Raw genomic sequence first — 72,089 nt, forward strand, 5'->3', positions numbered from 1 at the left:
CTCTAAAGCCCCCAAGGCCGAAGCAAAAGGGCAAGTATTTATAGGATATTTCCTTTTAGGCCTTCTTCCTAATTTCATACTTACTCCAACACAATAAACCCTCTTAATACATCAACTAAAATTTGCACAATAGACCCTATTAAGGCCGAAACATAGAGAGAAAGGTATATGATTTTTCTCTAATTTTTTTATATACATACAAATGCTCATTTTCATTTCCTAAATCCAAAACAACCAAGATTCATCATCTAATCAAAGTTTAAACTAAATTATTTCTCACTCAAAAGATGCTCATAAATTTCAAGACATAAATCACAAAATAAAAGCATAGTATTAGAGGTTTATTACCTCCAAAAGCTTATACAAGGTCAAGGAGGTAACAACTCTACACCAAAAAACTCCCTTTTTCCACCTTGGATGAATAGTGCACGAAATTGGGGTGATGGATATCTCCCTCCACAAACGAAATCAGCTCAAATGGAGGGGTGGAATGGCTTCCTTGGGTGATTTCCTATGGAATTGGTATAATGGGTCAATGATTTAGTGTAGGATTCATGGAGAAATCAAGAAATGAAACAAAGCAAACCCTATCCCTTCCCATGGCTGATCCTCGGGTAGAAGAGAGAGAAGAGAGCAGTTATTTTAATGTGAATAGTGATTTTTGTAAGTCACTTATGTTTTATAAATACTTGTGGCTTTACCGGATGTTTTTCTATCGCGTATTTTTACTTGAATTGACCCGGAACCAACTTAAAGCTACTGACATATTTTTATTTTTCTAAAATCATTTACATTACTTTTTAATTCTTACAAAACAATATTCATAATTTACAGTATGATTTTTGCTTTTTTGACGAAATGCACCGTGAATCACTAATTGTACTTCATTTACTTATGAAACTTAAAACTTATAAACTTATCATTTTCTTGGGCCTATATTGACTTGCTTGGCATATATTGGACTTTCTTATTCTTATTTCATCAATTATTTGTTTCTGGGCTCTACCGGTTGCTTAAACAGCAGTACAAAATACCCGGTAGAAACACTATTCACGAGATTTTCACGGAAAGTGCCAGACTATACAATTTTTCGTTCTGAACTCATATTTGTCGTCAGAATTATCAAATTATGTCTCTAAAATCATTTTTCTCATTTAAGCTCTACCGGTTAATTCACAAACTGTAAATTCTCCGGCAGAACGCACTTTTCATAACATAGTCATGATTACAGTCAAAATACTCAGAATCACTCTCTGAATCTAATTATGGCATTTAAATCCTTAAATTAAATCTCTAATTAAGATTTACCATTTAGGGTCATTATATTCACCTCACCTTTTAATGATTTTGCCCACAAAATCAAATATCAAATATAACATATACCTGACATCAAACTCAGGATACTGCTGGAGAATCTCATTCTCACGCTCCCAAGTAGCGTCCTCAGGAGTTAATCCATACCATTGTACCTTGATCATGGGAATAGTCCCGTTTCTCAATACTTTTTCATCACGTGCTAGAACCTTCAACAGTCCTACAACAAACTTCAAGTCTTTCTTTACTTCAATATCGTCCCGCTGAACAATGTGGATGCATCCGGCACGTATTTTCGAAGTTGGCTGATGTGAAACACACTATGCAGATTTGACAGATGCGGAGGTAAGGCCAGCTGGTAAGCCACAGGTCCGACCCTCTTTATAATCTGGTAGGGCCCAATGAACCTAGGATTCAACTTCCTCACTCCCAGAGAACACCCAACACCCGTAGTCGGAGACAAACGGATAAATACATGATCCCCTTCTGAAAATTCAAGGGGTCGATGCTTTGCATCATAATAACTCTTTTGGCGACTCTGTGCTTTCTTCAATCGATCCTTAATCATCATAATTTGATCGGTAGTCTCTTGGACCATATCAGGCCCAAATAACTGCCTCTCACCAATTTCTGACCAACAAGTAGGCACCCTGCACCTACGGCCATACAAAGCTTCATAGGGAGCCATGCCTAAACTGGCATGATAACTATTATTGTAGGAAAATTCCACCAGAGGAAGATATTTATCCCATGAATTTCCCTGCTCTAAGGCACAAGCCCTCAACATGTCCTCCAGGGTCTGAATAGTCCTCTCAGTCTGACCATCAGTCTGGGGATGATAAGCCGTACTCAGCCTCAGCTGCGTACCGAATGCCTGTTGCACTGCATCCCAAAGTCGAGAAGTAAATTTAGGGTCCCGATCACTAATGATACTTTTAGGAACACCATGCAGTTTCACAATCTCCCTTACATATAACCGAGCCAGCTGCTCTGTAGAGAAACTCGTTTTGACTGGTATGAAATGTGCAGACTTTGTCAATCTGTCAACAACTACCCAGATAGAATCAAAACCAGCCTGAGTTCTCGGTAATGCCACTACAAAATCCATAGAAATACTGACCCATTTCCATTCCGGAATATCCAAGGGCTGCAATAATCCAGAAGGTCTCTGATGCTCAATCTTAACTTTCTGACATGTCAAACACTTACTCACAAACAGAGCAATGTCTTTCTTCATTCCCGACCACCAGAAATTTCGTTTCAAGTCTTGGTACATCTTGGTAGCACCAGGATGGATAGTGTACTTACCCATATGGCCCTCAGCCAATACCTCATCTACCATTTGACCCTTCGGAACAATGATCCGATCTTTGTAAAACTTAAGACCGAACCTATCCGTGGACACAAAGTCCTGCTCTTTCATAGACTGAATCTCTTCATCAAGCAATTGAGCTTCTTTAATCCGCTCAACTAATGAGTTCAGGACTACCGTAGTAGTCAATAAATGCGGACTATCCTCTGTATTCACAGGAATGCGGAGATCCCTGAATTTCTCAATCAAATTATACTCAGAAATCATCAAATTGGCCATACCAAGCGCCTTTCTGCTTAAAGCATCTGCTACTACATTGGCCTTACCGGGGTGATATTGCAATTCAAAATCATAATCCTTCAGGAATTCCACCCATCGGCGTTGCCTCATATTCAGCTCTTTCTGATCAAACAGATATTTCAAACTTTTGTGGTCACTGTAGACAATGAAATCGGCCCCGTATAGAAAGTGTCGCCAGATTTTCAATGCGAACACTACGGCTGCCAACTCAAGATCGTGTGTCGGATAGTTCTCCTCATGCGGTTTTAACTGCCGAGAAGCATAAGCAACCACCTGACGGAACTGCATTAAAACACAGCCTAACCCAAACTTAGAAGCATCACAATACACCACAAATTTACTGGTAGGATCCGGCAATATCAATACCGGAGCTGTAGTCAACTTCCTTTTTAACTCTTGAAAGCTCACTTCACATTCTTGGGTCCACACAAATGGGTTCCCTTTACGGGTTAACCGTGTCAAAGGTAGTACCATCCGTGAGAATCCCTCAATAAAACGCCTATAATACCCAGCCAAACCAAGAAAACTCCTGATCTCTGTAATATTTTTAGGACGTTCCCATTCTAACACTGCTTCAATCTTACTCGGGTCCACTGCCACTCCTTCAGATGAGATGACATGGCCCAGAAATTGTATCTCAGAAAGCCAGAATTCACACTTTGACGGTTTAGCATACAACTGATGCTCTCTCAGAATCTGCAAAACAACCTTTAGATGCTCAGAATGCTCTTCTTTACTCTTTGAATATATCAGTATGTCATCAATAAAGACAACCACAAACTGATCCAGATAGGCTTTAAAGATCCGATTCATATAACTCATGAAAACGGCTGGTGCATTTGTAAGCCCAAAAGGAATAACCAGATACTCATAGTGCCCATATCGGGACCTGAAAGCTGTCTTCGGAACGTCATCCGGCTTTACCCGGATCTGATGATACCCGGACCGGAGATCAATCTTAGAAAATACAGTCGCACCACGCAACTGATCCAACAAATCATCTATACGCGGCAAAGGATACTTATTCTTAACAGTAACCTTATTCAACTGCCGGTAGTCTGTACATAATCTCATAGACCCATCCTTCTTCTTAACAAAGATCACCGGTGCTCCCCACGGAGACACACTCGGTCTGATAAAAATTTTACTGGACAAGTCTTCAATCTGCTTCTTCAATTCAGATAATTCCAGAGGTGACATCCGGTATGGGGCAAGAGAGATAGGCCCCACGCCAGGTAACAAGTCAATTGCAAATTCAATTTCCCTCTCTGGAGGAAAGTGCGGAATTTCATCCGGAAAGACATCCTCAAACTCGGAGACAATCGGGATAACAGAAATTGGCTCTTTGTTGACGCCAACCAGACCTCCCAATAAAACATACCCGGAATCTCCTTCCTTCAAGGCCTTTACCACCCGAAGTACAGACAAATAAGGAGACTCCCTCTCTTCATTATGAGATGAGACAGAAATGGTTTTACTGCAGCAGTCAATCTTCACACAGTACTTAGACAACCAATCCATCCCCAAGATTAAATTCACCGAGGCAAGATGTAATACAATAAAATCGGCAGAATATTCCCTGCCATCATACTTGAATTTCACATTTTCACAAACATAGTCTTCACTAAAAACACTTCCCACAGCCGTAACAATACGCATAGGAGTTTTCATTTTTATCACATGCAGACCAAATGCTTCAGCTACATAATCAGCAATAAAAGAATGTGTGGCACCAGAATCAAACAAAACACTAAGCATTTCATCACGAATAGAAATCATACCTCGCACCAAACTAGCTGACCTCTCAGCCTCTTGCTGAGTCACTGCATATACTCGGGCAACTGGAGGTGGGAGAGGTAAAGATGGTTCCTCAACCACAATAGGAGCCGGAGTAGCCTGAATAGTAGAAACCTGTCCCCCATTAAAGGGACAGTCCCTAATAAAATGCCCAGGTTGGCCACACTTATAACACAGTCTTTGTTCTCTCCTGCAAACCCCAGAATGGGCTTTTCCACATATAGAGCATTGAGGAGCAGATTTAAAATTTCCAGGCTTAGAATTTCCCGCCTTTTTGAACTTACCATCAGACTGTCTAACCTGCAACCCTTTTCCTTTAGAATTCCCAGAAGTGTTTTTAGGACCAGAATTAGGAGCAGATTGGTCCTTATGCTTCCTTCTATAGTACTCTTGAATGTTTTTACACTTTTTAACGAGTGCAGCAAAAGTATCAAAAGTGTGTCCTGCAAGTTTTTCAGAAATGTTATCATGTAGTCCTCTATGAAATTTAAACACCAGATCATCCTCAGTAGGTGGAGCTCTCTGGAAATGAGAGTATTTGGCCAGCTTATTAAACTTATTCAGATATTCATCAATAGACATCTGGCCCTGCTTTAGTTCTTCAAATTCACCCTTCTTCCTTATCCGGGCTTCAGCCGGAAAGTATTTCAGCAAGAATTGCCTTTCAAATAAAGGCCAGGTAATAGCATGACCCTGACATTCCAAGGGCTGACGGGTATTTCTCCACCAATCGGCTGCATCATTCTGCAGCATATAAGAAGCATACAACAATCTCTGCTGATCATCACACTCCATGACAGTAAAAATGCGATCCAACTCCTCTAACCACTGAATTGCGGCAATCGGATCAATGCCTCCTTTGTAATTTGGTGGTGCATGTTTTCGGAAGGCATTAAGCATTCTTTCTCTTTGCTCTCTATTAGTGGCTGGCTGTGCCACACCACCCCTGTGACTAGATTCTTCATTCATATCATTATTTCCTTCACCCTCCACAACAATGGGATTATGAGGAGGAGGAACAGGCTGTTGTGGTTGTGGCTCAGGCTGTGGCTGTTGCAAAGGCTGTGGTTGTGGACCTTGCCCACCAGCCCTCACCTCAACCAAGAGTACATCATTTCAATATTCGCCATTCTGCTTGCTGCCATCATTTCTTGATTGGCCAACCTATTAGCCTCTAACAGGTCTTGATTTGCTTTCATCATCACTTCCAGCTCTCGCTGCCTAGCTGCAGCCATATTTTGTTGCATCTCAGTTAAGGCCGTTATCATTGGATCTGCCTGTGAAGTATTTCCCCGCTGATTTATTCGGGTTCTAGCCAAATCTGCTAATATTGGATCGGTCAGGTCAATAGGAAGATCAGAAGTCCTTCTTGGGCGAACCATAATTCTGCATATTTCACACAAAGGAATGAGTTAGCTACGCTCACACTCGGTGACCAGACATGCATATCATAGTACTCCAAGAAAAACTTAAGAATATAGCAACCCAAACAGTTCATGCAATACTTCACAGGCTCTCCTAGAGAAACTGCTCTGATACCATAAATATAACATCCCCGTCTCGAGCCGATTCAATTAACATACACATGATATAAACAGAAACAGCGAAGGACTTAACTTATGAAAATATGATCTAACTTTTTCTTTTTCTAACTTAATTCTTACTCGGCGTAAACGAAAATCGGGCAGAGTTTCCTCTATAAATCGGACAACTGGGGATTTTCCAATCCCACTCAGAAGCATTTCCTGATAAACAGTTTATACAACATATCAATTCAGAAATACCATGTATTCAAATATAATCAAATACCCATACATGGGCGCATGCATAACATGGCTCCGTGCCACTATATCTAACAGCATGCCATCAAAACGTAAACCTATCTGAATACTACATCATCATATAACGTGCCTGAATACTCAAATGTACATGCATCAAACTGACAGACATGTACAAAAGATATATACATGCCACATACAAAATATAGGATCTAACATCATGATCCACAAATTACGAAAATACTAAATGAAGGTACTATACTCCAAAATAAAAGTAGTCTACAGCTACTCAAAATCCAATCCGTCCAAATCCTCAGCCACGTGTCGCGTCCCTGACTAGAGAAGTCTCACCGGGAATCTGGGCACCTGAAAATATGGCCCCAACGAGGGGTGAGATTACAAATCTCAATAAGCTCCAGGTTTATAGAGAATTCTCCATACCCCTGGCTCACTCCTGCATGAAAGTCAGATACAGAGTATACAAATACAACATATAACAGATATCATAACAGAACAGAGCATATATCATATCATATCAGAGATGTGCGCCGTCATTCCCAAGGGAGGACCCCAAGCGGAAATCAACGCACGTGTTCCCGAGGGAGGACCCCAAAACGGAACCAGACATATCAGAGGCGTACACCATCAGTCTCGAGGGAGAACCCCAAAGCGGACATCAGGGTACTATACAATCAATGGCCAGAGATTGTTACAGAAATCATATTACAGAAGTCATATCAGAGCAAAACATATAATGTTATCAAATAACTCTATATGAATGCATCTATACAAAGCATCTAAATCACAGTCATACAGTCCAACCATCGTTCACTAACCATGGTGGAGCACTCAAGCAGGAAAAGACTCCTTAAACATAGAGCTTACTTTTTGAAACTTTATCAATCTTCTTACTTGTGACACAAGTTACTTTTATATCTTCAAGAGATTTTGATCCTTTTCAGTCCCTAGGTACAACTAGAGCAAGAATCCACAAATACAAATTAATAAAATGCCATCATGCCTAGCTTTCACATAAGGCATACATTTTATCGCTTCTTTTCGTTTCTTTATGTTTTTGCCAATGCTATGCCAATACACAAGTCTAGACCACCTTATACTCGTTAGAATTTCCTTAATTTAATCAAGTGTTCACTTGAGAATTTTCAACATAATTCATGCCATTTTCTATAAAAGGCCGTGAACCTACCTTTAGGAACTCAATGTATTTTTCAACCCTTATTCAAGCCATTTCACTTCGTAACTCATCAATTTTATACAATACATTACAACACATTTTATTAAAATAAAATGTAACAAAATATATTCCTAAGCCACCCTATAGGTCGAACTCCACAAGGCCGTAACATAGAGGTATGGTTCTTATGATTTTTCCTCTTTTAAGGATCCTTACTAATTCATCATTTTTCTACTTATTACTACACTCTACACTTCAAAATACATGAATTACAATTTTTCATATCCTCCCCTCCTCACCCTCTCATGGCCGAAACATCAAGGGGATACAACACAAGGGATTTTTTTTTTATTTAACACATGTAAACATGCTTATTCCGCAAGCTTAAATACCCAACATCAAAAATCTATCATCACATTACCTTTTAAACTCATTCCTTTCCCACCCAACACATGCTTACAATTTTTATGGCTCACAACATCAAAATAATGCCATGGAAATAGAGTTTTATTACCTCCAATAGCTTGTACAAGGTCTAGGGAGCCATCTCCAAGCAAAACTCCTCTTAAAATACACTTTCTCCTCCTTGATGAATAGTGACACGAAAATGGAGGGAGGAAGAACTCTTCACACACTCAACTATGGCTCAAATTGATAGGTGGGATGGATTCATTAGACTTTTTCCTATGATTTTCATGTATGGATCAAAGGATTTGGATGAGTATTTAAGGAGAAATCAAAGAAATAAAAATCAAAGCCCTAACCCCCTTCTTCCAAGGTGCAGCTCGGGTTTGTGAGGGATGATAAGAGAGAGAAACTGATTTGGATAGTGAGACTTGAGTGACTTGGTCTTTTAAGCACATGTGGCTTTTTCGTCAGATGATTTTCTATCGCGTATTTTAACTTAACGGACCCGGAACTAACTTATAGCTACGAACATATTTTTATTTTTTGAACTCATTTACATAAATTTTTATTTCCTAAGGAATCATATTCATGATTTACAGTACCGTTTCTGCACCGTTTTTGACGAAATGCACTGTGGTTCATTAATTATGAACTGTTTGCATCCGAAACTTAAAACTTATAAACTTATCATTCTTGGGTCTATTTTGACTTGCTTGGCATATATTGGACTTTCTTATTCTTATTTCATAAATTATTTGTTTCTGGAATCTACCGGTTGCTTAAACAGCAGTACAAAATACCCGGTAGAAACACCATTCACGAGATTTTCACGGAAAGTGCTAGACTATACAATTTTTCGTTCTGAACTCATATTTGTCGTCAGAATTATCAAATTATGTCTCTAAAATTATTTTGCTCTTTTAAGCTCTACAATTAATTCACAAAACTGTAAATTCTCCGGCAGAACGCACTGTTCATAACATAGTCATGATTACAGTCAAAATACTCGGAATCACTCACTGAATCTAATTATGGCATTTAAATCCTTAAATTAAATCTCTAATTAAGATTTACCATTTAGGGTCATTATAGGAAGCGAGAATTGACTCTAGAGCCTATTTTGACACTTTTTTAAGGTTAAAGGGAAAAGTTTCTTAATGACAGGAAATTATGTCATTTTAAGAGAGATACAGATACAGAAAATTTGGATTTTAAATTAAAAAAACCACTCACTTTCTCTCTCCCATGATTTTCTTTTTAAGTTAAAAAAACAGTTACAAATCTATTTTTTTTATGGGTTTGATGTTTGTCATTTGAAATGACACAAGTTTTGTCACTCTAAGAGAGAGATAGACACAAAGAATGAAAATTATGGGAGAGAAAGTAGTTGCTTTTTTTTTATTTAAATTTTAAATAAACAAATTGTTATGTGTCTATTTTTCTCTTAAAATGACATAACTTTATGTTATTTAAAATGACAAATACTTTTCCTTTTTTTATTATATAAAACTATTACGAGCTATTCAACAGGGAAGATAAAATAATTTGTTATTGGATGAATTATTAGGATAAAAAATAAATTTGATAAATGTAAATTTAGAATAATGATGAAACTGAAAAATAAATATGAAAATTTTATAAAGTTAATTTATATATATTAAAACAGCTCCTCTTTTATATATATATATACATATATATATATATATATATATATATATACACATATATATATATATATATATATATATATTAAAATGGTTCCTTTTGGGAACTTTTAGTTTTTATTTATTTATTTGGTGCCTTTTTGAAAATTCTTATTTAACTTTTTTTTGTGCTTATAAACAGAAGTTTCACCAAATATGTTTTTACAAGAGCTCTTATTATAAAATGAGTTTTTTTGTTATAATGAATGAAAAAAATAAAATCTAAATACTTCCTTTAAAGCCGAACAATTTTATACAATTATCAAATAGTTTTTAGCTTTAACTTTTTAGGGTTTTTAACTTAAACTTAAAAGTAGCTTTTAACTTTAAAAAAAAATTTTGCCAAATAAAATAAGAAAAAGAGAAGTTAAAAGTCAAACTTTCCAAACAAGCACTATGTAATATTTGATTTTATGGAAAACTTTAATAGATTTTTTTTAAAAAAAACTTGATAATAAATTTTTATTTTTTATTTTTAAAAAGGCGACATCATATTTATCAGAGGTGGCAAAACGGGCCAACCCGCCCCGCTCCGTCCTCAACTCGCCAAAAATGGGGCGGGGCAGGGCGGGGTTGGTTGACCTGCTATTTGATGGTGGGTTGAAAATATCAACCCTTAATGGACCTTTAGGTCATTATTTGGACAATAACTTATGGAAGAAGTAAATAAAATGGTATAACTTGGCATAGGGGCCAATTGTTGGCCCTTGTGTGACTTGATGTCAAATGAGTTAGTTTGTAACCAATTAAAGACATTAGAAATAGATGGAAACCTAGGTGTATGGTTCGGCCCTACCTAGAAAAAATAGGTTGAAAATTGTAAGTTTGATTCTTTGGATATTGATGAATGCTTACTGCAAATTGCCTAGTCGAATAAACTAATTATGGGTTGATTGAAGTTGAAATGTGAATGATGCCCTGAAATACATGGTTCGGCCATGTGGGGCTTAATGGGCTTGAAAGCTTAAAAAAAATGGTAATTGATACTTGGGAGGTACTCTTGTATCATTCCAAGTGTAAGAAAGTGTGTGGAACTAAGTCAGTGGCTTGGCCAACAAGAAACACCTTATGTGGTCTCATATGTTAAATTTGAAATAATTAGTAATGACTTGTTGTTTAGCATATATATTGGCATGAAAAATATGTGAAGTAAGGTTATGACAAGAATGAAATGGCATTTGATCAATTGGATGTCATATGTGAAAAATTAAGGAATCATTAAAGTGTTGATGTCTTGTATGTAATGCTTGAGATATGACCTGTGTGATGCTTAGTTGATGTTGATTCCTACTCTAGGTCTGTGCTTGGAGATATTGAGTTGGAGGATCAAGTCTTGGAATGAGGTAACTAGCTTTCTTCCATTACAAGTAAGCACTTTGTGAAAGCTTTAAGAGATAAGTTTTCAGTTTAAGGAGCTTTCTCCTTCCTTGTATATTCCACATGGTCCAATGTGACTATGGTTTGGATGATTGTATGATTGAATGTTAGAAACTTAGTATAGGTGCATTCATGTAGATAAGTATGAAATGTGGTATGATATGATTTATATAATGTGCGTTCTTGGCCATTGAACAAGTGTATGTGTATGCTTTCATGGAGGGACCCAAGCCTCCGTGAGATACTCAAGCCTCATTGCATGAAATTCTCGGGACTCAAGCCTTGGATTATCATGTGGGATCTTTCGGGGGGCCCAAGCCTTCAGGAGACTTTGATTAGACTATCCACTGGAGGACTCAAGTTCCTGGAAGTCATATGAGTATGATATATGATGTTTTGTTATGCTTTGTACTGACCTCTCATGTACGAAGTGAACTCGTGGGTGGAGACTTCTCCTAAAACCCAAAGTTTACATGTTTCAAGTGTGCTAAGGAGCCCTTTCAAGATGACAAGATATGTAGTGGCACAGAGCCAATAGTAGATTAAATCCATGGATGGATTCTAGCCCCTAGAATGGGCTAGTTAATATATGAATATGTGTTGGTCATTTCAGATTGACTGGGATTGTTTATATGAGTGGAAGTTAATCCCTAGATTGTCCAATTTATAGTGGAGATGTTGTTTGTTTGACTCTGTCACGGTCACAGGGCTAATAAGTAAGTTGCTGCGTAGGCATGAGACTATATACTTAGTAATTATATAATGAAAAAGTTAACTCGCAAAGTGTCACTCGATTATTTATAAAGAGTTTAATATTTTATAAATTAAACAGTGTGGGACATGTAATAACCAACCCCTATACTTTGTCTTCCACAACAATGGCAGCGTGAAGGGGTTGTCGGGGACGATTCTATACTATGCTTAGAGGCTGTAACATGGACCCCAATGAAGCTGTCAGTCACCTCATTTCCCAAGGTTCTCTCTCTTTCTCTCTTATGTTCGAGTTTTTCTCTCTTTTGTTCAATCTTTCTGAGTTCTGTTAACGTTTCTTTGTTTTGAAGTTCAATGTTTCTATTAGTTGGAGAAAAAACATTGTGACATGTTTCTTCAGTGGGGAATTGGTTCTTTGCTTGCAATTCACGTGACTTGAGAATATGTGGAAACTTCTCCACTTCGCCTCCATACCCCACCACCCTTTTCTTGCTCTTCTTCTTATTCTATGGAGCAATGTGGTTTATTTTCTCAGGTTTAGAATGGTGCATTCACAACTCATTTAGTGTTCATTGCTGAAATATTTTTATTGGAATTGCTGATTATTGGTTTTTAAAATGATGATCCAGATGCACAATAGCTTGTTGTACTCCAGAGCTTATTGGGTAAGAGAATCTGGTATTGCTTGGAATATAGAGGTTGGAAACAGATTTTGCTACCTACTTGCTAGTAAAGATGCTTCTTTGACCATTGCAATCATAAAATTCAAGGTTTAGATTCCTAACAAATTGGTCTACTTTGTTCTGGACTTCTGGTTGTTCAAGCGTTTGGGAAAAAAAATGCTGTTGTTTTTTAGTTGCAATTGATTGCAACTGGACATTGACTTATTGTATTGCTAATTAACAGGTGGGGATTTGAAAATTAAGCTTGAAGAGGATAGGGCTTGTAACGTCTCAATTGCTGGCAAGGGTAGGGAGTGATCGCCGGTGCGAAAGGGCACGGACAATGAGCGTGTAACACCCTGTGTATACCCGGTTTGTTATCATGTCATCGTATTAAGCCACACTTAATAAAAAATGCGAAATATCTTTTTCTTTTCAATTATTACGTCATTATCAATTACCAAATTGATTACTTAAATCACTTTCAAAATATCGCATGTATGTAATTGCAAATAGACAACTAGCTACACTAAATAACCTCATAATATAAATAAAGGTGAGTATCTAAGTCACAGATCTACAACATGTAGTCCGGATGATAATCCTGATACATTAATACAAATCGAATCTAAATAAGACATAGTCAATCAATGTGGCATGGACAACCCCCATGCTCACCAAATAAGGCAACAATGCCCAACATAGTCTCAAATCCAAAAGCAAGATAATAATAGTAAAGTAGATCAACATCCAAACATAATCCAAGCCTAATCATCATAAGCAGCGAATATCTAACTCAGCTCCGGCCTCCTGTCACCCGAGGTCTCAACTCCCGAGTTACCTGAACCTGAAATATGTGCCCCAAACGTGGGGTGAGATCTCTAAACAGAAATCTCAGTAAGGCAAGGGGTCCTCAAGGATTTCTCCACCCCAAGCTCACTTACATGTGCAATATAAGTTCAAAAACAGTGATATCATAAGTTCCAAAATCAGTGCAATGCAGCATATCATCATGTCATGTGTGTTAACAATTCTACTGATCAGAGGAAGCGTAGGATGTACATACGTCTACAACCCACAATAGTACACGCCAATGCCGTACCTGCCCACAGGAACTTAATCCCGTCTAGGCGAACACCACATACATATCATAGGCATTTGCACTTAACAGCTCAAAAGAATTTCAATAAATCAATACATGAAAACACATCATGCATATAAACCATCCCCCCATGGGATATGGTGGAACCAATAATGGCTAAACCGAGGACACGAAAGCTTACCTCTAAGCAATCGAACCAATCCAAGGTCCACACCCGCTTAAAGTCCACACACAGCACAATGTTTGGACCAACAATCTTATCAACAATCATACTCTACAAGCATATAACATAAAAACAACGCATTTCCTTTACGTTTCATGTCTTTAGGCTTCTCACAAAGCCATAAGCCCTTAATCACTTTGATTCTGACCTATTTTAGTTATTACAGAAGTCCACATTGACCAAACATGGGTCCACAAACTCAAAATGTCATTCTGTATGAACAGTACCCTTACTGTCCTCGAAAATCCAGAATATCCGGATATTTGTCAGGGCCATATCCGGATATCATATCCGGATATCCATATTCGGATATCACAAAGCCCATATCCGGATATCAATATCTGGATATTTCGCGACAGAATGCAGTTTCTGCATTTCGCGAGATATCACTTCCAAGGTTGGGTTTTTGACCCATTACTACGTCCAAGCAAGCATTTTTACAGGCATTTAGGTTCATATTCAGGTTGGTTACTTATTTAACCCATTAACATGCCAAGACTCAACCTTTAAACCACTAAAACTCAAGATCAAGGTTAGTGAAGCTTACCCAAGGTTCAAACTCAGGAAATATTGCTCTTGGAGCTCACCAAACAGCTTCAAAGGTTCTGATTTAGAAGGTGCACGAAAATGGCACACCACAATGGTTCTTTGTCACCAAAAATGGCTTCTTGAAGCTCAAAGCACCATGACAAGGTAGCTCTCAACCCAAACACCAAGCTCAGCCCTTAGACTTCCCCAAGACAGAGGCCACAAGTCAGAAACAAGATCACAACTCACCCCCAATGGTAACTGTCACTCACACCAAGTGTTTAGGAGAAGATTTCATGAAGGAAAAGGCCTCAAGGCTCACACAAAGGAGAAGAGAAAGCAATGGAACAGTGTATAGCTGGTCAGCCACCAAGGAGTCACGTAGCATCAATGTATGGCCTAGGGTTTAGTGCCAAATGTAGTATTTATAGCCGGTTTAAACTTAAACGCACTGTATTAGCGCTAATTGCTACGCTTAACATTTTAATCCCAAACATAGGATTCTGAACCTACTCATTTTTGTAAGATTTTTCATATTTTTATTTTATTTTTTGCAGCACCTTTCCGGTACGCGCTTTTACATAGTAAGTATCAGTTCTGGCACCAGTTCTCATTATTTTGACTTGAAACTTGTTATGCCAGTCCTATATATTATTCTAGTGATATATACATAATTTTCATAATTTTTCGGGATACTTCATCAGTACGAATTTATACCATGGAGCAGAACCAGTATCTGCACTTTTCGCCAGAAAAGCAACTTTCAGCATTCTTAATCACTTACTATAATTATTTAAGCCTTCTCATAATTATTAGGGTCAATTATGGAATTATTTCTTAATTCTCATATTTATTTAATTAATTTCATAAATTAACGGTGCGGTTTTACAGAGCGGCTCATGCCAAATCTTGCGGCTGGGGGTACATGAATGAATCGAAACAACACCCAAAAGTGAAGGATTTTAGAGACTGTGCTGGTATGAGATAGTACAAGTTGGAATAACTTATAAGAATTAATTGGTACTACCTATACTAACAAGATGCATCCACTTTTCGGTAGCCTATAATGGAAGAACTCCGTAGTTAAGCGTGCTTGACTTGAAGCAATTCTAGGATGGGTGACCTCTTGGGAAGTTTTCTGAGGAAGTGTGTGAGTGAGGATAAAGCACGCTGAAAAGTCTAGTGTTAGTGTGTGAGGATAGTCATTGATTCTTTAAGTGGCCGGACGTTACAAGTGGTATCAGAGCAGGGCCTCTCTTCCAGTACGGTGTGGTTCGAGCACGAACCAGGCGGAAGCTGGTGGGCATGTAATGTCTCAAGTGCTAGCAAGGGCAGGGAGTGATCGCCGGTGCGAAAGGGCACGAACAATGAGCGGCTCATGCCAAATCTTGCAGCTGGGTGTACATGAATGAATCGAATCAACACCCGAAAGAGAAAGATTCCAGAGACTGTGCTGGTATGGGACAATACATGTTGGAATAACTTATAAGAATTAATTGGTACTACCTATACTAACAAGATGCATCTATTTTTCGGTAGCCCATAACGGAAGAACTATAGTTAAGCGTGCTTGACTTGGAGCAATTCTGGGATGGGTGACCTCCTGGGAAGTTTTCTCAAGAAGTGTGTGAGTGAGGATAAAGCATGCTGAAAAGTCCAGTGTTAGTGTGTGAGGATAATTATTGATTCTTTAAGTGACCGGGCGTTACTGGGCTGGTCTTCCTGCAAATGTAATATGCCCTTTTAGTTCGTAACGTCTTTTAAGGTTTTTCAAAATATCAAGCATTGCTAAATAAATTATATTAGCTTTCTAGTATTTTTTTTCTAACTGTAAATATTAATATAATAAATGATATTAGATTATATTATTATTTTTAAAATTTTGAATATAAAATATAAATTTATATTTATTTATCTGATTTAAGCGGTTGAACCAGTGACCCACTATCCCGGTATCTCGACCGGTTCGAGTTTTAAAACATTGGGTAAAATAACCGGAAGAAATATTTTGAAAAGGAATTTTTTGATTTTTACATTAATAAAAGAAATAAATTTATTGCTGGTGACCAAAATCTTCGTATCAGATTAATTAGCAACTACTTATGCAAGTAAAATAGGGATAAAATAAGCAAGTTAATTCAATTACCAATAAGTTAATTCAATTACCAATATGTTAAAAGATGAACTTGGATGGAAATAACTATGAGAAAGGTTATACTTACAACCTATTTTTATTTACAACCATAATCTTAACCGTTGATTTCTGCCAATCAACGGTTATTATTTTCGTAAATTAAATTTGTTAATTAATTATTAAATCACAATAAATGATAACCGTTGATTGACGGAAATCAACAGTTAAGATTATGGTTGTAAAAGATTATAAACAAAAATAGGTTGTAAGTATAACCTTCCTCAATAACTATAGGGGAGTAATTGATAAAAAAAAAATCAAAGAAGTGTAAGTAATAAAAGAGTAAATCTAAAATTTTTAATTAGTTATTATATAAGATTTAAAACCGGCCCCTAACAGCATTATTGGCAAGACAAAGTTAAATTTTACTGCTGAATAGAGATTTTATAAGGCCGGGTTTCAATAAAAGCTCAATAGGATGCTTATGCTCATATGGTATTTTATTCAGTGAGCATTGAATTTTCATGCTTTAGGGAGTGGTTTCCCATGAAGAAGGACATTAAACAACACAAACGATCTCTTTGGCTCAGTAGCTGGAGCGTCGTGCGAAGCTCCCCTAATTGTTGCATAGGTGAGGTGATTGCCATAAACTTGTGTCCATCCTCCAACCTGCATGTAAAAGAATGTTGTAAATCGTAATTATGTAGTCATTTATTAGTAATTATGTAGTCATTTATTTGTATTTATTTAGTTCGTTACTTGTATATTGGGCCAAGCCCATTAGGTCAAAATCAGGTCAAGAAGTCTCTATAAATAGAGACCCCTATGTACAGATTCAAATACGATTCAATAATATTTCAAATACCATTTTATTTCAAGTTGGTATCAGAGCTCTCGATCCTGAGGGCTCTGCTTCCGCGCCTATTGTCTTTAGAACAAGAACCTTTTATTCTTTTTGTCTCTCGCTGCCATCAGCCGCCACCAGATTTTTTTTCCGGGGACCTCTTGGACCGAGAAGATCTCTGTTATACTGGATCTCTGTTACTGTTCATCGTCTCCATTATTCTTCATCACAAGACAACATCTGCTCATCACGATTGGACCCTTTCCCGGTGGTTTTTTCAACTCCGAACAGACCCAGAAAGAACCGCGCTCACCGGACGACGTTGCTCCAGAAATTTCAGACTGGACGGCCACCGCACGCGCCCACACGCGCCGCCCCTTCAACCGCGAGTGAAGCCCACGCGCAGCCAATCTCATCGGCGCTTGGCGGCGCGTGATTTTTCCGGATCGGACCACCGCGATCTTGATCTTCCCTTCATCCTCTTTCTGGATCTGTGCTCCTCTCTTTGATCTGACATCGTTTGGTATTTATTTGTGATTTTTTGGCTTATTGGAGTTTTTCTTTGACCATTTTCTGTGCAGTATGGCCTCTTCTCAAAGGAGTTCTTTTTCAAAATTTTATGATGGTACCTCTTCTAGACCTAAGAGAGATGATCGATGGTGTTCTTATTGTAAAAGAACAGGTCATATCAAGGATTTATGCTTTCGCCTTTATGGAAAGCAATCTGTCTTAGAAAAGATGGCAAAGTTGCGTGGTCAAGCGCATTTGACTTTCTCTGAAATAACTCCTACACCTAATAAGACCCAACCTGCATTTCGTCCAGATGAGTTGGAACGGCTCCGAACCATTCTTGATTCTATGAGTAAGCCATCTGATACTAGTGCTTTGACTATGACTGGTATGAGCTCCAAAACTTATTCTTTCCTTTCTTCATGTAATGATTTTAAACATTCTTGGGTTGTTGATTCTGGTGCTACTGATCATATGGCTTGTTGTGCTGACTCCTTTACCTCTTATCATCCTACCATTGGAACTCATACAATAGCCGTAGCTGATGGCTCTCATACATCAGTTGCGGGTTCTGGTGACATAAACTTACAGCAGTCCTTACATCTTAAGGATGTTCTTCATGTTCCTAAACTCTCCACGAATCTTCTTTCTATTCATAAAATTACAAAAGATTTGAATTGTACTGTAACCTTCTATCCTACCCATTGTGTTTTTCAGGATCTCGCCACGGGGAAGACGATTGGTAGTGCTAATGAGCAAGGTGGGCTGTACTATCTGGTGTCACAATCTCCTGCAAATAAAGTAACAAATCAAATCTTGATGTCTCATGGTCAATCAACTGCTGATTCTTTGATTTGGCTTCATCATAAGCGCTTAGGTCATCCTCCATTTAGTTTACTCAAATTTTTATTTCCGTCATTGTTTTTGTCTAAATCTGTTGAGTCTTTTCATTGTGATGTTTGTGAATTTGCTAAGCATCATCGTGTGTCTTTTCCTTCTAGTATTACTAAGAGTGTTGAACCTTTTGATCTTATTCATTCTGATGTTTGGGGTCCCTCTAAAGTCCCTCATGGTTCTGGAAATAGATGGTTTGTTTCTTTTATTGATGATTGCACTCGTGTAACTTGGGTGTACTTAATGCGTGAAAAGTCTGAGGTACCACAACTGTTCTTTCAATTTTATAAAATGATTGAGACCCAGTTTGGTAAAAAACTCAAGAGACTAAGAACAGATAATGGTACTGAATATGTTAATCATAGCTTTTCCCAATTTATAAGAAATAACGGTATGATTCATGAACTTACTTGTGTTGACACCCCCCAACAGAATGGGGTTGCTGAAAGAAAAAATCGTCACCTTCTTGAAGTGGCTCGTGCATTAATGTTTCAGACACATGTACCCAAATACTATTGGGGAGATGCTATTCTTACTGCAGCATTCTTGATCAACCGTTTACCCACTCGGGTACTTGACCATGTAAGTCCTATTCACTCTATGACTTCTTTTTTCCTTTCTATTCCAACTATGATGAGTCTTCCTCCACGAGTGTTTGGGTGTGTTGCTTTTGTTCATGTTCATAAACATCATCGCAGTAAGTTGGACCCTAGGGCTATTAAATGTGTTTTTCTTGGTTATGTTCCTGATAAGAAGGGCTACAAGTGCTATTACCCTAGTAGTAGGAAATTTTTTGTTTCTATGGATGTTATATTTCAGGAATCTGAGTCCTTTTTCCAAGGTCCTCATCTTCAGGAGGATAATCCTTCACCAGAAATCTCATCACCTCCCTTCTTTGAGTTTGAATCATCAGTGTCTACTCATTTACCTATGTCAGTGTATCCTCCACCTGGTCCTTTTTCTCCTGTGTCTGTTCCTCCTGTGTCTGATCCTCTTGTGAGTAATCCTCCTGTGACTGATTCTCCTGTGATTGATACATCAAGTACACCAGAGATACGAAAGATTATGACACCTGAAAGAAGGAAACAGCCCACATTGTCTCAGCAGCAACCTCAATCGTCTGAACCACTAGTAAGTCTTGAATCTCATATTTCTGATCATGATGTTAATACTTCTGATGATTTACCCATTGCTCTTAGAAAAGAAAAAGAGTTTGTCCCAAGAAATCTTGTCCCTCATGTCCCTCTTGTACTCAATACCCTATCTCACAGTTTGTTTCCTCTGCTAATCTTTCTGTGCAGCACAAAAGCTTTGTTTCAGCACTAGACTCTATTGCAATCCCAAAATCAGTACATGAAGCCTTGAAAGATAGGAATTGGGCTCAAGCCATGCAAGAGGAGATGAATGCATTGGAGAAAAATAAAACATGGGAGGTTATTGATAGACCTACTGGAAAGAAAGCAGTAGGGTGCAGATGGGTTTATGCCCTGAAATATAATTCTGATGGAACTCTTGAGAGATACAAAGCTCGATTAGTAGCCAAAGGTTACTCTCAAACCTATGGCATTGATTATGAAGAAACATTTGCTCCAGTTGCAAAGATGAATACGGTGAGAGTTTTGTTATCCCTTGTTGCCCATTACAATTGGGATATAAACCAATTTGATGTGAAGAATGCTTTCCTCAATGATGAGTTAGAAGAAGAAGTCTACATGGAAATTCTGCCTGGTTTTGATTCTGTGAAGGGAGAAAATAAAGTTTGTAAATTAAAAAAGGCCTTGTATGGATTGAAGCAGTCACCTCGTGCCTGGTTTGGAAAGTTTACTAAGGTTATGATGACCTTAGGATATAAACAAAGTCAAGAAGATCACACTCTTTTTTTCAAGCACTCCCAAAATGGGAAGCTTACTGTGCTCCTTGTATATGTTGATGATATCATTATCACAGGTGATGATTTTGTGGAGAGACAGATTCTGCAAACACGGCTTGCCTCTGAGTTTGAAGTCAAAGACCTTGGGAAACTGAGATATTTCCTAGGGATAGAAGTAGCTCATTCGAGCAAAGGAATCTTTATCAGCCAGAGGAAATATGTTCTTGATCTTCTCAAAGAAGCAGGAAAGCTCGGGTGTAAACCCTCTAATACTCCTATTGAGCAGAATCACAAGATGGGCTATGAAGAGGAGAGTCCTCCAGTTGATAAAGGACAACATCAACGGCTAGTTGGGGAATTGATATATTTGGCCCATACTAGACCAGACTTAGCTTATGCTGTTAGTGTTGTCAGTCAGTTTATACACGATCCAAAGGAGAAACATATGCAGGCAGTAGAGAGAATTCTTCAGTATCTGAAAGGTACTCCTGGTAAAGGGTTGTTAATCCGACGTGATGGCAATCTATCTTTAGAAGTCTACACAGATGCTGATTATGCTGGATCCGTGACTGACCGTCGTTCTACCACTGGTTATTGCATGTTTCTTTGTGGTAACTTGGTGACATGGAGAAGTAAGAAACAAGATGTGCTCCTTGTATATGTTGATGATATTATTATCACAGGTGATGATTTTGTGGAGAGACAGATTCTGCAAACACGGCTTGCCTCTGAGTTTGAAGTCAAAGACCTTGGGAAACTGAGATATTTCCTAGGGATAGAAGTAGCTCATTCGAGCAAAGGAATCTTTATCAGCCAGAGGAAATATGTTCTTGATCTTCTCAAAGAAGCAGGAAAGCTCGGGTGTAAACCCTCTAATACTCCTATTGAGCAGAATCACAAGATGGGCTATGAAGAGGAGAGTCCTCCAGTTGATAAAGGACAACATCAACGGATAGTTGGGAAATTGATATATTTGGCCCATACTAGACCAGACTTAGCTTATGCTGTTAGTGTTGTCAGTCAGTTTATACACGATCCAAAGGAGAAACATATGCAGGCAGTAGAGAGAATTCTTCAGTATCTGAAAGGTACTCCTGGTAAAGGGTTGTTAATCCGACGTGATGGCAATCTATCTTTAGAAGTCTACACAGATGCTGATTATGCTGGATCCGTGACTGACCGTCGTTCTACCACTGGTTATTGCATGTTTCTTTGTGGTAACTTGGTGACATGGAGAAGTAAGAAACAAGATGTGGTCGCCAGATCAAGTGCAGAAGCTGAATTTCGAGCTATGGCTCAAGGCATTTGTGAGTTACTGTGGCTGAAAATTGTACTTGATGATCTAAAAATAAAATGTGGGGGACCTATGAAGCTGCTATGTGATAATAAGTCCGCTATTTGTATAGCTCATAATCCAGTTCAACATGATCGGACTAAACATATTGAGGTCGACCGCCATTTCATCAAAGAGAAACTTGATAGCGGGTTGATTACCACTCCATACATTCCCACTGGGCGTCAATTAGCTGATCTATTGACAAAGGGGCTTCCTTCAGATAGATTTCAAGAACTTGCTAGCAAGCTGGGAATGATAAATATCTATTCCTCAGCTTGAGGGGGAGTGTTGTAAATAGTAATTATGTAGTCATTTATTAGTAATTATGTAGTCATTTATTTGTATTTATTTAGTCCGTTACTTGTATATTGGGCCAAGCCCATTAGGTAAAATCAGGTCAAGAAGTCTCTATAAATAGAGACCCCTATGTACAGATTCAAATACGATTCAATAATATTTCAAATACCCTTTTATTTCAAGTAAGAACACGAGTTTGTAGTGATTCATTACTAAATCAAACCTAGTAAACAACGTTCGAGTAAAAAGAAAGAATATTAACCTGCTTGTCCACAAACCAAGCACTGTAAGGCACAGTTGTTTCAAGTCCCAGTTTCTTAGCTAGTCCATCAACCAGTCTTTGTGTGCCCATGAATGGAATGACAGAGTCTTGATCCCCACTGTTAGATTTCATTCAAACCATAGGCAACATAACATGGATTAATCATGTTAACAAACAAAAACTAACAAACAAAAACAAATATTGATTACTCAATGAAGTAGTAACTTGCCTAATCAATTGGTCTGTCATATATTACCTGTAAATGATGACTCGAAGACCTGATTTTACAAGGAAGCCAACAACATTAATTGTTGGTATTTCTCTGTCTAATTGTTCATAATTCATTTGTACATGCCTGGAATAAAAGAAGTACCAAAAGAGAACAGTGAAATAATCTAAAGACTGTGGAACCATCTAGAGACTGAAAAAGTATTAGTTTTACTTGCTGCATAAATGATAACTAGTTGCCTGCACCAGTCTGGCATGAAGTGCCTTCTGCACATCTTTCCTATTCAAGTACTTCTCAAGCATATTTCTTATTACACTCATCAACTTGCTGCAAAGTCCAAATTGAAAACCAAAATTCCAATTAACACTACCCAGATTCAATTAAAATCAAAGATGAACATCTTAAAACTAAAAGCACTTTTTATGCCATTTTATATGTAGGAATGTCACCTGGTCAAGTTCATCATTTTGTTGCACATTCTGAGACTTCAAAAATTGAGACAGTCCTTTATTTAGCAACTCACTAAGAAAACCTGCCTGAGAAAAATTGTAAGAAAGACATTTGTCCCCAATAACATAATATTTATTGGAGAATATTCTTGGATAAGATCAGATCAATTTAGTTTGTTATAGTTTGTTATGATGTACATCTTGTTACCTAGTTTAATGTGTTTTGTCATGATAGGATAGAGTTGTTTACGTAGGTTGCGGTCTATTATTTTTAGTCTTATCTTTTTGTACTGATATGCCTTATATTAAAGGCACCATTGAACCCAGTAAAACACAAGCTTTACGATACCAAATTTATTATGGTATCAGAGCCTCTCCGTCCCCCGCTTTAAAAAGTGGAATTAAAATAAATAAAAAGCACAAAAAGGTAAACCAATAATGGGCCTGTGCAATTTCCACACTTCTAGCCTAAAAAGGCTCTTGCGTGAGGGGGCGTGTTGAGATATATAATCCCTCATTGATTGGATGAGCAACTAATATGGCCTTTATAAGGCCTTGGGCACTCTTACCCCTTGAGCTAGCTTTTGGAGTGATGTATCCCAAGGTTCTTTACATGGTATCAGAGCAGGTTCGAACACTTCCGCAAAACTCTGATCAAAGTTGATAGCTGGTGTGCAGCCTGGTCTCATTTAGTCGCAGAAACAACAATGGCACTGGATGAGGATCAGCAACCTGCAACAACATATTCAGCAATGACTCCTGAGATTATTAATCGCCTATTGAGTTTGGTTGAGCAGCCTCGCTCAACAGACAAGCTTTACGCTAATGCAGAAAATTATGCAGTATGGATCATCGATAGTGGGGCATCCCAACATATGACAGGGTTGCTTTCGGTGCTCTGTGATGTCAAGAATATTGAAGCCTTGCCTGTGAGGTTGCCTAACGGGACAACTACTTATGCAATGAAGCAAGGAACAGCAATATTGAATAATAATTTGAAACTGACTAATGTGTTATATGTACCAAATCTGAGATGCAATTTAATATCAATTGGCCAGCTTGTGCGTTCAGATAACAAGAATATCATTTTCACTGATAAAGCTTGCATTTTGCAGGACCGAATGATGAAGATAGAGATTGACTTGGGTGAATTACGTGAAGGAGTGTATGTGCTCGTACAAAAACCTGCAACCGTAGCAGCTGTTCGTGCAAGTAATCTCGCTGACCTTTGGCATAAACGCCTAGGCCACGCATCTCATGAAGTCGTACGTTTTCTTCCTGGTGCATTGTCAGTTAAATTTAGTGAAATAAATAACAAGGCATGTGACATTTGTTATCGTGCTAAGCAAACGAGAACTCCATTTTCTTTGAATGATCGACGGAGTAAACAGTGTTTTGAGCTTGTTCATTGTGACACTTGGGGGCCTTATAAAACTGCTGCATCAAGTGGTGCACATTATTTTCTCACACTTGTTGATGATTATAGCAGATCTGTATGGGTGTTTCTGATGGCGGAAAAGAGTGAAACATATAATTGTGTGAAACGATTTCTTGCTATGGTGCATAATCAATTCGATAAAACAGTAAAAGTCATGAGCAGTGATAACGGAACTGAGTTCACTTCACACAGAATGATTCAATTGTATGCAGATAACGGTATTATACATCAAAAATCATGTGTGCACACGCCACAACAGAACGGAAGAGTTGAACGGAAACACAGGCACATATTAAATGTTGCTCGTGCCTTGCGATTCGAAGCTCATCTGCCTTTGGAGTTTTGGGGAGACTGTATCTTGACAGCAGCCCATTTGATAAATAGAACACCCACAAAATTGCATGGAGGAAAGACACCATTTGAGCTACTACATGGAGTTGCACCCAGATATGATCGTTTGAAGGTTTTTGGGTGTTTATGCTACACGCACCCTAGACCTAGACCCACTGATAAATTTGCAGCACGATCACGTAGATGCGTCTTTGTTGGGTATCCTTTTGACAAGCAAGGATGGAAAGTTTATGATCTTGAAACAGGTGATTACCTTGTGTCTAGGGATGTGAAGTTCCATGAAGATGAATTCCCTTTTCAAGAGATGCATTCGACACAAGATCCCCCTCGTAACTTACTGCCTAGCTTCATAATGAACCATGATGTGACTGACGAATGTGCACCAGACAAGGCTGGTAATATAGCTACTTATCCAGATAATGATCATAGCATGGAGCCAGAACGTGATCATGCAAGTGATGCAACAACTGAAGAACCAGCCATACCTTATCACAATTCAGTGACAATGGCAGAAAGGGGGAGCTCCTCATATCCCATGAGGCAGCAACATGGACAACAAGTAAGTGATGCTACAGTGCACCATCGACCACAACGTGAGCGTAAGTCCCCTGCCTACTTAGCTGACTATCAATGCAATGCAGTTGCACCACATACACACTCACGTCATAACACTCAAGACGGCTCCATCTCAGGTACACATTACCCTATTCATAATTATGTAACCTGTTCTAGATTCTCACCAAAACACCAAGCGTTTTTAGCAGCAATTGATGCAGGCAAAGAACCAACGTCTCTTAGGGAGGCCATGCAAGATAATCGTTGGGTTGAGGCCATGCGAACAGAAATTTGTGCTCTAGAAGACAATCACACCTGGATTGTCACTGATCTTCCACCTAGGAAGCGTGCACTCCCTTGCAAGTGGGTATATCGTATTAAATATCATTCGGATGGAACAGTGGAACGGTACAAAGCGAGATTAGTCATTGCAGGTAATAATCAAGTTCCCGGAGAGGATTTTAATGAAACATTCGCTCCCGTAGCCAAGATGGTAAGCGTTCGGATACTTTTGGCAGTAGCAGCGGCACAACGGTGGGAATTACATCAATTAGATGTGAGTAATGCTTTCTTGAATGGTGATCTCAAGGAAGAAGTATATATGAGATTTCCTCCAGGGTTCACTAGTGGTTCCAGTAATAAAGTTTGTCGCCTTCAAAAATCTTTGTATGGTCTACGTCAGTCCACAAGGAACTGGTTTTCCAAACTAAGCTCTGCACTGTTTTCTTATGGATTCACTCAGTCACAAGCTGACCACACCTTGTTCACTTTAAAACGAGGTGATGTGTTTGTTGCATTATTAATTTATGTCGACGATATTGTTTTAACAAGTAACAACTCAGAAGCTTGTCAAGCTGTGAAAAAATATCTCAGCTCTTGTTTTAAGATTCGTGATCTGGGTCCTTTGAAGTATTTCTTGGGGATAGAAGTAGCTCGTAACAGTGAGGGTCTTTTCCTATCTCAACGCAAATATGCCATGGACATTCTCTCAGAATGTGGGTTGATTGGATGTAAACCTGCTTCATTTCCAGTGGAGCAAAACCATCGACTGGCTTTAGCAGAAGGTCCAGACTATAATGATCCTCCTCGCTATAGAAGGCTCATTGGGAGATTGGTTTATCTTACTATTACCAGACCGGATCTTAGTTACGCAGTTCATACACTCTCTCAATTTATGCAAAGCCCTAAACAACAACACTTTGATGCATTACTTCGCGTTCTCCGTTATGTCAAGCTCAATCCAGGCCAGGGCCTTCTCCTAAAAGCTGATTGTGATCTTCAAATACGCGCATTTTGTGACTCTGATTGGGCAAGTTGCCCTATTACGCGTAGATCCCTTACTGGTTTCTTTGTCATGCTAGGTAATTCACCTATTTCTTGGAAAACTAAGAAGCAAGCCACAGTCTCTCGCTCATCTGCAGAAGCTGAATATCGTTCCATGGCAACCACTACTGCTGAGCTTATCTGGATCAAGAATTTTCTTGCGTCTCTTGGCATTAATCATAATCAACCTATGCATTTATTTTGTGATAATCAAGCAGCTCTTCACATAGCTGCAAAACCAGTGTTTCATGAGCGTACAAAGCACATAGAACTGGATTGTCATTTTGTGCGTGAACAACTCGTGGCAAAAACCATCTCAACGGCATATGTACGGTCACACTCTCAATTGGCCGACATCTTCACCAAAGCTCTTGGAAAGCAATCTTTTCTTACCAATCTTCCCAAGTTGGGCATTTCATGTCTTCATGCTCCAACTTGAGGGGGAGTATTGGAGAATATTCTTGGATAAGATCAGATCAATGTAGTTTGTTATAGTTTGTTATGATGTACATCTTGTTACCTAGTTTAATGTGTTTTGTTATGATAGGATAGAGTTGTTTACGTAGGTTGCGGTCTATTATTTTTAGTCTTATCTTTTTGTACTGATATGCCTTATATTAAAGGCACCATTGAACCCAGTAAAACACAAGCTTTACGATACCAAATTTATTAGTCAAGGGAAACTACAGAAGAATATTCTTCTGAGACTTTTCGAGTTGCAGCAATACACTCTGATGAAATTTGGCCACTCATGATTTCTCTGATTAATCTAGACGAGTTACAAAGAGAGATCCTGATTTTGTAAGCATAATCAGATATAATTCCATGAGACCAGTAATATTCATCAACTGCATTCATATCAGTGTCCAAATCAAGAAGAGGGTTTCCAATCTGCAAAGAAAAACACCACAGCATGAAGAGTAGTAACAAACAGAAAGAAAGTAAAAGGCTCAAGGGCCAATATTTTACTCACTGCTATGCCCCTTAGGTTGAAATTAACTTTACTCTTAACAATGAGTTCAACAAGTTGAGGTACATAGTGACCTGGTATCAAAACCAGCATTGTCAGTGTTGGCTATATAGGTTTTTTTTTAATGCAAAGTTCAAGGTAAATAATTGTGTCTTTACCTGCATAACTCTCTCCCATTATAAAAAAGTCTCTATTAATAGCCGATTTTAATTAATTAGTAAATCAAGTGTAATTAATTAATTAAACATGTTTTAGTGAGTAAAATTAAGTATAAGGCTTAATGAAATGAATCTGAGTCACTTTGGAGTTAAAAAATGTACTCAGTGAAAATTAAGGGGTATAAATGGGTACTGGCGAAAGTGCCCAAAATATAGAAATAAAATTGTAAATATTCCTAGAATAATATTCCAGACTTTTGGGTAAAGTTTGGTAATTAATGGAGTTGAGTAGATAGACGAACCAATACCCGCTTAAAGCCACTTAACCTATGTTAAGTGACTAAAAGCCAAAAAGAGCCCCAAACCCCCCATTTCCCCGTCGAGCCAGCTTCAGAGAAAAGAAAGAAAGGAAGAAGAAGGAGAAGGGGGAAAGGGAGGAAGAGAGAGAGGGAGAGCAAATCTTAACCGATCGGAGTGATTCAAAAGCCTAAACTACTCTAAATCGTCCCCTCTTTGATAATCCTAGCTTTGTTTTGAGTGGGGAGCTTTGTAAAGGGGGGATATTGGCTCTCAAAAATTCGACCCTTTGTGAGATCTTGGGGTTTTGAGAGTTTCTACCTCCATTGAAGCTTGAGGAACCATCAATCCTTGGTTGTGTGACCATTGGTGGTAAGATTCTAACCCTTGAACCTCATGATTCCTTGAAATTTGCATGAGTTAGGGTTTATGAATAGTGTTTTAGGGTTTTTGATGAAATGTTGTTAAATTAGCTATGTTCTAGGAAGAATGGAGCTTAGAGCATGTTGTGAAAAATGCTAGGAACGACGTTTAATCGGTGAAAATGAGCTTAGATAGCTAAATGAGTATATTTGGAAAATGGCAAGAATATGACACTTAGATATTGGATTTCTTGCATTGTTGATAGATGGTTTGGTTTGGTTGGTTGTTGATTATGCCTTGGTGTTGTCTAGGATTGAGGCAATTGGACCAACCTTGAGAGACCAACCGTTGGAGCAAGCTATGGAGCTTGATTAGCTCCATTGGATAGGTGAGTTCATGCTTATGTTTGGTATGAATTGTATAGCTTGGTTGATAGCTATGGATATGTGTTAATTGCATTAAACCTTGTGTAGGTTTTGTTTGAGAAGTGGAATATCGTAATTAACGGGCTGTAGAATCCGTGGGTGGTGAACAAAGGTCGAATTGAAGCTTGAGGTAAGCCTTCGGACCTTGGGTGTAATTCCCTTGACTGTTCCACCAAGCCCTGAAAGGGTAGAGGTTGTGATTGTGTATATAAATGCAATAAAATAGTGTAATGCTTTGTTATACGTATGTGTATGCATTTGGTGTGGCATAGGATGGTGTTTCCCTATGTTGGTGTGTTGCATGACGATGCGTAAATCATACTTGGTAGTTAGCTGGCCAGTAGGACTATTTGCATCTGAGTTTCCTTAGGACAGCTTGAGAGCTCGAGGGATTTCTCCTGGAGATGTTATTGCACTTTGCATAGATATGTATTTACTGCATTATTATTGTTATTGCTATTACACTGATATGGAACTGTGGGGTGGAGAGATGCTCCAAGGACCCCTGGTTTACTGGATATATTCGTATATCTCACCCCGTGTTGTGGGGACCCCCTTTCAGGTAAGGATGCTGCAGGAGCCACCAGTGGCAAGTGGCCATACTTGGACTAGTATTGATGCATGAGGATCCAATATTTTGATATCATACATGTTGTTTTGTAGCTCACATGTATAGGATTGTAATTCATAGACAATTGATAGATGTATGATTTGTATATTGGAATGGACTTAGCCTATGCTCATGCCTTTGGTCATCTCTTTTGTTGATGGGAGCCAAGGGAATGATCATAGTATTTTGTAAGCTAAGTTCCATGATTTGTAATGAATATGCACTGTAAATGATGCCTACTTGAAATTCAATATATGCATGCTTGTTATGTATTGAGTTATTGAATTGGTTGGGCTGAAAATCAATTAGGTACCCTTTGTTTAAATTGGGAAACGATGAGAAAACAAAGGTTATGCTGCCCAAATTCTAGCTAGATCTCATGAGGAGAGGTTGGATGAGTGCTAGGATTTAGTTTTGGGGCATGGACAATTGGGGTTTGGAATGGGGATGCATCTTCCCCTAGACTTGGACTTGAAGAATGTGGGAATTGGAATTCCCTGGCAGCGCGCTTAAGCGCCCAGGAGCGCGCTCAAGCGCCCAGGAGCGCGCTCAAGCGCCCTGCTGCCCCTGTGAGTGCCAATGCATTCGGCCTCCTCGCGCTGGAGCGCCCAAGTGGGGGCTGAAGCGCCCAGGATTGCGCGCTGGAGCGCCCTGGCTTGCGCTTAAGCGCCCTTCGCTGCAGAAAGATGGGATGCTTACTGTCTCCTCGGGTTTTAGTGCCCAGAGTGGGGCTTAAGTGCCCAGGGTTGCGCGCTTGAGCGCCCTGGTCCGCGCTGGAGCGCCCTTAGCCACTGAAGGAGGAGATGCTTCTGACTCTGCGCGCTAAAACGTCCCAATGGGAGCTTAAGCGCCCAGGATAGCGCGCTTGAGCGCCCTGATGCGCGCTTAAGCGCCCATTTACACTGAAATACCTGATGCTTCCTGCCTCCGTGCGCTTAAGCGCCCAGATGGAGGCTTTAGCGCCCGATAACGCGCGCTTGAGCGCCCGGTAGCGCGCTAAAGCGCGCGGGGCCTGTGACCAACACCCTCTTGTGCTGTTTCAAATTGTCATAACTTGGGCTACAGTGCTCCGATTTGAGCGCGGTTTGAAGCCACTCGTAGCTAATGTAGAGATCTACAATATAGTAGAAGTTATAAAATAAATAGGAAGTAAATTAATGGTTTAAAAATGGAATAAGAACATGATGTTAAGCTTAATTTATCTGATTCCGCAAGGTAATATGATTATGATCACGAAATTGAGTATTATAAGTTCGGTATGTTTTAAAATGAAAAATTTATCCGGATTTTAATTGAACCCATGTGATTGTAACTGCGCTTAATATCATAATGCGATGTTAACAAACCGATTCTAGAACGGGGTGTTACATTTGTACTCTGGGAACTTGGCAAACCAGCGCTGCAGGAAAACCAGACTGTCTTGGGCTAAAGAAACAAGTAATAGTAATGGACAAAATGTCAGTTTTCAACTCAACTTTAGAAGGGAATCTAACACCTTCACAAACATAAAAGGAAAAGGGAATTTAAATAATGGATCTATATATCTCTTTTTTATATGTATGCACAAATGTTGATTGGCCCCACCAATTTAATGCTTATAAGAAAAGGAAAAAGAAAAAGAAAAAAAGACACAAATTTTATACCTGACCTAGTAAAGTGAAATTTACACAAAAAAGGATGAGTAAAAGGATAAGAAAATGAACCTGTGACCTCATCGTTCAGTGTGGTGTAAAATGACTTATTGACAGAGTAAGAGAATCCAACACCTGCTGGTGATTCTAGGTACAAAATGTTGGCCTCTGCAAAATACAGGATCTCAAGGAATTAGCTTAGTTTATTTTGTGACAAAAAGAGAAATTTTTTTTTTTTTGAATTTTGCAGCACCTTTGTTCCAACTATACTGATTTTTCACAACACCATTTTCTTGATTTGCTAGAAAAGGACCATGTTCGGTGAAGGCTCCAACTCCAATAGATGTACAGCCAGGACCTGCAAAAGCAATAAGGAAAATAAAGGTTTGAAGACTATACAGAGACAAATAAAGGTGGTTTGATAGAAAAATGAAGTAACAAATAGATATGGATTAAGATTCACCTCCATTTAGCCAGAGAACAAGAGGCTTAGAAGAAGGGTGAGTTTGTGCTTCAACAAAGTAGTAAAAAAGAGCTCTGTGATGGTTGTCATCAACAGCTACATAGCCAGCAAATTGTTGGAAAGAAACATGAGGCTGGCCAGGCATGCTTTTAACCTTATCAACTTCTGGAAAGGACTTAACAAGTGAGCACATGGCCAGTAATGTTGCACTGATTATGGCTTTGAAGAACCATGACTGGGGAAACATGTTGAGTAGGAGAGAAAACACAGTGGAATGTGAAATGAAAAAGTGGAGTCAAGGGAAGGGAGTGACTTATCTTATACGCTCTAGTAGGCTCTTTGTTCATTGGGGAGGTCCTACATATAACGCACTTCAAATCACTTCTCCCTCCCTCTTTTTTTTTTTCAATTACTCCTATTACACTACATCACAAGTGTAACAATAAGGAGTATTGCAATAATTCTTATTTATTGATTGACACACAAAATAATGAATTATTAGAATTGTTAAATACAAATAAAGTTCATGATTAGGATTAAGAATTTAATTACATTGATTTTAAATATTCTACCCAAAAAATAATATTATAGTACAAATATTTTATTTATTTTTATTTTTGAACGACAACAATTTTTTAATATGGCAAAACTTGGCATTTTTTTATTAGAGAACTATAATATAAAATCGTCAATATATCCTTCATTGAAAATAATTTAAGTTCTTATGTTAAACTAATTCTTTATATGATACTCCGTTGTCAAGTGGTCATGAGTATAGATTATTTTTTGCCTCATTTTATTCATAAATAAATAATTATTATGAAATTTCTTAGCACCGATAAATATTGAGCGAAACTTATACACGGATAATTTAATCTTTTAGACTGAAGTAGTTTTTTTACACTTATTTCATATTAACATTGTTCTATTGTCATCATATTAAGGATAATGCTGTTATATTGGTACAATACAACTGGTTAAGTTATAGAATGATAGTTTACCAAAAAAAAAAGGGTTATAGAGTGATAATCTTTATTGATAAAATATCATAAAATTCGTTAGAATATTTATTGTGTTTTATATCATTTTATATACAGTAGAATTGGATAATAAAGACATAGAGATTATAGGTGAATTTTTTTATTATGAATATTATTTTGTAAATAATAGAAAATTAAAGATTTATAATGTTTCTTGAGTTATTTTTATATCAATAAATAAAAAATATAAAATTTATGATAATATCCTTTGTGTTGTGTGTTATTTTGCTTGAGTTAGAACAAAGAATAGAATAAAGAAGAACTAGAGATTATTGTTATTTTCTTTTTTAGTATCGTGAATAATATTTTATAAACTGATTTAATGGATAATTGTTTTTTCAAAATTTGTGTTATTCTGTATTATCCTTATTTTCTAGCAAATCATACAAATCTTTTATCTAGTATTTATATTATTTTAAACAATAAAAGAAGTACAACTTTATTGTACTATATAGTTTCTACTTTTTTTAGTAAATCAAATGTGCACTCTAATAATACAATAAGGAAAATGTTAATATTAAATTTTTACTTGGTAAAAATAATAAATATTTTAAAATATAAATAATATAAATATTTTTTTTAAAAAAATATATAGTTACCTTTAAAGAGTAGTTTTATCTCCAATAGACCCATCAAAAATCGTGACACTTTTTTTTTTAAATGGTGGATCCCACCACATGTGTGTCTATAATATGAGAGATCTTCTCTCATGCAACATAAGATTAGATGAACCCTTTAAGTTTACACCTATTTCTTTTAGTCTAAGGCCCTCTTGTTATGTATGTATTCATAAATATTAGAGATGGTAATATGGGTTGAACCTGACGGGTCAATCCGTCAATTCACCAAAACGGGGTGAGTTGAGTTATACATTTCAACCCACTAACCCGCCCCACTTAGTTGTGGGTCAAAATGGGGTTGTGGCGAGTCGGGGCGGGTTGGCCTGCGGGCTAGTTTTTTTTTTTTTACTATTAGATAGTATTTTATTTGTCACTAAACTTTTGTGATATAAATTTTTTTTAGTACTCCCCTAGAAAAATAAAGAAGAAAAATTTTATTTATGATAAAGGTTATCCATATATGGAGGCAAAAATAAGTTCCTAAAAAATATCTGACTGAATGTTAACTTATATTTAGGCTTGAGATTTAAAAAAAATTAAGGAGAGTGTGAAATAAAAATAAGTAATATTATAAAATTAATAAAATATAATTTATTATTATTTTTTAATTATATTTTTGTTTTTTAGGCGGGTTAACCCGCCAACCCACCTCAAAACAGGGTGGGTTCATATAATTCAAACACCTCATTAGCTAGTTCAATTACTCCAAGCTAGCCCACTTGTTATAAGTATCATTTAAATAATCCTAAAACACAACCATATCTTATTTCTTCTATTTGAAGGCCAAGGCATACGTACAAGGGTTCATAAAGGTTTTTCATGTTTCAAATGACTAATTAATTAGTCTAATTAACTTAACTTAGCTCACAAGTCATCCACAATACTTATTTTATAATTAAACACAATTCCACTCCCTTTTTCATTACATGGCCGAAACACATACATAAAGGGTTTATTAGGTTTTCAAACCTCAATTCACCAACAAAGTGGCTCAATCCTATATAATATGGTTAAGGATCATTATCACACATCAAAATTCATTTGAGCAAACTTTCCACATGCATTTCTCACACATGGTCAAAATATGCACTCAAATGGTCTATAGGATTTTCATGCTTCCTAATGTCTATAATTGCATCTTTGCACATTTTATCAAACAATATACATCATTCATCAACAATATGCAAAGCCAACAAGCCTTTCACAACAATTTTCCATATTCATTGCCTAAAGGGTGTCTTAAGCTATTTAAACATCTTAAGCGTTCACAACCAACCAATTCAATCCATTCCACATAATATCATCTAGGATATGTTCTACATCAATCAAACTAACCTATGGCATTATTTCAACACTTTTTTTTACCTACAAGGTCGAAAACCACACAAGTGACACCTTAGGAAATTTCACAATCAAGGTAAGTATTTTTTACCTCAAAACTCAAGTATTTAATATTAACTTGGTCTCCCAATCCTCAAATGGTATCAAGCATGACTCCAAGCACCTTTCTCCTCTCTTGGTCGAAATGGTGATTTGGAGAGTAACCCAATATCCAACTCCTATGCAATCCTCTTGCTAATTTCCCACACAAGACCAAACAAGAAAAATAACCCAATATCAAACCATAAACCATTGAAACATATTCAAATTCAAAATTCCCTCCAAATGCCTTCACGAAAACCTATCTTAGAACTCAAAGAATCCACCAAGGAAATTAGGGTTTCTTACCTTAAACAACCAAAGGATCAATCTCCAAGCAATTGATCATCCAAAAATGCCACTTTTTCTTCATGGATGAATAGTAACTCGATCTAAAGATGAGAAAAAGATCTCTCTCTCTATAATGAACCCCACACAAAAATATGGGTATCAATATATTCCTCTCAAAATTTCTCAATTTTAACTTTGAAATCACTTGATTTGGAGGTCTAGAACTCAAGATATGAAAATTTGAAATATCTCTCTCTCCCCTTCCATGGGGAGCTCGGTTTTAGCTAGAGAAAAATGTATGAAAAGATGTTTGAATAGTGTTTTAAGCTTCACTTAAGTCACTTAAGTAGAATGTATAATACCCCTAACTTAAGAATTTAATTAATTACCTGTATTTAAGCATGTATAAGTGGGTAGAATTAAGTAAGAGGCTAAAATTAATGAGTTAAAAGCACTTTTGAGATAAAAAGTGCAGTCAGTGAGATTTTTGGGGTAAAAATATGTGTAGGCAAAAGTATTCAAAAAGTAAAAGTAAAGGTAAAAATATTATTGGAAATATTCTAGACCATTGGGTAGAATTTGGTAGTAAATGGAGGTGAATAAATAGATACATTTTTACCCAGTTAAAAACTACCTACCTATGTTAAGTGTTAAAACACACAAGTCTTTCCCCATTTTCTTCTTCTCCTTCGTGGGTTAGACAAAGAGAAAAGAGAGGGAGAAGCCATTGAAGGGAGCTCAAACCCTAGCTCTTTCATTCCTTCACCAAATCGATATGTTCTAAAGACTAAAGTGTGTCAAATTTCATCCTCTACAAAACCCATAGCTTGGTTCTAGTTGAGGGTCATTGTATTGAGAGATATCTCACCCTCTTCATTTCAAAAATTTGAGAGAGTTTGGAGTTTTGAGGGTTAGGAATGTGGCTTCCATACTCAAGAGGGGGGTGAATTGAGTATTACAAGATTTTCGCAAAAGCCCTCTTCTAGTTTCTAAATAATCATTTCAAACAAACTTTGATAAGTATAAAGCTAATCAATATATTAAGACAATCCATAATATATAATATATCACAATTATAGAACTTATACTAGCACATACAAGATATCAGAGAAGCAATTAAAGTGATAAAAATAAAGAGTTTAGAGTTTAGAGAATTGCAAACACAATATATCCTAGTTCGGTCACCACCACTTGTGACCTACGTCCAGACTGAAGCCGCTCGATCAACTCTTTCACTAATGGTCAAGCTTCACGGGTGCTTGACAAACCTTTACAATCTTCCAAGACTTCGGGTTCTTGGATACCTTTCAATCTCCAAGTTTACGGGTACTTGGTAACCTTACAATTCACTCCAAATTTACTTAGGTATTTGGCCACCTCTCAAACAATGGGTCTCACAACCCTTTCAACTCAAGAATACAAGGAGGAAAATATTTAGAAATGAATATACACTCCCAAAGTGTGGATATACAACTTGAAGCACTATGGATATATGAATTTTCAAGATATGAGTTCAAATATGTTTGATCTTTGAAAGATATGAAAGAATATACAAATGATAGTGTAGAAGCTCTCAAAGTATGCTTAATATGTGTAGGAATGATGCCCAATGTTTTTTGAGTCATTGGGAATGCATATATAGTGTTTTCATTGAAAACTAGCCGTTGAAAAACTAGCCGTTGGAAAACTAGCCGTTGGAAAACTAGCTGTTTATAGCTGTTGGGAAACTAGCCGTTTATAGCCGTTGGGATCTCATTTGAAAAACTAGCCGTTTTATAGCTATTTATAGCCGTTGATATCACCTTTGAAAAACTAGCCGTTTTATAGCCGTTGGGATCTGTTGCAGTGGCAATTGATTCCCAACTTGACAACAATGATATTGTTTTGTATTTTGGCTATAATTTGAGTTACACTTGTCAGATTGATGTGATTTTGGTCTCTTTGGAAAGATAAAAGAGAGATCTACAACTTTTATGAAGAACACAAGATCCAAATCCGTCATATTAGATACGAAAAATTGTATAGAAGGCAGCAGCGAAATTAAGCAACAAATTTTAAGTTCAAATGTGTTCTAGCTTGCTTCCAACTATTTTTTGTGAAAGATCTTGACTTGATAAATATGTTTTGAATTTATAAAATATGTCAAGGATCTTTTCCATGAATTTTTCAAATTTATTTCAAGTATATAAAGGTTATGATTATGAAATTTGAAAAACACATTTACTTTGAGAAAAACTTTGAGCTCATGCAATGCAATCTATCATATACCCTCACATATATTCTAAGTCCTAAAGATATATTCTAAATATGATTTTAGACCTAGCTTCATGTCTTGTGTCTTGGATCTTTTCTTGAACTTGATGTTTTGACTTGTTGGATATGACAATGCTTGACACTTTGTTGGTTTTGATCATTTTTCACCATGATTATGATATTGAGCTTCTCTTAGATGTTGTCCATGGTTAGTTGTCTTTGATCTTGTTATTGCTCTTCTAATTATTCCTTGTTGCTCTTGATCTAATGATCTTGCCACTTTGATATGACATCACTCTTCTTGTGTGGCTACATCATACATCTTCAATATCCACATATGGTTGATGCTTTTTGATCTTGATCAAATGATCTTGCCTTTTTGTCGTTGCCACTTTATTATCATCAAAACATATATTGTATCTACATTGAGTGCATTGGAGCTTGAACTTTTCTTCCTCTTGCACTTTATCATCTATGGTAAGTTTTCACCCTTTTCACTATTTTCCTCGATTTTTCATTAATCTACATTTTGGGTGAATACTGACCGAGAAATTCATCTATAGTGGGATGGATTTTGATGTGTTGGTATGTTGTTTTATATGTAGTTATGAACAAGGTGACCCTTGAGTAAAGAAAAAGCCATTGGAGAAAAAACCTAGTTTTGGTTTCAAGGGTAAGTTGAGTTAATGTCAAAATTATGAGTAATGTAGAATAATTGAGATCTTTGTCTAGTCTTGGACTTAGTATTTATGTGTGGATTGAGTTGATGAACATATCTCTTGCCTTGAATATAGGTTGTCTTGGTGTTGATTGGAGATTGTGTGGTTATTAGGAAAGGAAAGGGTAGAACGAAAGTTCAAGTGTAAGGTAAACCTTCAGACATTGGGGTTGATCCCCTTGAATGTTCCACTACACTCTGTTGAGGAGGGATGATTTATGAGATGTGATATGTAATGATGATAGTAAATGTATGCTCATGCATTGATTCATGCATCGATAGATATTATGATTGCTTAATGATCATTGACTGAAATTTGATTGTTAAGAGTAATCGAGGAATGGTTGATAGATGTAAAAATAATGAATGAGGTAATGGTTGAGGATTAGGATTGAGGTTATGTTGATAGTTGAGAGATGAGGTAGTGATTGATAAATGAGAAAAGGATTGAATAATCCTTGGGTCAGTCCAATGAATGTAACTAGTATGATGGATATGTGGTCTTCCTTGGAGCCAGCCCTAAGGGGACCTCCTTGTGGTCATTATCTAAGAGGAACAGCCCTTGAGGATCCCTATTGAAGCCATCATGCCAGTAAGGACTTCCCCTGGAAACAGCCCTATGAGGATCTTCAGGTGGTTTGTCTTACCCTTGGAAACAACCCTATGTAGATCTCCTTGGGGTGAGAGCCGAAGAGAGATAACCCTGTTGTGGATCTCTCTTGAAAGTGCCTAGTATTATGATGAGGATGATTAGTAGGGACTTCCCTTGAAAACAGCCCTATCTGGATCTCCATGTGATAAGAGCCTAAGAGAAACAACCCTTGAGGATCTCTTTTGGAAGCCCCTAGTGTGAGATTGTGGACTTTTCTTGGAAACAGCCCTATGCGGATCTCTTTGTGGTGAGCACCTAAGAGAAACAACCCTTTGAGAATCTCTCTTGGAAGTCCATGTGATGTTTATGGATAAGAATGTGTTAAGTTGTTGTTATTATGTGTTCACCGAAAGTGAACCTTAGGATGTAGTGATCTTCAAGGACCCCTGGTTTACTGTGACATATTCATATATCTCGTCCTATGCTATGGGGCATCATCTCAGGTACTGGTAGAGCTGAGGCTGAACGAGGCAAGAAGCATGAGTAGATTGTATCTGATAGCTGGATATTTTGGGTTGCATGCCATTTATAATTGTTATATGTGTAGGCTAATTGCACCATCATATGTATGTGTATTTATTTTGAGGTCACATGATGTATTTTGGAGGACTTGATACATGATCATTGTAGTAGTAATTGGTGTGTTGTATATGGTTAATTGCTTTGATCATGTTTATTTTGGTAGCTGAGTCATTTGGCATGTATATGAATTTTGGAAGAACATTGATGTAATTGAAACTTTAATATATTGATAAATATGAAGTTATGTTTATCATTTTATTTGCATGATGAATTGGTGGGCTTACCAAAAAAAAAAAGCTGGATTTGGATGGAACAAGATTATGAGGGTAATTGTTAAAGAAAAAATAAATATAAAAATGTAAGTAATAAAAAAGTAAACCACGTAACAGTTTATGAAATTTTTCCAAAATTTTACAATGTCAAATACGTGCCCAAAATAAGTTGCTTGTAAATATTGGATAAATATCATTCGGGGACATAACTTAAAGCAAAATCTTGGTGGAAATGATTTGCACAAAAGTCACTAACGCCAGAACCATACTCATCCTCACAAATGTCATGAATAATATATTATTGGATTTTGCTCTTTCACTAAAGCTTAATAGGGTCTAATGTGTAAGAAGAACTCAAGAAACTTAAAGCCCATTCAGCTTAGGGCTAGGAAAGATTCTACACGAGACCTACGCACCAAGATGGAATTGTGAAATGAGGATGATTCGGTAAGCATACCAATGTATTAGGTCTTAAACCGCTTCCGCATAAATCTAATAGTTCCTGCAATTGGTATCAGAGCCTTGGCTGTACATTGGTATGTGAATCTAGTTTCATTATTCGTGTAAAAAATTTGACACCTAGTGTTTTATGTTTATTGGTATATTTCGCATGAGTATCTTTATAATTCTTTTAATTAAAAATCAATTCTTTATTTGGTTTTAACTTTAATCCATGGTAGAAATTTTCTTATATTTTCTTGGATCGTAATAAAAAGACTAATCCTATATGATTAGGTTTCTTCCTTGAATTTTTATTTCAATTTTGTATATTTTTCTAAGTACATATATATGACGAGAAATTTTTTAGTGAAGACAGTGACCATTGACTCATCGCCCACCGTTTTAATTTCAAGACCAAATAGTGTTGCCTAACTTATGTAATTGTTTAATAGAGAGGTAGGAATAATTTGTGGAACAGCTAGCTTTAGGATATTGCTGCGGTGCAACTTACCTGAACTTTTCAAACTGACTGAGTTATGGGTCATATATATATATATATATATATATATATATATATATATATATATATATATATGGAGCAAGATATTCTTACACTGGTGTAAGAGTTAGAAGTCTTGCACTCAATCTTGACCATTGATCCACTTGTATCCAATGGCTCACATTACTAAAAAATTTGAGCCCTTAGATATAAATGGAATCAATAGACAAGATTAAGAATGTAACTTACACTGGTGTAAAATGATCCTATATATATGTAACGAGGTTATGTTCATTGGTTTGGACTCATAATCAATCTTATACGTAATAATATATTTATTTTTAATTTTCATATAACTATTTAATCTTAAATAGGTTAAATATATTATAGGATTGATTAGTCTCATTTAATAGAAGATATCTTATCTTTTATCACAGACACAACAAAGCATGGGCCCCAACCATTTATTAAAAAAAAAAAACAATGCACCCAAATCGATGTATCAGCTGGAAAGGAAACTTCTCTTCGATGACATAAGACTATCTTTTCCTATATATTATTAGGTACAAAATTTATTATAAACCTAAGTCTACATTAACACAATTCTTTATTTATTTTTTCTTATCTCCAAGAGTCATCAGTTGAAGTTGTGGCCCAGTCAACTCTTTTTTTTTTTTTGGGGGGGTGCTTTTAGACATTTATCTAGAAGCAAAAGAAAGAGAAATACCATTCTCCTCGTTGATGAAAATAAAAAGATAGGATAGAGGTGATGAGAATATGCTCAAAATTTTAAATAAGCCTTGATACTCATTTTTAAGCATTATGAACTACAAAATTAATAGAGTTTAAATTTTGTTCACAGAACAATTTGCAAAACAAGACAAAGGGGTAGGGGTGTAAATGAGTTAGGTCAGTCTACAGAGGTCTATGGCTTAACCTATATTAGGTTAGGCTTGGTCTATTACAAATAATAAAATAGAACAGGTCTATACTTTAAAAAAACCTATTTAGAAAACAGATCATAGGCTCTTTTGTATATATTGGGCCTATAAGCCTACACGCCGGCCTATATCAAATTATTTATTTTAAATAAAATAAATAAAATTATTATTTAAATAATTTTGAATAATAAAATAATATTATTTTAATTTTTTTCAATTGTTGAATGATGGCTTAAATATTTAGGCCAAGGCTTTTATTTTTTAAATATAGATTTTGTCAGATTTGTAATTTGGGGCTTACACAGGCTAATAGGCGGGGACAGATCCAATATTTTTTACACCGACCTGATCTATTTAAGCTAAAGTCTAACCTAACCTATTTACACTCCTACAAGGGAGCGGTTTTTTGTTGTTTTGGTGCAGCTATAGCAAGTGGTAAAAAGATATGGATCAAAACCATTAGCCTACTGGTGAGAAATATGTGTAATCATGTAATAGATTGTTTGTTCAATTTTTCAATATATAAAAAAAAAAATTTAAGAATAGAAATTTCCGACAAAGTGGGTGCAAACTTTTCTACGCCCAGTTTTCTTGACGCTGATTTGCAGGTTCAAATCAAAAGGAGAACCCGCGATTATGAAAAGGAAAAAGAGAAGATAAAGGCATATTTTCATTCATATATGTTTGAATTATTATAAATATTAACTTCTCTGCCATGTACCCGTTCAAACAAAACGAATAATTACCCAGGTCGTTAAATTTTGAATAAAATTTAATTGCAATGTCAATAAATTGAAACTTAAATTCGTCCCTTTTTGGAGGACTGTACCTAAATATCATATCTCACTGAGGATTGGTCTTAAAGCTATGTGAGTGGTGATACTTCATAAAAGACAAAAAAAAAATAAAAAAAATGAAATGAATTACTAAAGGACCTGTTTTATTTTTATTTTTTGAATTTATTTAAATGACATTGTTTTGCATTGTAATGTATTTCAATTCATGGTCGTCAAATATTAAGTGGGTGCCTGGATGGTCACACACGTCATAAGAAAAAACAACAAAAAGCCAGTGGCAACTTATAGAACCCGGAATTTCTAATGCAAGTTAAAATTTAAACGCAAGTAATTTGTTTCCAAGCGTGGACTATATAATTCCACCTTCACGCAAATTTTTATAGTAGGAATAGGACACAGTTTTATATTAGTAATAAGACAATCATTTATGCCTTTAATATAATAATCCTTTGCATTCAACCTTCATCCCCAATTAAACCAAAAACTTCTCACATCTTACATGCTCCCTAATACATTTACTATGATTGCAACAATAATTATTGTTGTTGCACTAACACTTGAAGGTGTGAGTTCAGTTCCAGAAGCTGATAAGATAAGCACTTTGCCGGGGCAGCCACCGGTCAAATTTGTGCAATATTCTGGTTACATAACCGTGGATGAGCAGCAGCAGAGAGCAATGTTTTACTACTTTGCTGAAGCAGAAGATGACCCTGCTTCCAAGCCATTAGTCCTTTGGTTGGCTGGAGGTATCTATCTTGTTATGTATCATATATGGAAAAAGTATTTCTAGATAAGATTATCTACGACTATCCCTTTTTAACTAAGTATGACCGGTCATACATAGTTATAACAATAAAGCTGTTCTTTTTTTCTCTCTCCTCAGACACTGTCGGCTGACGTGGCGGGGAGAGAAAATGCAATTTTTATGTATGACCGGTCATACTTACCTAAAAAGTTAATTGTAGACAACCTTATCTAAAGTGGCTGTAGAAATGTTTTCTCCATCATATATATATTTATATATATATATATATATATATATATATATATATATATATATATATTTTAAGAATATTGAAAATCAATTAAAGCAGCCTGAAGTTCAATAAAAGATCAAAGTTTTGCTTGAACAAATCCAGAATACAATCTGTTCTGATCTTCCGAATGCTTTTTGGCAAAGGAAAAAACATATCGTAGATTAACAATTGTTTTATGTATTTCAAAATTTCAATCTGATTTATTAAATCAAAAGTGTTTAATCTGTATTGATTGCAAATCTGCAAAAGACATTTTACAAAAAGATGTAAAGAATCTAGCATCTAAACCAAATTTTGCTAGAAGTATATATATATATATATATACACGTGATTTTGTTTATTTATTTATTTTGGACTCTGACTTAACCTTTTTAAACTGAATGAAGCAATTGAGATGCTTTCTTGGTTTTGATTTTTGAAGGGCCTGCTTGTTCGTCTGTGGGACTTGGAGCTTTTGAAGAGCATGGCCCTTTCAAACCGGGTGACAACAATGTTCTTTTGAAAAATGATTACAGTTGGAACAAAGGTGATATTCATAAACCCAACACATTTTTTAGTTTGTTTGGATAAATTACAACTCTGTAGTCGTAGATATAGGAATATGTAATTAAAAGTTCTAAACATCTCTGTATTAGGAAACTATAATTATCATATATATATATATTATTTAAAATAAGAAATAGAATACAAATATTCTTATTTATAATATTTCAGCCACAAATAACACTGTTTATGACGGGTCCAGAAATGTTAAGCTCATATATATATTTATCTAAAATTGCTTGCTGATTTCATCCATGTCACAGAGGCAAATATGCTATACTTAGAATCAACAGCTGGTGTTGGATTCTCCTACTCTACCAATACTTCTTTCTACGACTTAGTGAATGATGAAATTACAGGTTCTTTCACTTCATCTTCTGCACAATAGCATTTAGATAGTCACCAAAAGAATCACAGTTTAATATAAGGCTTAAGAATTTATCAACTTCTTGTCTTTTATTAGACATTTCTCAACAAGCTGATGACCCTCTCATTATTGTACAGCTAGGGACAATCTTGCTTTCCTACAGCGCTGGTTCACTGAATTCCCAGAGTACTCAAATAAAGACTTCTTCATTGCAGGGTCGAGCTATGCAGGTAGAACAATTGAGATAAATAAATAACGAATATATTCACTTTGAAACTGCAGTTAGGGTAATGGACACTTGTTTGCAGGTCATTATGTTCCACAACTTTCACAACTTATTGTTGAAACCAAGACCAAGTTCAATCTCAAGGGGATAGCTGTGAGTACAGAAGGGCAATTTTGAATAAATAAAAACTTAAGAAAGCACTTGGTTTATTTGAAAAGTAAAACTGGTTCTTGTGTTGATATTTGCAGATAGGGAATCCACTTCTGGAATTCAATACTGATGCAAACTCCAGAGCTGAGTTCCTTTGGTCCCACGGACTGATATCAGATGCAACTTACGAATTATTCACTAGAGCCTGCAACTATTCCACAATATTTAGGATTACGCGAATTCAAAATAGGAATCTTAGTGGAGTTTGTGCAAGAGTAAATAAGCTTGTTTCTACTGAGGTTAACAAATATACAGATACATTTGATGTCACTCTTGATGTCTGTTTGTCATCAGTCGATCAACAGGCTTATGCACTTAATCTGGTGAGCTAGCTTAATACATATTTTGCATAGCCATCTTAATTCTTTTATTTATTTTTTATTCCCCAAGTTATTATTCATTTCATATTTTCTTTGTCTATGGTGCAGCAAAAGACAGAGAAGATAGATGTTTGTGTGGAAGATAAAACAACGACATACTTAAACAGGAAAGAAGTGCAGAAAGCTCTCCATGCTAAGCTTGTTGGAGTCACCAAATGGTCATCTTGCAGCGAGTAAGTTTTATTGCTCCAAAGATGACATATACTAGAGTGCTTTATGGATGCAATATTTAAATTTACAAAGAAAAGGAAAAGTAAAGTGCAAGATTTACCCGAACTAATAGTAACTATTTGATCTCATTGGTTTTGTCAAAAGTCAAAACATTTTCGTTAGATTTGCTTTCTTCCCATTTTCTCAAATATGGTAAATATTTCACTTAAGCATTTAGCAACATAAGACAGTTAATTCTAACAAAAGATTTTCGATATAGGTATTTTTACCTTAGTTTAGGGTCCTTATTTTTACCTTATCTTCAAACATGTTTCCCAGTTTAGCATTCTTTAGCAAGTCAGTTTTTTCTTTCCCTATGTTTCCATACTTTGTCACCTTTTTTCTTGGAATTATATCTCTTGCCAACATTATCTACCTTGTGTTACAGAGTTGTCCATTATGACTATGAGAATTTTGAGATACCAACAATTCCTATTCTAGGGTCACTTGTTAAGTCTGGCATCCGGGTTCTTGTATACAGGTTTGTGTATTTATTCAATCATCCAAATTTAGCTAACTCCATACTTTACTTTACTTACCTAGCATGATTCTGCAAGGCATAACATTTTAAAAGCAAACAAAATTCTTTCTCTCTAATCTCTTTGCAGTGGAGATCAAGATTCAGTCGTCCCATTGCTATCATCGCGATCACTAGTGAACGGATTAGCCAAAGAACTTGGACTGAATACAACAGTGGCCTATAGAGCCTGGTTTGAGGGAAAACAGGTTAATACTTGTAATGCAATAGATCCTGAAAATATTGAATACATGTATGCACTGTCATTTCACTCAACATTTATTTGGTGTATTTCAGGTAGCAGGATGGACACAGGTATATGGAGACATATTATCATATGCAACCATAAGAGGAGCATCTCATTCGCCTCCCTTAACTCAACCAGAGAGATCACTAGTGCTATTTAAAGCATTTCTGGAAGGAAAGCCACTACCAACAATTATCTAAAATATGAATAGATTTAACAACAATTGTGTTCCAATGTACCACAATAAGTAGAAATCCTTCTAAGCTTCTCACGGAAACTGATTATTATTTCATCACCTTTTGATTGTTATCTTTGTTCTTTCAATTTTGTTGTTTTCTTTATGAACAATGAGTTAATGGTGTGCACTGGCTTTGGCTATATGGATTCAAATCATCTATCCTTCTTACCCATCACGTTTTTTCCAAGACTAAAGTATTGCTGTACATGTCTTGGTCTTAGAGGGAAGTATTATTCACCGTATTAAGTTATGGAATTTGGTTATTAAATTATTATTTTTCTTATGCTATGATTTTTTTTATAAGCTATTCATTTGTATTTCAGGGTGTATATATATCATACCTTGATTTATTTGTATATAATTTGACACGTTACATGTTTAATTAGTATTTGTATACTTATAACATTTTCCGTAAGACTTATATTCTTAGTTTTGGTATTATATACGTGTACTATTGTTATTTAGAAAAATATAAAAATATGTAAGGGATTTTCCCAGTTTAAATTTATATGTTAATTCAGTACAAATTTTCTTTTGAATATTAATTGGTGTATGAAATTCTAATGAATTTAATTAATTTGATTTTGAATTTGAGTCCTACCACTCTTATTTTAATTTCTCAAGATTATCAACCACATGGAAGTAGCAAAAATTAGCTTAATTCTACTTGAATTGATGGATGTTTGAAATACTCGTGTGCACCCGGTGTATTAATATACATATGATATTAAGCACAACATGTTTAAGTAATTAAAAATGAAAGCTCAACTATAAATTCACTATTAAACCTATTATAAAAACGTGAATAACTTTTCTTTTTCCTTTTGTATTGCAATTCTTTGTCGTCTCTTTGGTCAAAATAAAACGGATGATATTTCGTTTGTATTTTGGACCACTAAAGATACTTCCCTCCGTGATAATCTTATCCTGATTAACAATTTAATATAATCTAGGCATAACACAACATATTCACTAGTCCAACCTAGAGTCCATACATGGATTATTACACATTGGGCTCAGATAAACATATATGCATAAATCATATTGCCTAGCCATTTATGGCGTAGGCTATCTCATAACCATCAGCTCTCAAAATAATGTCTATAATGTTACTTACATGATTACATCAAATAAACAAAAAAGATGTAATTAAATAAGTAACATAGATCAATGCATACATCACTAACAACATAGATAAACTATCAACATAGATCAATGCATATTGTACCTGAAATGAAAATCCTCTTCACACGGGGTGAGATAATCATCTCAGTAAACTAGGGGTCCTTGGAGGGCTCCTCTACCCCTAAGTTCACTTCATGTATAACCGCAGTATAAAATCAATGTATGCATCAGAATATGTATATCAATGAATGTGTGCAATAATGAATTATACTAGCCAGAGAATATGTAACGCCCCGTCTGCAGGTCGGTTAATTAACATTCATATGATACTTAGCGCAACAAAGATTAACTTAATAAATGCAGACGCTAATTGGTTAACTTTTTCTTTTCCCTTATGTATTGCAAACTTTATCACTTTCATCGCCAAAATTAAACGAATGACATTTCATCTGTATTTTGGACCACTGGAGACATTTCCTACCACGATAATTTCCACCTGATTAACAGTTTAAACATATCCCAATCGTAACACAACATAAATGAAACCTATTGCCTATTCATCCTTGGCCTAGGCTATCTCATAACCATCGGATCTCAAAATAATGTCCATGATGTTACTTATATAATTACATCAAATAAAAAAAAGAGATGCAATTAAATAAGTTACATACACCTATGTGTACATCACTGATGACATATACAAACTATCAATATGGCATAGACATCCTCTATGCTCTCCAAAAAGAATGACATGGCATATACAACTCAAAACAATAACATGTCATGTACATGTCAAAATAACAGACTAATCCTGACTATCAGGTCAGGTAATATCTCTCTTTGGGCCTCTTGCCATGCGATATTTCAGCACTATCAGCTCCTGTACCTGAAATTGTAATCTCTATAATGCAGGATGAGATAATAAAATTATCTCAGTAAGCTAGGGACCCTTGGAGGGCTCCTCCACCTCTAAGCTCACTTTTGGTATAATCGCGGTATAAAATCCATGCATGCATCATAATATGTATATCAATGCAGTGTGCAGATAATAAATCCTACTGCCAAAGAATAAAACATGTATGCTTCAAGAACCCGCACCGTTAATTAAAGAAGTTAATTAATTAATTATGTAAAATTAGGAAATAATTTCATAATTGAACCTAATAATTATTATGAGGCTTAAATAATTATGGTAAGTGATTAAGAATGCTGAAAGTCGCTTTTCGTAAGAAAAGTACAGATACCGGTTCTGCTACTCGATATAAATGCGTACCGATAAAGTATCCCGGAATATTATAATAAGTGCATGAATATTCCTTGAATAATATGTAGGACTTGTAAAACAAGTTTCAAGTTAAAATAATGAGAGCTGGTGCCAGAAACTGATACTGGCTATGAAAAGCGCGTACCGGAAAGGTGCTCCGAAAAATATAATAAAAATATGTTAATTCTTGTAAAATTGAGTAGGTTAAGAATCCTGAGTTTGGGATTAAAATGCTAAGCGTAGCAATTAAAGATAATACTGTGTAATTTCATTTAAGTGGGCTATATATATGGCTTTTAGGCACAAAACCCTAGGTGCCACTATTTTCATGAATGAAGGGAGGCTGATCAGCTTCTTCTCAACACTGCCTTTGCCTTCTTGCTCCATTTCTTGAGCCAAGTTGTCATCTTTTGCATTGATCCTTCTCTACTTCTCCTTGTAAACACTTGGTTGGGGTGAGGGTGAGCTTTGTGAGTGAAAAGGCCAGCCATTTTCTGAGTTTGGGGACTGTCTTGGAGTACCTTGAGGGCTGACCTCTTGGTTGAGTGTTGAAGGGCTTTGTTCCTTGCTTGTGAGGCTTCAAGGAGCAACCTTTGTAAAGAGAGAACCTTGGTGGTGTGTCATTTTCGTTTCTCTTCATAGTCAGAACTGAGAGTACTTGGTGGGAAGCTCCAAGAGTGTTTATTTGCTGAGTTTAAGCTTGGGTAAGCTTCATCACCTTTGATCATGAGTCTAAGTGGTTAAAAATGGAACCTTGATGCATGTAACAAGTTTAGATGATAACCTAACGTTGGGTAATGCTTAACACACTTAGAAATGCATGTTTAAGCTTCTGTAATCGGTAAAAGTTGGACCTTTGGTTTGGATTTTCGCGAAATGCAGAATCTGGGTTCTGTCGCGAAATATCCGGATATTTTGTTGTGAATATCCGGATATAGGTATCCGGATATTGATATCCGGATATGGGGATCTGAATATCCGGATATGGATATCCGGATATTGATATCCGGATATGCCCACGACGAATATCCGAACATTCTGGGTTTTCGAAGAACAGTAGTTGCACTGTTCATACAGAATGATGTTTGGGGTTTGTGGACCCTAGATTGGCTAAGTTGAACCTCTGTAATAATTAACTAAGTCAGAATCTAAGTGATTAAGGGCTTATGGCTTTGTGAGAAGCCTTAAGACATGAAAAGTAAAGGAAAAATGTTGTCCTTGTGTCTTGTGCTTGTCGTATATGATTATTGATATATCTATCGATCCAAAACAGATTGTGATTGTGCTGAGTTTAGACCTTGAGCTGGGTTGGATTCTTGGTTTGGATAGCTAGCTTGAAAGGTAAGCTTTCGTGTCCTCGGATTAGTCTATTGTTTGTTCCATCGACCTCTATGGGAGGGTGGTTTATATGCATGATATGCTTTTATGAAAGATGAAATATGCATTGATATATGCCTGAGATGTATTAAATTAATTGTTGACTACCTACACAATCAGACAGCGACTCTGGTGTGTAAGACAGGTAGTGTATGAAAGTGATGTTGTTACTTACACAATCAGACAGCGACTCTGGTGTGTAAGGCATGTAGTGTGTGAATATGATGTCGTTACTTACACAATCAGACAGCGACTCTGGTGTGTAAGGCATGTAGTGTATGAAAGTGATGTTGTTACTTATACAATCAGACAGCGACTCTGGTGTGTAAGGCATAAGACTGCGACTTTTATGTTAGATGGGTCGCAGACATGCATAATCCCTATCCTGTTCCCTGCAAGTCGAACCGCATTTACATACATCACATAGAGTTGTAGTATTTAGCTCGTTGAGCAAGAGATTATACTGTCATGATATAAATGCCTTAACATGAACATGCATTGAAATTACTGCTTTTGAACATATATTATACTTGTAAGTGAACTTGGGGCGGAAGATTCCTTGAGGACCCCTTGTCTTACTGAGATTTCTTTTTAGAGATCTCACCCCACATTTGGGGCACATATTTCAGGTTCAGGTAATGCTGGGGTTGAGACCTCTAACGGCAGGAAGCCGGAGCTTAGTTGATTTATATGCTGTTATGCGGACATGGTTGGATGCTGGATATATCTGCTGATATTATGTTTTTAGCTTGATTTTATTATGTTGCTGTTGTTGAGACTTCTGTTGTTAGGCCTTGTTGCCTTATTTGGTGAGCATGGAGATTGTCCATGCCATATTGGATTATGTTGTTGATTAGGTTTGGGTTGTATAAACTATTAGGGCTGTCCGACTTACGTGTAGTAGTGCCGTGACTAGAGACTCAGTTAATGATCTTAATTATGTTATGAGATTATTTCAGTATAGATGTCTGTCTTTTGCATGTACATACAGGCAATGTTTTGGAAATGAATTAAGTAATTCAACTTGGTAAGAATAATGACGTCATAATTGAAAAGGAAAAGAATATTCCGCATTTTTAATTAAGCGTGGCTTAATACGATGACATGCTAACAAACCGGGTTAACACGGAGTGTTACATATGCATTACGCAAGGTAACTCATCTTGCAACATACCCATACAAGGTAACTCATCCTGTACTATGCATAAGGTAACTCCTCTTATGCTCCACACACAAGGTAACTCAGCTTGTGAGGTACACAAAGATACATACATATACATGCACCATATAACAGTTCGTATCCACATACTATATGAAAGAACCACCCTACCTTGGAGTTTGGTGAAAAAAACAGGGGATTAACCCCCAAGGACCGAAAGCTTATGCGTGAAGCAACGTCTTTCAATATAGTCCTCGTATCCAAGAGATCACAATCTTATCCAATCTCACAACCCTCTTTGTAAAATTAGAGAAAAATTAGGTTTTTCAATCCAATGGCACCTACAATGGATCCTCCTCAACTATTGGGTCTCATTGCTCAATCCACAATGTACCCAAGAATGGAGGGGAAAGCTTACTTCAAGCTCCCATGGCCTCAAACTTAATCAAAACCCATAGTTTTCCATGAAACCCGAAATCTTAGAGAAGAAGAACTCTCTATAGTGGACCCCACTCAAAAATATTGGTTTAGACTTGTAGAGGATGAAATTCCAAGCAACTTTGGCTTTGGAATCGAGTGATTTAGAGGTCTCTAGCTCTCTCTATGATTTTTGAAAATTTTCAAACATTCTTGAAATGGGGGGAAAGGGGCTCTGTCGAAGGAAAAAAGAAATGAGGGAGAGAGTGAGAGTGTTTTTGTTTATTTAAGTGAGTTATGCAGTCCAAGTGGGTATACACTTATCTATCCTGATCACTTAACTCTTTTTCTAACTTGACACATTGTTTTAGAATATTTATTTGGTAATATTTATAAATTTACTTTTACTTTTTGAGTAACTTTATTTACCCGCATTTTTACTCCTTAACTATCATTTTTAACTCTTTTTCACAATATGGCTTTAATTAATCTAATTAGACTTCTCCTTTAATTAATTCTTCATTAATTACTATTGTTCCTTAACAAAGTTGTAAATTCATTGTTTACAGGCTAGGGTCATTATAGAATACAACATGTATGCATTATGCAAAGAAACACTGTCTTGCAACATACCCGTACAAGGAAACACCGTCTCATACTAAGCATAAGGAAACACTGTCTTATGCCTCACACAAGGAAACACCGTCTTTTGTGGCACACAAACATATATACATATACATGCATCATTATATCAATTCATTTACAACATATCATATCAAAAAATCATCCTCCCTCGGAGTCTAGTGGAACAAACAGGGATTAACCCTAAGGACCAAAAGCTTACCTCTTGAAGCTAGGTGTTATAGCACTTTCGTTGCCTAAGTTCTCTTCTAGTCCAAGAGACCAAACCATAGCCTTCCACACTAGGACTACGTATTTAAAAGGTGAAAATGTGATCAATCATAATATCAAACATCAAACATCAAGCTACTAATTATAATATCACCAAGAATCACATTTTGGCAACTTATCCTACACTTGGAATATTTTAAAATCCAAGTCTTCTCCAATGGCTTCATCCAAAGGATGCTCCTCCACTACGGTTTCACTCAGTTCCACACTACATCAACAATCACACATAGAACCACAATCAAAATCCAACTCTAAGCCTTAAATCATGAAAATTCAACACTTTATCCATAAGTCAAAATTTCAAGTTGTTTAAAGTGGTGGTTTCTATGTTTTTTCTCTATCAAGAACATCCCCCTAACATACTTTGTGAAGACATTTAAGTTCATTTTTACAACTACCCCTTCAACCATGAAAACCCTATTTGAATAACCTATAATCATACGATTTTCATGAAAATACAAAAGAGTTTGGGTCCTATTACCTTGGAAGCTTCAATCAAGCTAAAATGAGAGACTTTCGAAGCTTTAAAACCACTTCCCAAGCTCCTCCATGAAGATGCACGAAAATGGTGTTTTGTGGGGTGGTTTTTCTCTCTAAAACCAAGGCTCTTCAAGTGGTAATGGTGGATGGGCTTCTCTTGCAGTGGAATACTTAGTGAAATGATGAGGATTTGGTGGCTATATATTGCTTGATCGAAAACTTCATGTGGGTGGGAAGAAGAGATGACTCACGGCTATGGAGAAGAGAAAATGAAGAACAAGTTTCGTGGGATGAACAAAATGAGAGGAGAGAGGGAGATTATTTTGTCACTTTTGACCTAAGACTAAATATTTAGGTAGTCAAATACTCTTTTACCCTTCATGATTTACTCACACTCAACCACTAACTTACTATATTTACTTGAGATTTTAGGCACTTAAAATTTGTGGAGTGGTTTCCATTAATTTAGTTTTAAGTTTCAGGTAATTTTACCTAATTGTTTTTTACCTCAAAACTTTTATTATTTGCATTTTCCCCCCGAAAAGTTACTCACCCTATAATAAATTAGATTCTGTTTTCTAACTTTTTTAATAATAAGATTTTTAATCTAATCAATATCTGATAAATTATGGAAAATTCCATTTTATTTAATTTACTGATATGGGTTATTATAGAAATGGTTTTAGTTTCTCAGTATTATCAAACAAGTATGAAGCAACTAATATTTTTACACATTTTGGTGCAAAATAAATTAAAAAAAATGTCAGAAAGAGAAAAAAGTAAGCGTAATTTCATCATATTTATAAAAAATATTTCATCAATATTTGGAATCCATATGCACGACTTTGCTAGCTCAAAATAATATAATAATCTATGATGCACGGACACGGACACGGGACACGACACCCCGACACCCCGACACGTTAGTTCTAAAAAATGCTAAATTTCGACACGCTGGGACACGTTTTGATATTAAATAATATTACACATGATCCCGTGATCTTGAAACATGGATATTACACATGCCTAATTTTTTTATTTTACCTTGTGGTCAATGAAGCTCTGATACCACCTTGGAATGAATGAATCAATTATCATAGAAAGTTACTCATCATAATACAAGAGCTCTGTATTTATACATAGGATAAACACCAGTTACCCGAAAGAGAAGAAAGAAAGAACTTAACAAGGAGCTAACAGATCCCAAAACTGAATTCACAAACTAACAAATTTAGAACTGAATCAGGTATGCCATCTTTTATGATTTGTTACATGTGTTTCAATATCATGGAACCAGAAATGAACTTGTCGACTTTCGCTTATTTTTTGTGTGTTTTGAGTTGGACTTGAGCCCACTACATTTTGATCCAGTAAGAATATTCGCCCTTAAACAAAAATATACACGTTATTTTTACTTGAAAAAGGGTATTCTAATATATTATAGAATTGTAAATAATCTGTACAAAGGGTTCTCTATTTATAGAGAATATTTGACCTACTTTTAACCTAATGGGCTTGGCCCAATACAACAAAGGGCTTGACCCAATACAACAATAAATGACTAAATAAAAACTAAATAAAAACTAAATCAATATTATTTACAACACTCCCCCTCAAGCTGAGGAATAGATATTTATCATTCTCAGCTTGCTAGTAAGTTCTTGAAATCTGTCTGAAGGAAGCCCCTTTGTTAATAGATCAGCCAATTGACGCCCAGTGGGAATGTATGGAGTGGTAATCAACCCGCTATCAAGTTTCTCTTTGATGAAATGGCGGTCAACCTCAATATGTTTAGTCCGATCATGTTGAACTGGATTATGAGCTATACAAATAGCGGACTTATTATCACATAGCAGCTTCATAGGTCCCTCACATTTTATTTTGAGATCATCAAGAACAATTTTCAGCCACAGTAACTCACAAATGCCTTGAGCCATAGCTCGAAATTCAGCTTCTGCACTTGATCTGGCAACCACATCTTGTTTCTTACTTCTCCATGTCACCAAGTTACCGCAAAGAAACATGCAATAACCAGTGGTAGAACGACGGCCAGTCACGGATCCAGCATAATCAGCATCTGTGTAGACTTCTAAAGATAGATTGCCATCACGTCGGAATAACAATCCTTTACCAGGAGTACCTTTAAGATACTGAAGAATTCTCTCTACTGCCTGCATGTGTTTTTCTTTTGGATCGTGCATAAACTGACTGACAACACTAACAGCATAAGCTAGGTCTGGTCTAGTATGGGCCAGATATATCAATTTCCCAACTAGCCGTTGATATTGTCCTTTATCAATTGGAGGACTCTCTTTTTCATAGCCCATCTTGTGATTCTGCTCAATAGGAGTATTAGAGGGTTTACACCCGAGCTTTCCTGCTTCTTTGAGAAGATCAAGAACATATTTCCTCTGGCTGATAAAAATTCCTTTGCTTGAATGAGCTACTTCTATCCCTAGGAAATATCTCAGTTTCCCAAGGTCTTTGATTTCAAACTCAGAGGCAAGCCGTGTTTGCAGAATCTGTCTCTCCACAAAATCATCACCTGTGATAATAATATCATCAACATATACAAGGAGCACAGTAAGCTTCCCATTTTGGGAGTGCTTGAAGAAAAGAGTGTGATCTCCTTGGCTCTGTCTGTATCCTAAGGTCATCATAACCTTAGTAAATCTTCCAAACCAAGCACGAGGTGACTGCTTCAATCCATACAAGGCCTTTTTTAATCTACAAACTTTATTTTCCCCCTTCACAGAATCAAAACCAGGCGGGATTTCCATGTAGACTTCTTCTTCTAACTCACCATTGAGGAAAACATTTTTCACATCAAATTGATTTATATCCCAATTGTAATGGGCAGCAAGGGATAACAAGATTCTCACTGTATTCATCTTTGCAACTGGAGCAAAGGTTTCTTCATAATCAATGCCATAGGTTTGAGTGTAACCTTTGGCCACTAATCGAGCCTTATATCTCTCAAGAGTGCCATCAGAATTATATTTCAGGGCATAAACCCATCTGCACCCTACTGCTTTCTTTCCGTTGGGTCTATCAATAACCTCCCATGTTTTATTTTTCTCCAAAGCATTCATCTCCTCTTGCATGGCTTGAGCCCAATTCCTATCTTTCAAGGCTTCATGTACTGATTTTGGGATTGCAATAGAATCTAGTGCTGAAACAAAGCTTTTGTGCTGAACAGAAAGATTAGCAGAGGAAACAAAGTGGGAGATATGGTATTGAGTACAAGAGGGACAGGAGGAACAAGTTTTCTTGTGACAAGATCTTTTTCCTTTTCTAAGAGCAATAGGTAAGTCATCAGAAGTAGAAGCAATGGGTAAGTCATTAGAGATATCAGAAGAAATAGACAAATCATGAGAGGAAATAATATTAGAATCAGAAACAGGAGATTCAGGAGACTCAGAAGAAATAGGAGATTCAGGACTTACCAGTGGTTCAGACGATTGAGGTTGCTGGTGAGACAGTATGGGTTGTATCTCAGGTGTATTTGAAGGTTCTGACACACCAGGAGAAGACACACTAGGAAGAGAGAAGATTGATCCAGACTCAAAGAAGGAAGGGGACGAGTCTTCTGAAGAACTATTCTCCCCCTGACGATGAGGACCCAGGAAATAAGATTCAGATTCTTGAAAGGTGACATCCATAGAAACAAAAAATTTCCGACTTGGTGGATGATAACACTTGTACCCTTTTTTATAAGGGTTATAACCAAGGAAGACACACTTAAGAGCCCTAGGATCCAACTTACTCCGATGTTGTTTATGAACATGGACAAAAGCAACACATCCAAACACTCTTGGTGGAAGCCTCTGCAATATGGGAACATAAGGAAAGAAGGAAGTCATGGAATGAATAGGACTGATATTGTTAAGGACCCGTGAAGGTAAACGGTTGATCAAAAAAGTTGCAGCTAATACTACTTCTCCCCAATAAGAACTAGGAACAGATGTCTGAAAAAGTAGTGCTCTAGCAACTTCAAGAAGGTGACGATTTTTCCTTTCAGCAACCCCGTTTTGTTGAGGGGTATCAACACATGTGAGCTCATGAATCATACCTCTGTCTGAAATGAATTGTGACAGGCGTTGATTGACGTACTCAGTACCATTATCAGATCTGAGTCTTTTAATACCCTTACCAAACTGAGTCTCAACCATGTGATGAAACCGAATAAATATCTCTGGTACTTCAGACTTGTCTTTCATCAAGTATATCCATGTTATCCGAGTACAATCGTCAATAAAAGAAACAAACCACCTAGCACCTCAAACACTGTGCACTTTAGAAGGGCCCCAAACATCAGAATGGATAAGAGAAAAAGGTTCCCTGCTTTTAATAGTGCTAGAAGGAAATGACACTCGATGGTGTTTTGCAAATTCACAAACATCACAATGAAAGGTCTCAACCGACTTATTGAGAAACAGAGAGGGGAACATAGACTTCAAAAGACTAAATGGTGGATGCCCGAGACGCTTGTGATGGAGCCAAATCATAGACTCTGCAGTAGAAGGATGACGTGTCATTAATAACTGATTTTTGCTAGCATGGTCTGGAAGGAGATGATACAACCCATCCTGTTCATTAGCAACTCCAATTGTCTTCTTCGTGGTAAGATCCTGAATAAGACAATGAGAAAGAAAAAATGTGATAGAACAATTCAAATCAGTTGTAAGTTTTTGAGTGGAGATAAGATTAGTAGAAAGCTGAGGAACATAAAGAACATTTTTAAGAAACAAGGAAGGTTGAATTTGAATGTTACCAGAACCAACTGATTTATGGGATCCATCAGCTACGGATATAGTATGACTACCAACAGTAGGATGATAAGAACAAAACAACTCAGTATGACAAGCCATATGATCAGTTGCACCAGAATCCAAAATCCATGAGGTTTTAAAATCAGTGCAAGAAGCAAGAAGAGATATAGAACGTGTGCTCTTACCAGATAAGATCGAAGAACTATCATGCTCGGCCATTCTTTAACAAAAAAAGTTAACAACCAGCGATAAAATCAACCAAACAGAATATCAAATGACCTCTGATCAGAAAAATAATTACAGATCCAGACAGAAGACAAGAAGACGAGAAGAATGGTGGTGGTCCGGTCCAAAAACACGGCCGCACGCGCCGGAGAAAGGAGCTGCGCGTGGGATTCACTCGCCGGGAAAGGGGCGGCGCGTGAGAGCGCGTGGATGGGCTTCGCCGGCTGAGATTTTTCTGGTGTGGTCGTCCGGTGAGCGCGCACCTGTCTGTGGGTGGTCGCGGTTGAAAAGTCGCCGAAAAGTGGTCCAAACGGTGAAGACAGATCTGATTGGAGGCGGTCGGAGGTGTTTTGGTCGTTTGTGGCGGAAGAACACTGCGTAGAATGATAGATCGGAGGAAAAATAAGGTCAACAATGGTCCCCTTGGTCCAAAAGGTCCCCGGAAAAATTTTCCGGTGGCGGCTAATGGCGGCAAGAGGCAAAGAAATTAGGGTTTTTAAAAAAGAAGATAATATGTGCGGAAGCAAAGCCCTCAGATCGAGAGCTCTGATACCAACTTGAAAAAGGGTATTCTAATATATTATAGAATTGTAAATAATCTGTACAAAGGGTTCTCTATTTATAGAGAATATTTGACCTACTTTTAACCTAATGGGCTTGGCCCAATACAACAAAGGGCTTGGCCCAATACAACAATAAATGACTAAATAAAAACTAAATAAAAACTAAATCAATATTATTTACAACATTTTTCTAGAGAATTTTTGAATGATTATAAATATTGTTTTCTCTGCCACATACCGTTCAAACAACACGAATAATTATCGGGGTCATTTTAGAAGTACACTCTAACTCAGTAACTTTGAATAAAATTTAATTGCAATGTCAATAAATTGAAACTTAAATTCGTCCCCTTTTAGAGGACTTTACTTAACCATCATATCTCACTAAAGGGTTTGGTATTTAAGCCTGTTTGATGTGATGTATAAGGCCTGATAGTATAAGTTTACACTATACGCATGACATTTTTAGTCATTTGGTGTGACTATTTTATAGTATAAATTTATACAACAAAATCCCTTAATATATTAAAATGACGTACAATTTAATCAGGCCTAAGGGGTGAGATTAGGCCTGATAAGAGATTAGGGATGTTCGCGGTTTGGATTGGATCAGTTTTGAAGCAAAAATCATCCGATGTAATCCCTTTCGGTTTGGATTTTTTTTAAAATCCAATCCAATCCAATTTTATTCGGTTTGAATTAGATCGGTTTTTGATTTTTCAAAAAGCCTAAAATTTTAGTCATATAAATCATTAGCTATACCAAATAAAGCCATTCAAAGTTACAAACCTTTGAAAATTCTAAGTCTTCAAACTAAAACAAGTATTAAAAATCATGAATAGTTAAAATAGATTAATAGACAATAAAAAATCAAAACAAGATAATTTGCTATCAATAACATCCAAGATTCCAAATCTACAAAACAACATGATTCAAAGTTACCATATTTCAAAAAGAAAAATACATACTACATTGGATCAATTTGGATTAGATCAGTTTTCACTAACCTAACCGAAAACTGATCCAATCCAGTTAAAATATGCGTGATTTTTTTTCGGTTTTTGGTTTTTGGATTTTCGGTTAATTCGATTAACGATTTTTCGATTCGATCATTGCAGTTTGAATCGGTTGATGAACACCCTTATAAGATATTGATGTATTAGGTTAATCCCTTTCCATCTTTCTCTTCCCCATTGTAACAATTTTTCCTCTTTTCTTCTTCTTCTCCCTTTCTTTACCAAACATTGTGTTGATCATGTTCATGAATCATGTTCTTCTTGCTCTTCTTCATATGATATATTTGAAAGAATTGTATAAATTCTTTATCAAAGAATTTTTTTGTTAAGAATATTTATTTTTATCCTTTCTAGTATTATATAGTATATTATCAAATACTGAATAATATTATCTTATACAATATATTATTTTATACAATATCATCCCAAACGCTGGATAATATTAAAATTTAATTAGGCTTTATATTATCAGATCATATACTATCAAACTTTATCTTGTCCAGTACACCAAACATACCCTAAAACTATGTATGTGGTGATATTGGATGAAGACAAAAAAAAATAAAAATGAAATGAATTATTGAACGACATGTTTTATCTTTTTTGAATTTATTTAAGGGTTTAAATTGTCTCCTTTTGTAGGAGACAATTATCTTAGGCCAGTGAGACATAGAAAATTGTGCTATTTTATTTTTATTTTTAAAAAATGATGGGATCACATAATTTGTTTCTATGACATGATGTAAGTTGTCTTCTATTAAAAGAGATTAATAAATCTCTATATTTAAAGGGTTTATTGTCTCTCATGTTATAGTAAATAATTTTATTTTCTACACATGCATAAAAGTGTGTGAGATCCATATTTTTTTTTCTTCTCTTTACATAGCCCATATGGATCCTATACACTTTATGTATGTATGAGATATTTTTTTTTCCTGCATCGTCACAAACATCAAACTTGTTTAAATTAGATTGTTTTACATTGTAATGTGTTTCAATTTATGGTCGTCAAATATTAAGTGGGTGCCTGGGTGGGGTCACACACGTGATAAGAAAAAACAACAAAAAGCCAGTGGCAACTTATAAAGTCCGGAATTTCTAATGCAAGTTAAAATTTAAACGCAACTGTCAACATCACCATTTGTTCCAAGCGTGGACTATAGAATTCCACCTAACACATAGTTTTATATTAGTAATAGGACAATCATTTATGCCTTTAATATAATAATCCTTTGCATTCAACCTTCATCCCCAATTAAACCAAAAACTTCTCACATCTTACATGCTCCCTAATACATTTACTATGATTGCAACAATAATTATTGTTGTTGCACTAACACTTGTAGGTGTGAGTTCAGTTCCAGAAGCTGATAAGATAAGCACTTTGCCAGGGCAGCCACCGGTCAAATTTGAGCAATATTCTGGTTACATAACCGTGGATGAGCAGCAGCAGAGAGCATTGTTTTACTACTTTGTTGAAGCAGAAGATGACCCTGCTTCCAAGCCACTAGTCCTTTGGTTGGAAGGAGGTATACGTCTTGTTATGTATCATATATACACACACACACACACACACGTGATTTTGTTTATTTATTTATTTTGGACTCTGACATCACCTATTTAGACTGAATGAAGCAATTGAGATGCTTTCTTGGTTTTGAGTTTTGAAGGGCCTGGTTGTTCGTCTCTAATTGGAGCTTTTGTTGAGCATGGCCCTTTCAAACCGGGTGACAATCTTCTGGTGAAAAATGATTACAGCTGGAACAAAGGTGATATTCATAAACCAACATAATTTTTAGTTTTTTTTGGATAAATTACAACTCTATAGATATATGTAACTAAAAGTTTTAAACATCTCTTAATTAGGAAACTGTAATTGACATATATATATTTTTTTATCTAAAATTGCTTTCTGATTTCATCCATGTCACAGAGGCAAATATGCTATACTTGGAATCACCAGCAGGTGTTGGATTCTCCTACTCTTCCAATACATCTTTCTATGACTTAGTGACTGATGAAATTACAGGTTCTTTCACTTCATCTTCTGCACAATAGCACTTTATATAGTAACAGAAGAATCACAGTTTAATAGAAGCTTAAGATTTTATCAACTTCTTGTCTTTTATTAGACATTTCTCAACAAGCTGATGACCCTCTCGTTATTGTTCAGCTAGGGATAATCTTGTTTTCCTACAGCGCTGGTTCACTGAATTTCCACAGTACTCCAACAACGACTTTTTCATTTCAGGGTCGAGCTATGCAGGTAGAACAATTGAGATAAATAAATAACGAATATATTCACTTTGAAACTGCATATTAAGGGTAACGCACACTTGTTTGCAGGTCATTATGTTCCACAACTTGCACAACTTATTGTGGAAACCAAGACCAAATTCAATCTCAAGGGGATAGCAGTGAGTACAGAGGGGAATAATTTGAACATAAGAAACCATTTGGTTTATCTGAAAAGTATAAATGGTTGTTGTGTTGATATTTGCAGATGGGGAATCCACTTCTGGAATTCAATACTGATTTCAACTCCAAAGCTGAGTTCCTTTGGTCCCACGGACTCATAGCAGATGAAACTTACGAAGTCTTCACTAGAGCATGCAACTATTCCACAATATATAGGATTACGCAAATTCAAAATAGGAATCTTAGTGGAGTTTGTGCAAGAGTAAATAAGCTTGTTTTTACTGAGGTTAACAAATATACAGATACATATGATGTCACTCTTGATGTCTGTTTGTCATCAGTCGATCAACAGGCTTATGTACTGAATAATCTGGTGAGCTATCTAAATACAGATTTTGCATAGCCATCTTAATTCTTTTATTTTTTTTATTCCCCAGTTATTATTCATTTCATATTTTCTTTGTCTATGGTGCAGCAAGGGACAGAGAAGATAGATGTTTGTGCGCAAGATAAAACAATGACATACTTAAACAGAAAAGAAGTGCAGAAAGCTCTCCATGCTAAGCTTGTTGGAGTCACCAAATGGTCAGCTTGCAGCGGGTAACTTTTATTGCTTCAAAGATGACATATCCTAGAGTGCTTTTTATGAATGCAGATATTTAAATCTACAAAGAAAAGGAAAAGTAAAGTGCAGGATTCACCCAAACTAATAGTAACTGTTTGATCTCATTGGTTTTGTCAAAACATTTTCGTTAGATGTGCTTTCTTCCTATTTTCCCAAATATGGTAAATATTTCACTTAAGCATTTAGCAACATAAGACAGTTAATTCTAACAAAAGATTTTCGATATATGTATTTTTACCTTAGTTTAGGGTCCTTACTTTTACCTTATCTTCAAACAAGTTTCCCAGTTTAGCATTCTTTAGCAAGTCAGTTTTTTCTTTCCCTATGTTTCCATACTTTGTCACCTTTTTTTTTGGAATTATATCTCTTGCCAACATTATCTACCTTGTGTTACAGAGTTGTCCATTATGACTATGAGAATTTTGAGATACCAACAATTCCTATTCTAGGGTCACTTGTTAAGTCTGGCATCCGGATTCTAGTATTCAGGTTAGTGCATTTATTCAATCAGTGATATTTAGCTAACTCCATTTATTACCTACCTAGCATGATTCTTCAAGGCATAACATTTTTAAAGCAAACAAAATTATTTCTCTCTGTGCAGTGGAGATCAAGATTCAGTCATCCCATTACTGGGATCGCGATCACTAATAAACGGATTAGGCAAAGAACTTGGACTGAATACAACAGTGGCCTATAGAGCCTGGTTTGAGAGAAAACAGGTTAATTCTTGTAATTCAATAGATCCTGAAAAGATTGATACATGTATGCACTGTCATTTCACTCCATTTATTTGGTAAATTTCAGGTAGCAGGATGGACGCAGGTATATGGAGACATATTATCATATGCAACTATAAGAGGTGCATCTCATTTACCACCCTATACACAACCAGAGAGATCACTAGTGCTATTTAAGGCATTTCTGGAAGGAAAGTCACTACCAACAATTATCTAAAACATGAACATGTTTAATAAAACGGGTATTCCTATGTACAACAATAATTAGAAATCCTTCTAAACTGCTCAGGAAAGTGATAATTATTGGATCAGCTTTTGATTGTTATTTTGTTCTTTCAATCTTTCTATATTTTGTTGTTTTCTTTATGAACAATGAGTTAATGGTGTGCATGGTAAGAAAAACAGTACTGGCTTTGGCTATAATGATAGGTTGATTTTTGATTTTTATTTTTTTTGGGTATCCTATACGATACGTTGATTTATTAGTATATAATTTGACATGTCTAATTAGTATGTGTATACTAATAACATTTTCCGTAAGATTTATATTCTTAGTTTTGGTATTATACACGCGTACTATTGTTATTAAGAAAAAATATAAGAATTATGTAAGGGACGTTCCCAGTTAAAATTAAGATCTTAAGCCGGTACAATTAGTTGTTTTAATTTCTCAAGATTATCAACCACATGGAAGTAGCAACAACTAACTTGATTCTACTTGAATTGATGGATGTGGTTTTAGTTTCTCAACATTATCAGACAACTTACTTCTTTTACACATTTTGGTGTGATGTTGTTGCAACCGAAATTGCGAACGAACGAAAACCAAATATTCAAAAGATTTAAATAATGAAGGTCAACAATTTTATTCTAATTAAGAAAACATGGAAAATCTTTATTTTTAAAATGGTCTTTTAGATTTGAGATCTGGTTTCGAGAGTCTATAAGGAAAAGTGAAAACTTAATCTTACTGCCTCCCTGATTACCTTAGTTAATCATGCAAATTATTATTAAACTTTAAAATTATTTGCTTACTCCAAAAATAAAATTAAATGATTAGGATGATTATTTACAAGGAGAAACTAAAATTTAAAATTTTTATTTTTTAGCTTGACAGGAGAATTCCCCCCTCCAACACATCCCTTGTTACAATAGCAACTCATAATACTCATCCCATTTTAATCCAACTTAGTTAATAAAACCAACGGTATTGGTAAAAAGGCTAAAACCAAGATCGCAGCAAGAAATTAATTGCCTGGTATATTTGTAAATTGTAAGCGTTCAATATCAAACAAGATCAACAATGTGTTCCGTAAGATGTGCAGTTATTCATATTAGACAATCAGACAACTAAAGTAAACAATGAATAAGGTATCCAAGGTTGTCCAAATGCATTTACAGCAAGGTAAGGGATATCAAATCACAAGGATTCATCATTGGCTCAGACATTATATCAAACATGATATATGCGATCAACATTAAAACACATAATAATCCCTAAAGTATGCATCTTCCACTTGGTGCACCAATCAAACTATATCAGAACAAACATTCTCAACGTCAACAGCAAAATTTAAACAGATAACAATCCTTCAAGCAAGCATCCTCAAAACACAAGTGTGAGTTGTTAAGTACATGAAATTTGTAAACCGAACATCATACATCCCAAGTATGACTCATCAATTGTTAAATAACAGTGGGAAATTATATAAAAAACAGAAGCCAAAATTACCAAAAATGAGTTTCTCAAAAGCAATGGTGACCAGTGCTCTTGCTCCCCTGCCTGTTTTCTTTCTTTTTGCCCTTCTCAGAGTACCTCCCAAACAAAAGAATGGTAAAGAACCAATTCAACCCAAAAGCTTAAACTGTTGGTAGAGGCTACATTAATGACTTTATATATCTCAACACGCCCCTTCACACGAGAGCCCACTGGACTTGAAAGGTGGACAATGCACAGGCCCACCTACCTGTGCGAACAAATAAATTCCACTCGAAAGAAAGTGGGGGCAGTGAGGATCGAACCCGGGACACGAGGCTCTGATACCATGTAAAGAACCAATTCAACCCAAAAGCTTAAACTGTTGGTTGAGGCTACATTAATGACTTTATATATCTCAACAAGAATCTCACCAATACAAACTTTTTTGAAGAGAAAGATCACTCAAGCTTCCAATTTTTTTTGTAGGGATTTCCATTTTCATGCCTGCTTTGGCTTCTCGCTTCTTCCCAAGTTGTACCATATTCCATTTTTGGCTTGTGTGAGATGTTGTGATGCGAAATATTTCAAAATGGAGCATATTTTCTATTACATGTGTATAGAAAAATATTAGAGAATAATATAAATCATTAAAAAGTCTCTCACCAGTCACCAATATCATAAGGTCACAAGTTTCATCTTTACCACTCCACTTTCTAATGGAATTAAAATATTAAAATAAGCACGTAAATCAAAAATTAGACTTGTTCAATATCCATTGGCTCTTGTATGAGAAGGTATGTTAGAGAATAATATAATCCATTAAATTATCCTCATCAACACCTTAAAAGGGTGTGTTTGGTACGAGAGAAATTTTTTGGTGACCGGGAATCATGATTAATGGGAATACAGTAGAAATTGAGTTTACTTGGAATCTTACGAAAGAGGTGTTTGGTTCGCCAAAATATTACCGGGAATATTGGGTAAAATTTACTGATTCCATATTTGGTTTAGAACGAAATATGACTTGGAATATGAGGTTATTTTACAAAAATAACCTCAAACTATTTTTACTTTTGTAATTGATAGATTGGTTCTAGATTTTTATGTGTATTGGGGTATTTTTGTCTCAAAATTTATTGTTGTGTTTTCCCTTTACTTGGTATTCTAATTGGTATTCCGAATTACCATATTATTTTTGGTAATCTGAATAGTGACTTTTCTTTATAAATCAAATTACCGGTAATCCTTGGATATCCGGGAATCGTAATTTATTTCTTCTACCAAACGTGGTAATTACATTTACCAAAGAAGGATTACCGGTAATCCTCTCCAAAAACTTGAAACAAACACCCCAAGGGTTTTGGGTTGAATTGGTTCTTTATAAAAAAACAAGAATTATTTTTTAATCCAAGTATCAATTTTTGAATGGAAGTTGTAGGTATATCGGGTATACCGAAAATGCAATCGTTGTGACGAGAGACCCTACCTTCTAGCCATGCGCCGGGTTGCATGTTTGTGTAAATTGTCTCCATATTTTATTTTAGAGTAAACACTCTTTTTGGTCCCTGGCAATATCTACGAAATCCTTTTTAGTCTCTGACAATAAAAAAGGACCAAATTGGTCCCTAAAATTATGAAAAAAGGGCCACATTAGTCCTTATGTCAACTCCTCCGTCACTAACGTGGCCCTTTTTGCATACTGTTAGGGACCAATTTGGTTCTTTTTTATTGTCAGGGACTAAAAAGGATTTCGTAGATATTGCCAGGGATCAAAAAGAATGTTTACTCTTTATTTTATTTTAGATTATCCTTGTTATCGGTTTCTTATCCGGAGTTTGTGTGGTTGCTTATTTAGAGTTTGGAGTGGCTTCAGGTAAAATTTTAAATATCTTCCAAAAATGATATTGGGAGGATCAAACACTCCACGTGCTTAACTCTTATGCGTGAATTGAGTTATTATGTTATACGTCAACTGAACTATATTATCGTTTGATAAGTTGTCTCTATTTCATAGCTACATTGGAGAACATGAGTTATTGGTCTTTGTGTTGTTGGTTGAACCATGAATATGGATTAATGGATTTGATTTTTCTTTCTTCTTCTTGTTTTTTTTTTTTATAAATATTTTGGGCTATGTTAAAATTGGAATCTATCCACTCTTTTTCTTTCTTTTAATTTTTTTAATTTTCGTTGTATTTTGATTATTTTTTATTTTTTAATAATAATAGGGACAAAATTGAGTGTTCACACATGTTATCAAAAAAAAAAAAAAATCATCTTAACAAAAAATATCAATTGGAATCCACATGCACGAGTTTGCTAGCTTAAAATAATATAATAATAATAATAATATATTCTAGCTGTTTACAAACTTGGTTCAGGTAGCACGAGACAATTCGATCCTATGTTTAAATATAGCTTTGGTCCATTAACTGAAATGAAGAGGGGAAATTAATTCTCTTTTTTCGTAGAAATTGAGCCAGAATTCAACCTCACACGCAACGTTTATTTTATCCATATGACAACATCACTATTGTTGACATAAGAATACTGGTAAATGTCCTATCAAAAACCTCTTAAGCAATGTGATTAAACAAAATTAGATTACTGCCGCAAGTATAGAAGGAATAAATAATCATGAACCTACATTTAATTTGCATTAAACCGTTGAAAGTAAATTATAAATTAAGAGGTGGGATTATTTTACATAAGTGCAAATTACCCTCTCAATTATAAATTTTTTTATTTTTATATTGTTATAAGTTTATTGTCCCACACATGGTACATAATAAAGCATAATTTGTTTGCTCCCGGTGCCCGAAAAAATTTGGTGGGAAGGAAGAGATAGAACAAAAGAAGAGTTTCAGGAGGGAGATTTTTTTTTTGTGTCTAGGTGTCACTCCATTAATGGGATGACCACCAAAGGCCCGCAACACTCTAAATTTTTCCCATGTAATATAAATGATACTAAATATAGGTAGATTGGCTATGTTGGAGTATTATTGAAGCTTAGTGTATGTTGTGAAATATGCTATGAATGATATTTAAACGGTGAAAATGTGTTTAGAAAATCATTTGAGTCACCTTCATAATTTTGAGAAAAATCCCATGTGACCTAGGCTTGAATTCTTGCATTTTGGGCAATGTAGGATGATTGGCTTGCATTGATGGTGGCAATGTGTGTTTCTAGGTTGGGAACAAATGGACAAGTGGTTGATCGAGCATTGGAGGAGCCAATGTAGCTTGATTTTTTCACTTAAGTTAGTTCAAGTGAAGGTAAGTTCATGACCATATGGGTTGTGTATGAACTTCCTTGCAATGATGAATATGTGTTGATATTCACATGGTTGCAATTAATAATGTTGTAATATTGAATGCATATTTACCTTGTTGTTTAAATATATATTTTGGCAATTATTGATTGTTGTTGGTTGGATCAAGCTTGTGAATTGTGGTTTCTTTGATACTAAGAAACTAATTGGTAGGAAGCGATTGAGGTAAGATTTTGGATCTTGAGATTTATCCCTTTATTGTTTCACCTAGCCTGGTGGTGGGTTTTGGTTTATGTTGTTGATACAATGGATTGAATATAATGCATGATGTATAGTGTTTGTTATGTGGTGTAAGAAGGATTCTTACATGGGTAGGTTGCACGGTTGCATAATTCCTATGGTATGTTGCACAGTTACGTAATTCATACATTGTTCTTTGACCTTAGGATTATTTGTCTAGAGCGTCATGTTTAAGGTATGTTTACCATGAGGGATTGTTAGGACATTGTCGTTTGTATTCTGAAGACGGTGCGAGGCACTAGTAGGGATATTATACATCTATTTGCACACTTAGCATGCATGCATACATATTTCATGATTATGTTGTTTATTTGTTGTTGCCTGAAGTGAACTTTGGGATGGAGAAGTCCTCCAAGGACCCCTAGTTTATTGAGATGTTTATCTCACCCCATGTTTTAGGGACCCCTTTCAGGTACTGATGGTGCAGGAGCATCTTTGGGCAGGAGGCCCCAATAGATTTCATGTTGATGCTTTACTTTGATGCATTTGGGATATCCTATTGTATATGTTAGTTGAACATGTGTAGGATTTGCTTCTGTAGCCTATTTGATATATCATGATTATTTTGGTGGACTTAGCCTATGATCACTCTCTTTTGGTATTTAATGTTGTTGAATGGAACTAAGAGTTTGATCATAGTCATTTTGTGTAGCTATGTTCCAATATGCGTATTTAAGTTATTTGATAGTTAAAGATTATCCACGGTGAAGCTTTAAGTTATTCTTCTTCCTTCTCTTTTCTAAGAGCTCTCCTTTGCTTCCTCTTTATGTGTCTGGCCACATGAATGCCCCCTCAAATCCCTAAGTGAGTCTCTTTTAAAGAAATAAAACAGGGCTTTTAATTTGAACAAGGCTCGCTGAAGTGAGCTGCTCAGAGAGAAAATTTGACGGGCTTGCTTACATTGCTCGCTGAAGCGAGCATGAGAGCGAGGGAACGCGAGTAAAAACAACTTCCTCGCTGGCTTTGCTCACTCAAGCGAGCAAGCCAACAAGCATAAGCTTTTCTTGAATTCTTGGTTCTTGGCTTGGATTTCATCTCTTCTAACTTCAATGATCTTCGCAATTATAGTTCATCATTTTAAACCTGAAATTAACATAAAAAGAAGTGAGAATCACATCCAAGTATTAAAACTCTATGATCTTTTGCATTTATTAATTATTACTATGTTCTTGATCATATTTATCTTTATTTAATATATCTCTAATCCTAAAAACACAATGTATGTGACACTCATCAAATCATTCCAGATTTACTCATTGCTGTCATCAGAATGGATTAATTTAATAACATGGGACAAATGCAAAAGTATAAAAATCATGCTCAATGAATCATGAATAGAAGAACGAGACAATAAACAATCTATCAAGGATCAGACTTACAAAAATGATACGACCCTAAGAACAAGCAGCTAATCAAGTAGTTTCAGAAATCTGATAGGTCATAAAATCACAGCAGGAGATCTATCAAACATAGTAATTGAATTTAAACACATCCCTCACTGGAATTATATATTTCACTCATCACTCAAATGTCTAAGGGGTAAGTGTTTCACTCAAACCTTCACTGAATTAATACTACCACAAGCTTGATCATATTCTCACTCACCACAGTTAAATAACATGCACAAAAGATCAAGATGTCTTTATTTGTGTTGTAATGGGGTCTGGCTAAAGGTAGGATAATCAAGGGAAAATGAATTAGAACATAGAAGAATCATGATATAAGTGTAAGCAATTTAAACAAATAATCATTTTCTCCCTCTTTTTCCTTCCTTTGCAGCATACTTTTATTTTTATGTATTTTTCTTTTTCAACCCCAATTTTTTTCCTATAATTTTTTCAACTATTTTATTTGCATAGAATTTAAAAGGCAAAACACTAAATAAATATTTTTATTTTTCACCATTTCCAACCTTTGTTTTTGCCCAACTCACATGATCTCCTTTTTCACCACTAAGCATCATAGGACATCATGCTCATACACACACTCTACTATAAAAATTCTGAAATCTAATCTTATCTCAGGTAGATGTGTATGTGGAGTGGCTAATTAAGATATAGGTTATTCAGAAATAAACAGGCTTACGCTTAAAGGGCTAAACAAAGGATATCAAAATGGGTGACTATCTGGCTAAGTAGCTAAAACAAGAAATAAAATGCCTCAATCATATCAAATGTGCATGCAATCAACCATCTCAAAGAGAAACAGAACAAGTTCTAGAGCATTTTCAACAGTGAAGAGCACTCCGAAAAGAATTTTTTGTTTAGGCTTGAAACCTCACGACTATGAGTGTGTAATTCAGTCAACTATACTTTCTCTCAATCACTCATACTGTAATTTTAATATTTCTGCTAACTCTTATACTTACTCAATCAATGCTTATTCACAAAATAAAATAGTATAAGTCATCACACTATAAATCAAATTCACTAACTAATTCCCTATTAATTTTCATTGATATAATTCTAAATTTTCAACTGTAAATAAATCAAAATAAAGAGGAAAATTAAAAGAAAATAATAGTAGAAGTATAAGGAAAATTTCCCTGAAACTTTTTTGCATCTAACGTGCGACAGGGTCATGACTACTACTGTATGGTGGTGTTCCTCATTCCTAGATTTAGAATTTTGTTGTCCTTAGCAATAATTGCACATAAAAAACAAAGAGCACGTAATAATAATAAAAACAAGCAGTAGCATGAGGAAATCATCAAATATACATCACCATAGAGATTAGAAAATGAAAAAAATAAGAAATAAACATAAACATAAACATAAAGAAAGCAAGAAAATTGTTGGGCTGCTTCCCAATGAGCGCTTGTTTAACGTCTTTAGCTTGATGTTGCAACTATATTGTCATGGTGGTTGATAACTGGAGCTCAGTGATGACAACTTCCCTTTGCAATTACCATAGTAGTACTCTCGTGCATATGGGCGAGAAGAAATGGCCTCAAGAACTCTGAATTTAGTTTTTACATGATTTTCTTTGCTCTTATTAGGCTCTTCTATCTTTACCTTTGGTTTGTAGTTTTCAACTGGCTCATGATCTTTCTTGTCATCTTCCTCAGCCTTTTCCTTTTCAATGAAGAAAATCTTCTTTAGCTGAGTTATAAAAGGTAGAGTTTCTTTTTCAAAAACTTTCAAAATAATTGTCTTTCCTTACACCCTTAGGATTAACTCACCTTTAGGCACATCAATTAACGCTCTGAAGGTCGCTAAGAAGGGTCTCCCAAAGATCATGGGAACAATAGCATCCCCCTCTATGTCCAAGATAACAAAGTCCATAAGAATAATGAATTTGTCTACCTTAACTAGTATGCCCTCTATGACTCCATAAGCTTGTGTGGTGGAGCGGTCTGCTAGTTGCAGTATCATCCTGGTCAGCTTTACCTCTGTGATTCACAGTTTCTTCATTATAGAAAATGGCATGACATTTATGTTGGCGCCAAGATCACATAAGACTCTAT

The 72,089-nt window shown here is 36.0% G+C and overlaps 2 protein-coding genes and 1 pseudogene across 3 annotated transcripts; 2 read left to right on the forward strand and 1 right to left on the reverse strand.

Moving 5' to 3' along the window:
- Positions 1-17,049: 17,049 nt before the first annotated feature.
- On the reverse strand, positions 17,050-32,067 carry LOC133303043 (serine carboxypeptidase-like 45; annotated as a pseudogene).
- Positions 32,068-42,802: 10,735 nt separating this feature from the next.
- On the forward strand, positions 42,803-46,314 carry LOC133303044 (serine carboxypeptidase-like 45). Of its 2 annotated transcripts, none has more exons than XM_061502884.1 (10): positions 42,803-43,030; positions 43,743-43,847; positions 44,128-44,223; positions 44,369-44,461; positions 44,540-44,610; positions 44,706-44,990; positions 45,096-45,220; positions 45,646-45,738; positions 45,866-45,983; positions 46,072-46,314. In XM_061502884.1, exons 1-10 carry the CDS (start codon positions 42,805-42,807, stop codon positions 46,219-46,221), a joined length of 1,362 nt encoding a protein of 453 aa, XP_061358868.1. In that variant the 5' UTR covers positions 42,803-42,804; the 3' UTR covers positions 46,222-46,314. The 2 variants fall into 2 exon arrangements, with proteins under 2 accessions (XP_061358868.1, XP_061358867.1); XM_061502883.1 differs by having other exon boundaries at positions 44,706-44,988; positions 45,085-45,220.
- A 14,510-nt stretch (positions 46,315-60,824) lies between these two features.
- Positions 60,825-63,766, forward strand: LOC133303042 (serine carboxypeptidase-like 45). The gene is made up of 10 exons (XM_061502882.1): positions 60,825-61,098; positions 61,240-61,338; positions 61,503-61,598; positions 61,743-61,835; positions 61,916-61,986; positions 62,073-62,360; positions 62,463-62,587; positions 63,009-63,101; positions 63,217-63,334; positions 63,420-63,766. The coding sequence occupies exons 1-10, from the start codon at positions 60,852-60,854 to the stop codon at positions 63,567-63,569; spliced, it is 1,380 nt and encodes a 459-aa protein (XP_061358866.1). The 5' UTR covers positions 60,825-60,851; the 3' UTR covers positions 63,570-63,766.
- The last annotated feature ends 8,323 nt before the right edge of the window (positions 63,767-72,089 follow it).

The sequence above is a fragment of the Gastrolobium bilobum genome, unplaced genomic scaffold (assembly GCF_033153095.1).
Source record: "Gastrolobium bilobum isolate Gb01-03AN ecotype WA unplaced genomic scaffold, APGP_CSIRO_Gbil_v1 utg3880, whole genome shotgun sequence".
In the NCBI taxonomy this organism is placed as follows: domain Eukaryota; kingdom Viridiplantae; phylum Streptophyta; class Magnoliopsida; order Fabales; family Fabaceae; genus Gastrolobium; species Gastrolobium bilobum.

Bases quoted from the DNA above. Each gene is read 5' to 3' on its own strand.
- LOC133303044 (XM_061502883.1), top strand. From the start codon at position 42,805: ATGATTGCAACAATAATTATTGTTGTTGCACTAACACTTGAAGGTGTG. The intron at 43,848-44,127 runs GTGATATTCATA...TCCATGTCACAG, and splicing joins TGATTACAGTTGGAACAAAG to AGGCAAATATGCTATACTTA. The intron at 45,984-46,071 runs GTTAATACTTGT...GGTGTATTTCAG, and splicing joins CCTGGTTTGAGGGAAAACAG to GTAGCAGGATGGACACAGGT.
- LOC133303042 (XM_061502882.1), top strand. From the start codon at position 60,852: ATGCTCCCTAATACATTTACTATGATTGCAACAATAATTATTGTTGTT. The intron at 61,987-62,072 runs GTGAGTACAGAG...TGATATTTGCAG, and splicing joins TCAATCTCAAGGGGATAGCA to ATGGGGAATCCACTTCTGGA. The intron at 62,361-62,462 runs GTGAGCTATCTA...TCTATGGTGCAG, and splicing joins CTTATGTACTGAATAATCTG to CAAGGGACAGAGAAGATAGA.